The sequence below is a fragment of the Aegilops tauschii genome, chromosome 2 (genome assembly GCF_002575655.3).
Source record: "Aegilops tauschii subsp. strangulata cultivar AL8/78 chromosome 2, Aet v6.0, whole genome shotgun sequence".
Lineage (NCBI taxonomy): Eukaryota > Viridiplantae > Streptophyta > Magnoliopsida > Poales > Poaceae > Aegilops > Aegilops tauschii.
The window spans coordinates 420,787,765-420,859,853 of NC_053036.3; the positions used below are offsets into that span (position 1 = coordinate 420,787,765).

General features: G+C 47.4%; 1 protein-coding gene and 1 long non-coding RNA gene across 6 annotated transcripts; both read right to left on the reverse strand.

Annotated features, from left to right (window-relative positions):
- Positions 1-2,781: 2,781 nt before the first annotated feature.
- LOC120973520 (uncharacterized) lies at positions 2,782-6,172 on the reverse strand. Of its 5 annotated transcripts, none has more exons than XR_005768545.3 (5): positions 5,753-6,172; positions 5,376-5,495; positions 4,973-5,140; positions 4,279-4,801; positions 2,782-3,122 (listed from the first exon to the last, which is right to left on the reverse strand). It is a non-coding gene; the product is annotated as an uncharacterized lncRNA (long non-coding RNA). The 5 variants fall into 5 exon arrangements; XR_012203849.1 differs by having other exon boundaries at positions 4,279-4,377; positions 4,447-5,140; XR_012203848.1 differs by having other exon boundaries at positions 4,123-4,377; positions 4,447-5,140.
- A 6,020-nt stretch (positions 6,173-12,192) lies between these two features.
- LOC141041082 (uncharacterized) lies at positions 12,193-32,797 on the reverse strand. Its single transcript, XM_073507193.1, has 5 exons — positions 32,649-32,797; positions 12,733-12,862; positions 12,455-12,622; positions 12,363-12,371; positions 12,193-12,204 (listed from the first exon to the last, which is right to left on the reverse strand). Exons 1-5 carry the CDS (start codon positions 32,795-32,797, stop codon positions 12,193-12,195), a joined length of 468 nt encoding a protein of 155 aa, XP_073363294.1.
- Between the last annotated feature and the right edge of the window lie 39,292 nt (positions 32,798-72,089).

A 72,089-nucleotide genomic window follows, 5' to 3' on the forward strand; every position in this document is an offset into this window, starting at 1 on the left:
TTTTTCATGTCATTTTTTTGTTCTTTTTCTATGCATCATGTTCTTCAAATGGAAACCTTTGTGAAGAAAGATGATGAAGGACACCTTGTGTTGCCAGTTGTGCATACCCCCGTTTGTTTTAGAAGATGCAGTTAAGCAGTTCAAGGTTTTTGTGAGTGGCAATGAAAACCTGTTGGACGCAAAACTGGTAAGGCCATTATTTTCCGTCATTTATTTTCTGGTTTGTTGCATTTCTTTTTATAGTTTTATTGGAACAGTGTTCCTAGTGCTACGTGTCGAACGAACTTTTCATTTTTCATTTTCTTTTTTGATGTGACAGATTATGATGCCGCGCTCCAACGATGGTCATTATTCCTTATACACGATGAACCAGCATCGCCAGACGATTGATATCCATGACACTAGGAAGTACACTGGCCATCCTGATTTCATGACAAAGTGGCGCAGGACTAACTACCACTCAGATTGCACTGAAGTGGTATGTCATTTTTTCTAGCCAAGTGCAAAGCTTTTTTGTGTTTCTCCTACTGCATTTTTTTTATAAACTGCACATGCAATGTTAGCACACATAGCACCACACTTGTTTATATAGTGCACTGCAACATATGCGTGACAGAACTGCATTTTCTCATACACCCCCAATCTGTGTAAAAAATCTGTGTAAAAAAGGTGATAAAAGGAAATGACCTCACGTGCATTTAAAAGAGGGACTGTCCAGACGTTGAGAAGAACTTTGTATTTTTCGGTTCATCTGAATAGTTATTGATCTGTGACATGTGTTATTTTACTTTGTGCTGCCTTTTTTGCCAGATGAGGAGGATGACTTAGCTGCTGAAGGCGATTTATGGTGAAAAGTTGTATAAATCTAAGAACCACCCTGACTGGGTTAAATTGGCAGAGAAGCCCTCTTACCCGGTCGTGCTAGCGCAGGGAACAAAAGAGTGTGGAATCTATGCTCTGAGGTTGACGCAGTTGTATGACGGCCAACGTCTAGTCGAGAAAATATTCAAATCCGACGTAATACCTTCTACGTTTCTTCTTTTTTTATTACTTTTTTTATTTTTCTGATTTTTTCACTTTTTGTTCTTATGCAAACTTTGTTTATTCACTGGTCTGCAATTTTTTTAATTTTCTTTCAGCCTGCCATTGAAGATTGGAAGGCGGAGTGCATGTTCCAGCTGTTGTTCAATCCTTCGAACATGTTGTATTATGAAGACATGTTGCTTGAGCTACGAGATCTGATTGCAAACCTCGGGCTTACTTCCTTGTCGCAGTCGCAGACGCAGTAACAGTCATTTGACATTGTTTTTCCTGGATAAAAGCCCATGTATGGACAAGAACTAGGGTTCATGTTTTGTACTGTGTGCTGTCTAAGGTAGATAATGTATGAAAAGACTTTTTTTTCTGTTGTTGTGTTTCGTCTGCTTTTTTGCAGCAGCGTATATGGAAGAATTTGTGTGTGTACTTTATTTTATATAAATAACTCATGCAGTATATATATGTATATATTTTTATTTGATGACCACCACGTTTTGTGCGAACTGGCATTTGTCACGCTTATATGTATCGTACGTGTCCCAGAAACTGCATTGCATTTGATGCCTAACTTCTTCGTCTAACAAAAAGCACTGCATTTGTCTAGAGGTTTGTACTGCACCTGTTTTTTGCTATACTTTGCTGCAGCCCCTGTATTCATGTATGTATTCCGAAACTGCATTGCTTATGATACTGCACTGTGTTTTTGTCTAACCAAGTGCACTTCGTTGTATAGAGTTGCGTCCTGCATTTGTTTTTTTATTTGTACGGTAGGGAGGGTTGCCCCCCCCCATTTTTTTATTTGTCTATAGGTTTGTACTGCACCTGTATTCCCTGTACTTGCTGCAGCCCTTGTATTTGTGTATGTATTCCGAAACTGCGTTGTTTATGATACTGCACTGCTTTTGTCTAAACAAATGCACTTCATTGTATGGAGTCGCGTCCTGCATCTGTTAATTTTTTTTGCTTGTACGTGATGTAGCCCTTGTCCCGTCGCGTCCCTGTCTATCTTAGGGGTGTCACTACTAGATATTTCATTATAACCGAGGGTCCAATCACCGTCAGATATTTTTTATCACCGTCAACTATTACTAAAACCGACAGTACACCGTCGGACATCTCCCGTCGGCCTTGCTTCATCGGCCATTATAGTAATGGCCGACGGTACAGTCGGGTAATATTGTCACCTATGGTAGTAAGCCGACGGTGAGCCGTCGGGCATGTTATTGTGACCTGCTGGCTCATCTTAGCCCGACAACATTTATAGCCGACGGTTTCTCGTCGGGCATTTACTCTTCAACGGTTATTGCTTCCCGTCGGTTTTTAAAATAGTCGACGGTACATTTGTCCCACTGGATTTAGTTATGACCATGAGGAGAACCAAACCGTCAGCTCATTAGATGGTCGACAGTGTATACAGCCTTTCAGGAAACCTATTAGCCGAGGGTGAGCGAACACCGCCAAGAAACCTATTAGTCGAGGGTGAGCAAACACCGTCAATTTATAAATTCACCAAGAGTCTGAGGTCCCCATTGGCATTCTGTGTAACCGAGACATATTTTCCACCATAGGTCATTACTCACCCCTCATATATTTCTTTCACCAAGGGGTGTTTCATTCCATAACATTAATTCAGAACATTGGCATTCCAACAAATGCATCTCATACACAAGCACAAGGTATTGAGTTGCATCCAAATTGCATTAACCATAATTATCAAATGTCGAATGCAGAACAAAATAGTAATTGAGATAGGTCACATTTTGCATAAGATAAATTGTCCACTAAGACAAATTTGTCCATAAGATAATAAAGTGTTTCAAATATCTAACATCACAACATTTTGGCATGACTTGAAGATCATTAGACTTTTATAGCCAATCATCATCGCCATCGCCATTGCCGCCGCCATAGCCATAGTCATCCTCATCTCCACAGTCATCATATTCCCCATCGCCATAGTGATCATAGTGCTCATCACCATACAGATCACCCTCGCCATAGTTATCATATCCCCCATTGCGATAGTAGTCATCCTCATCATCATTTCCATGACTCGTACTGCCTCCAGTCCTGCTTCCCATTCCCTAAGTAATGACAAGACTAGTTGTCAGTATAATGTAGCTGAAATTTAAGTGACCTACAGGGATCAAACTTAATTGTTCTAATTGACAGGTTAGCTGCTAGCTGCTATATAACAGTATGACTATCCAACAATATGATTCCTATTCACCTTTTGATCCTTCACATGAAATTTTCAGAGGAAACATGAATCAGCAGGAACACATATTCCATACACATTTTCCATGTACAGTGCATATCTATCTGCGACCCCACTATCAACAGTGATTTCGCAGTCACATGACAAAGCCGAATGAGTAAACTAACAGACCTCTATTGGCTAGTTTGGGCATATAGTAAACTAATTAAGAATGGCATGTACAAAAAGCATAAACTAGCAGCATGTGCCCCAAGGTGAAATAATCTTTGCATGTATATGTATTATAATTGAAATGCATATGTACAGAGGCTTTACCGAACATGGTTCAACAATGCTTAGATAAAGGAAAATTATTCTGGATGGTTAGCATAAATTCTTTCATGTCTACTAATTCGTTCGCTGCGACCTAAATAAATTATACATGAAGTACAAATAAACTACTGTTCATACTTTCATATGTTTCCTATTAATGATTTTCGAATTAACATGGTTCAGTTTATCTAGTTTTGCACATAAGAAATGATAGCAAATTTAGATATGCAAGCAAACAACGCATATGTACAGAGAAACAAGCAAACAAGGCATATGTACAGAGAAACAAGCATGACAACTGTAGGCTATCAAGTGTGGTCTTCGTCCTTGTATCGTGATGCATTTGTCTTCTGGGCTACATTTACATAGTACTAACAAGGTTTCTCATAGCCGAGCACACCATAATGTTAAGTCATGATAGAGCAGCCTTAGATAAACACAATGATGGAAATGGGCCTGGCTCGATTAAATTGTTGACCAAAGCCAAATTGAAGTGAGGAAGGTAATTTAACATTATATGGGAATTCTACCTAAAATTTTGTGAAAAAACATACATGTGTACATGTAGATGCAACAATCGCTTGGTTGCAGACTTTAGCATTAGCCTTCTAGTGAGTACACATGGCCGTATACTTGCACCTCCGTTAGTTTCTAAAAAAACATAACTCTCCGTTACAAAGGTTCATTAAACAAAAACAAATGCCGCTTACTGAGTAGAGTCTGCCAGCCATTAAACTCGAACTGCTTGTTGGTACCATGTGGCTAGTCCTCAAATGCTATCGTGCTCCTAATGTGTCGCCCCTTCAACTCTGCAGACCAAACAATATCAATAGTTCAACATATTTACAAATGAGATTAGAAGAGCTCCCATCTGTTACCTTTTCTTGGTCACTGGTTAGTACCGAATGCCCTGGCTCGCGGATCATGAACATTCCCATGACAAGTAAGCATCTAGCAACAACAAAGGTGCACATGAAGTCTGAACTCTGGATTGTTCTTTACCCATCGTGTAATCTACTTCCAATGCACCTGTTCTTTCCATCTCCAATTAAGTGCCCTTGGTAAAATTCTACTTGGTCCTACAACTCAATTAGCCCGCCGAACAAAAGAACTGTATTTAATAACTGTTGCTTATATAGTACTCATGCTAGTTTATTTGTTGGGATACAATGAAGAAGCCCAAAGGATGCACAACATTTAGCAATGACAAGAGTATTCGATACCAAAATATACCTGCCAATTCATCACAGAAAATTTAAATATCACTATACATGACATGACAAAATTGAAGGGAGACGCAAGGTTACTTCAAAACGGATAGTTTAGAGATGCGCAACAGTCTATACCAATCACGCTACATCATAAGCTACAAGAAAGATAACAAGTAGGGAGTAGAAGACATACCCTTCCTTCCACTAAATCATGCCTGCCAATGTTGACACAGTACATCCAATGGCCTGTGCAGAGTTGAGGCACAACATATGGTTTTCATTCCTGTCCCATGGGTTAAGAACTCTTTTCTTATTTATTGCTCTCTCATCAATGGTTCCAGGTATAGCTACATTGATCAACCTATTGACAAACGATCCAGCAATGAATTAAAATAAGCAATGGCTAGCAGACAATTTATGTGCAAAGAGTAAATGAGCATGACTCTGTAGCTATCTAGAAAGCCATCTCATGGTCTGAAAATGACACCGTCCCTAATAAGCTGACTACCGGATGGTTCAATTGGCAAGTTCTTCTTCAAGAATGGGTTTTCACCTAGATAAGTGTTAATGTGCGCCACATAACAAGAATTCCCCACCTGGTTGAGATTGTGCAGCAGCGTAGTATGGTGGATTTGAGAGCCGATGGTGAATTCCTGCTGCCAACAGCGGCCAGCCCCGCCACCGCCGCCCACGGTGTCGCTACCTTGGAGCTCACCCTTGCTTGCAGGTTCACAAATATCGATCAGACAAGAGCGCATTTGTTCATCTCTTGAACTACAAATACATAAACACATTGGGATATGGGTCTTTCGGATCAAAACATGATTATGACAAACTAATGGATAAATAGCACGAACTGAAGATAATCTGGACACAGATTTGTTACTTATCCATCTTCTCTCAAATTTGCAAAAAACGAATGGATCTGCTGTTCCAGTGACAGGGATGGTGGCACAACAAATTGGGGGCTGACCTGTGAAACGAAGGATGGGTGAGGTGCGTTCAATCTTGAGACGAATATGGTAGTAGGTGGGTTTGTTCGCCGGCCACCCATAACAATACGCAGTGAGAGGTCGATGAAGACGGCGGCATGGCGATGCAAAAGCCGGCACAGATCGGTGAGGGGCCGACGTGGACGATTCATCGCGTCGCCAGCACCCTGGCCCACGCCAGGCAGTGGCTCGGGCGCGATGGATGGGCTCGGCGGTGGCTCCCGCGGCGAAGGGCAGTGGCTCGGGCGCAACCCTCGGGCTTGGCGGCGGCTCCCGTGGTGAAGGGAGGCTCCCGCGGCGACGGGCATGGCGGGCGTCTCCGGCGGCTAACGGCTGCGGGAGGAACGGAGAGGAGGAGTGGGCGAGAGGTCGAGGTCGTGCGGGCGGGGCGAGAGGACATGGGGGTGTGCGTTGTTTGCTCTTTTTTTGAACGGCGGAGCGGTGGTTTTGAACAGAGGACATGCGGGGTGAGACGAAGCGGGGGATTAGCGTTTCGTTAACGAAGACTATTTCGTTAACGACGTATCTAGGCCGTTTATGATGTGATTAGACGGTCCATATTTTAAGTTGGATATGCCTTCTCTTTCTTTCATAGAGATAGTAGATAGTAGATGAAATCATATAAAAGTACAATAACTTTTAACTTCTATTTTTGGGCCATTTTTTAATCTTATTTTTATTCTTAGATTTCTCACAGTTCGTTTGGCACATGCACGGTTCCTTTGTTTTTGACATGGCACATACACGATTCTTGGATGATCATAAGACAATTTTTTCTGTTGCGAAAAATGGTCATAATGCCTTGGATGATCCATCGGTGTGTTGTATTTGGTTCCACCGCGCACCGGATTTTTTTCTTTTGCATGGTAATACGTGTCTCATTCATATCATAAAGATGAAAGTACAAGCCACGTAAGGATCGACATGACAAAACTGAAAAGATAGCAGAACATCTCTGAGCTAGCTAGACACCAACTCTCCGCCACCTGCCTCCAGCACGACCACAACAGCCACTGAAGAAAAGAACGACGTATCACCTCCTCACCCAAGCTCGACGCGGCTCAATCGCTGATATGCAGATTTGTGGACCTCCAAGGTGGCTCACCAAAACTGAAGTCATTGTTGCTGAATGAATCAGATCTAGGCAACACCCCGGACACGCTATCGAACTCAAGATCTAGCACCCCAGCACGACTAAGACGCCGAAGGAGGAAACCACACTTGGCATCCATCAACCACAAACCCAGCACACGTTCCGTCTTCTAGATGTCGTCGATGCAGTCCACAATCTACATCCGCTCCTGGACTACCTACCAAGCTTCGCGCCGATGTTGGGGCAGACGCCGTCGCAACGGTGGAGCCCGAGGGCACATGTCCACCACAAGGATTCCACCGACACACCATCCTTGCTTGAACAGGATGGTTTTCAAAACCACCCCCAACCATAGGGCTGATCGACTTGTCGGGGAAGCATCTGAAGAATCTTTATTCAGCGCCGCCATTGCCGCCACCGAAGCCAAGACGATGAGCAACCTAGAAAGAAGCTACTTTAGCCTAAAACTATCCACACACACACACACACACATGGATCCGGTGACCCCCTAGCACGGACGATCGAGGTCGTCGGCGGAGGGGAGCCACCGAAGGACGGCGGCAAAGGAACTCTCCTTGGGAGAGACGCTGGCGAGATCGCCCTTTTTCTTCCCGAGGAAGAAAGAGTGACCACCGCTTAATGGTCGATTTTTTGTGTTTGTGGTGTGTCTAATAAGGATTGTACGTAAAGAATCATCTGTATATAATGACTCTTTTTTAGTTTTGAAATACGGAACTCGGGCTTGTTATAAGTCAGAATAGTACTAGTACTTCATGACCATCCGTACGTGTTTACTAAGGACCTAAAATGGTGATGAAGAATACGAACGGGTTCATATTGTACGAACATAACCTCACCGATGCAGGGGACGACAACACTTTGAAACGGTAAGGCCTCTGTGGCTCCATGTGGCAGACTCTTTGTAGAAAGGGTGATGCCTCCCTTTTACTTTCTTGGTTAGGAGGAAAAAGAATGGTCGCACTGCTTCGGGCAAAAAGGATCATATGTACGTATAGGATTGTATGCATAGCATTCCACTTTCTTAATTTTAAAATACAACACTCATCCTCATTATAATTCAAGATGTAATTAATACTTCACGACACATTTGAATTTAATAATTAATATACGTGAAGGTCGGGGTCCTTCTAGACAAAGTTGCATTTATTAGAAAAATTAAAGATACGTACAAGCCAAGTTAGAGAAGTACATGACTAAGAAATTATCAAACTAGTACTTTTGTAAGCGCAATTTTTTTTAAACATCATATTTGTATTATCTTGTACCAATTTTTTTAAGCATCCTATATATTAATTGTGAAAAAGAACATAATGCACTCTCTTACAATAGCAATGCTAGATGCTAGTTCATGGAATCTTCTTATACTGAATTATCTGGAATATAACATCAGTCATTCTACATATGTTGTCCATTGAAACATATCATCGAGAGGGAAAGTCACCCGCCGGTTATCGCTATACACCGTCGGGTATTTTCTCAAATAACCGAGAGGCACATATCTACCGTCGGCCATGTCCTCTCATAGGTGAGAGTTTTGTTTTCACCTTCGGCTATTAACTTTCACCGTCGGGCATTACATGTAATCCCCATGGGTGTGGCAAAAACCGTCGGGCATTACATGTAATCCCCGAGGGTGTACCAAAAACCGTCGAGCATTACAATTAACCGTCGGGCATTACATGTAATCCCCGTGAGTGTAGGGAAGCCCGTCGGGCATTACATGTAATCCCCGTGGGTGTAGGAAAAACCGCCGGGCTTTACGATGAACCGTCATGCATTAAGTTGGATATCCGAGGGGTGGATTTTCACTGTCGGGCATTCTAGTATACCGTCGGGTATTAGTGGTAATACTCGTGAGTTGACACTAACCGTCGGCCATTATAACTACCGTCGGCTATTACGGTAATACCCGACGGTCCGTCGACTATTAGATTTCACCATCGGAAATATGGGGATTTCTAGTAGTGTGTGGCTCTGGGTTGCGTGTGTCCTAGGGTTGCAAAAACAGAATGTCCGCACTGCACCTGTCAACCAAGCGCAGTGCGTGCGTTAGTGTGAGGCCGAGCATGGGGGTGGGAGGGGGTCGACCCCCTCCCACCCCCCTGCGAGGCCGAGCCTGGAACGAGCCGGAGCAGGCGGCGACGCGGCGTGCCGCGGTGCCGCATGCGTAGGCGAGTCCATCACACCCCGTCGCCTCCCTGTCTATCTTAGGGGTGTGGCTCTAGGGTTGCGTGCGTCCTAGGGTTGGAAAAACATAATGTCCGCACTGCGCCTGCCAACCAAGCGCACTGCATGCGTTAGCGCAAGGCCGAGCAGGGGGTGGGAGGGGGGGTCGTGACCCCCTCCCCACCCTCCTGCAAGGCCGAGCCTGGAACAAGCTAGAGTAGGCGGCGACGTGGCGTGTCGCGGTGCCGCATGCGTAGGCGAGTCCGTCACACCCCGTCACCTCCCTGTCTATCTTAGGGGTGTGGCTCTGGGGTCGCGTGCGTCCTAGGGTTGGAAAAACAGAATGTCCGCACTGCGCGTGTCAACCAAGCGCACTGCATGCATAGTGCGAGGCCGAGCAGGGCGGTGGGAGGGGGCGTCGTGACCCCCCTCACCCCCTGCGGGGCCGAGCCTAGAACGAGCCGGAGCAGGCGGCGACGCGGCGTGCCGCGGCGCCGCATGCGTAGGCGAGTCCGTCACACCCCGTCGCCTCCCTGTCTATCTTAGGGGTGTGGCTCTAGGGTTGCGTGCGTCCTAGGGTTGGAAAAACAGAATGTCCGCACTGCGCCTGTCAACCAAGCGCACTGCATGCATTAGCGAGAGGCCGAGCAGGGGGGTGGGAGGGGGGTCGTGACCCCCCCTCCCCACCCACCTGCGAGGCTGAGCCTCGAACGAGCCGAAGCAGGTGGCGATGCAATGTGCTGCAGCGCCGCATGCGTAGGCAAGTCCGTCACACCCCATCGCCTCCCTGTCTATCTTAGGGGTGTGGCTCTGGGGTTGCGTGCGTCCTAGGGTTCAAAAAACAGAATGTCCGCACTGCGCGTGTCAACCAAGCGCATTGCATGCGTTAGCGCGAGGTCGAGCAGGGGGGTGGGAGGGGGGTCGTGACCCCCCTCCCAACCCCTTACGAGGCCGAGCCTGGAACGAGCCGGAGCAGGCGGCGACGTGGCGTGCCGCGGCGCCGCATGCGTTGGCGAGTCCGTCACACCTTGTCGCCTCCCTGTCACACCCCGTGCGCCTGTCAACCAAGCTAGGGTGTGACGGGGGGTTGTGCCATTGTAGCCAAGAGAAAAGATTCGCCAAGTGGAGGAGGCGGTTTGAAGCGGGCTAGCCGTGGTAGTGTTCTTGATTGGCTGGAAAAAACAATCGTCTAAGCGAACTGCAATGCTTTATTGATAGCACATCTTTCGTCCCATACCGAACTGCACAGCGGACTGCATTTTTTTAGGTGGGAGGGTACTGGAGTTGCGTGCTAGTTGTGCGTCGTTGGGCTTGTTTGTTTTGGGCTGTGAGAATTTGTTGGCTCCGTTGGGGTGTAAGACGCATTCGGCCCAATCGGCCTGTCAGCACGGCTGGTTCCCGGTGCGCTGTGTGTGCTCCCTAACATTTAGTCCCACCTCGCCCGCGGAGAACGCGCTTGACCTGTTTATAAGCGCTGGCGAGGCAGCTCTATCGAACTCCTCTGGTTACTTGTTTGGGCGCTTAGACACGGCGCTCGCTGCACTTATTTCTCTGACCTGTGGGCCCATGTGTGCCCGGCCCCATGCATCGTGGCTCAGAACGACTCGCCTACTGTGGTGCAGACCTATTACGCGACTAGTTGGGCCTGGTTGCACCTGGGTGGTCAAAAAAAATTCCGTATCTGAGGCATTTTTTCTTTTGCAGTATATATATTTTGTGGTAGTACAAATGATGTCATTTGTACTGCTTGCACCAACGTTGCGGACTGCACTGCGTGTACCAAGTCTGTGTGTTGTGCACTTTGTCGGATCACGGGTTCCGGCAAAACCCTCAAGGTTCGAACACTCGGGTGCGCACGAAGATCTCCCCCTACCGATCCACGTCCTAGCTTCGCTAAGATCTCAAGGGCTAACTCGACGAACTCGCAACACAAGAGACACAAGATTTATACTGGTTCGGGCCACCGTTGTGGTGTAATACCCTACTCCAGTGTGGTGGTGGTGGATTGCCTCTCGGTCTAAGGATGAACAGTTACAAGGGGAAGAACAACCTCCTAAGGTTGAGGTGTTCTTGTGCTCGGTGTGTGGCTAAGGATCGGCTCAAGATCAGATGAGATGCCTCCGAATGAGTTATCCCCTACGGTGGTGGCTAGTCCTATTTATATAGGCCCTGGTCCTCTCCCCAAATATTGAGTGGGAAGGGAGCCAACAACGGCCAATTTGAAAGGGGACAGCTAGTACAGCTTATCCTGACAAAAGCGGTCTTCCCCTGCAAAAGGCTCTCGTGGTGACGCGGCCTTGGGCTCCATGGTGACCTCCGTCTTGCCGTCCTGCTGCTCTTGGTCTCATTGCACTGATATGGAAACCTTTGCTTGACGCCTCGGTACTCCGCGCCTGCGCTTGCTTCCTTAGCACCAAAGAGGAAACAAGGACACTGTGCGCGCTGGCGCCCACCTGGCGCCCGCCTGATCTCGATCATCACGGCTCACGTCACGAGAACCTCGCGAGGTTTGCCTTGCCTTGATCTCTCCGCCCTTCGCGAGCCAACCTGATGAGGATGCTCCCGAGGAGGTCTTGTGTCGTCTGCCTCGCGAGGCTTGGCCCCTCGCGAGGGTCTTGAGTGCTTGTTGGTGAAGATGGGCCGTACGGGCCCGCTCGCAGAGCCACGCCGTGGGCCGCAGGCGGGCAAGTCTGGGGACCCCCGTTCCCAGAACGCCGACACACTTCATGAAAGTGGCTACGACCCCTCTCGTTCTTCATTTAAGCATGTACTGCACTTCATGTATACACTTTGTGAACTGCCTTATATTTCTTTGATGAACTGTATTCACCTTTGTTTAGAATGGTCTGCAGATTATATGATTTTTAGAAATGTTTATATTAATGGTCTTTTTCTATAATTACTCTTGTGGACTGCATGTGGACACATGTGTATTGCTTATGTTTACCATTGTGAACTGCATTCATCTTTCTTTTTTAGGTATGATTTGTAGTCAGAGTACTTCATTTTTTGTTTAATGTTGTTTTTGAATATGTTTTGTATCTATGTAGTATGTTTTGGTATCACACATTAAATTTTTTAAAGTTGTCTGGATACTTGTTCTAATACAAACTCAGCAATCGTTACCTAGTGCAAACTAAGTTACAAGCGATTCTGCATGACAAGAAAACTAAGTTCAGCAAAAGCAAATGATCACAAGCAAACTAACGATACATAAGCAAAAAACAGAAAGAAAATTTGATGATAATTCTAAAACGACATTGTTTTTACGAAAGAAACGTTCGATATGAAGCAACGGACATAATGAAAACCTTGCAGACCTGAAACAAGGAACAACACAACCACTAAAGTAAATTGAAACTAAACATAGCCCTGATTATTTCTAGTTGCTGTATTGGATTACAGCCTTGTTCTTCTTCTTCTTTGATTCTTTTTCTCTTTTTGCCCTGTCCAGTCCCATTATGACATCGTAGATGATTCTCCATGACTCATATGTTGCGAATGCATCTATTGCTGCATACTTGATAAGCTTGTCTGGCAGCAGGAAAAATCCCCACAGAGTATGGTCCTCCTTGCGGTTAATTTTTTCTTCATGTCATGGTAGTGAATGTCTATCATCCTGCTGGCAACATCAGCCAAAGAGTCAAACTCCTTTTTATTGTATGGGTCTCTCCATTCCACCCGAATATCAATGTAGTTGTCGGAGTTGATCTCCAAACCAGATAACTTCAGCTTGCTTTTGTCTCCTTCAATGGTGAATCCGACGAAGGTGTACTCACCATTCATGAGGAATTTGTCTAGTTCCATTGGCCTGCAAGATGTTTGTATAGACTGAATATAGTTTAGTTTTTAGAACCACCAATGTTTTTTTGTTTTTTCTGAAACTGAAGTGCAATATGAATACCTGAATCTGTTGGAGTGAGTAGTTGCTAATACTTTGTACAACATAACTAGTAAATCTGATAATAGATTGCATAAACAATGCATGTTTGTGCATGTTTGTATTCTTGAATTGAATTTCATACATGTTTTATACACTGGTGCGTGTTGGTCCTAAACAAACGGGTTTTAACCCCTTTCCGCGACGACATTTGGAACCGTCGCCAAGTAAGTTTGGGCGATAGGGGGGTCCTTCCCACATGACCCAGAAACCGTCGGGGATAGGGCCCCTACAGTACTCCTACTCGTTTCTGCTCGCATTGCCATTGCAGTCGGTATTCTGTGGTGCTATGTTAACGATGCGTGGCCCATCACAAATGGTTCACTATTATAGAACGTGTATGATGCGCGGCCCATCGCAAACGGTTCACCGTTAAGAAGATTAGCTAATCGTCGTATGAGTGTCGGACAGGATTACGAAACGTCAGACCGTCGTAACATCATCGTACATGACACTATCGCACACGCTATTCTGTGGTGCAACGTTTACGATGCATACTTCATCAGAAACAATTCATGGTTGCAAATCGTGTACGATAAGGCAACTAACACAAACATTTAGTTTGCCCGCATCGTTTGTGATATTGTCTGACATCGCACACGCTTTGCAAACGGCAACTGTGTGCATGCTTGCACACGTTTCCTCTCTGTGAACCGTCTCCAATTATGGTGCATATCGCAAATGTTTGTGTTTTACCAACCGCGTGTGCTGTAACAACCTGGAGAGCGTATTTTCACCGTAATTTAATTACTGCTTTTCCAAATTGTACCGGATTTTGATTTGAATTTGAATGTGTGCTACAGCTTTATTCATATCCATCAGGTTCAAACAACCAATGCATTATTCGATTCATAGGTACATATGTTCAAGAATTACATAAGAACCAAATAAAGAATGATGAACCACAGTTGTATACTTGTACTATTAAAGACGGTAAAGAAAGAGGCGAAATATATTCTGGTTGCTGAAAAGGGTGAAGCGGAATGCCCATATTGTGCCCTCCTCCATGCAGAAGGCACGCACGACTCTAGTCCAACCCCTTGTGATGACCGACCGCCCATCCTTCACGGTCTTCATGAAAACATCTAGATAATCATCGTGTTCTGGTAGAAATACTTTAACCTTTGCATACCCACCAATCATGTAGTTTGAGAGGTAATCTTGAGTAAACTGCTTTGGCAACCACTACAAAGGGAAAAGATTCAGACATTGTGATCTAACACAACTCATTATGGGCAGTAAAAAGAAGGCTGCAGAGTTCTTACTTACCATCCTGCAGTTCGCTATTGTCTTGGATAAAGTGTAAACAAATAGTTTAATTGCCATCTTTGGACCCATTTTACTAACAATCTTTATCAGCTTCCTCACTTGATGCTGGTTCATCCATATCTCATTGCCCGTACGCAGAAAGGGTCGAAACGCGGATCTTTACCAATGACATATGTACCTAAAAGCACCAAGTTAATATTAGAAGCTAAACAACAATTGCACAATGATGTAGTACAACACTCTTTTATAATATGTCTATATACATCCGTATGTGGTAGTCCAATCTCTAAAAAGACAAATATTTAGGAACGGAGGGAGTATCTTATAACATCCAATATACTCACATATTAGCTGAATTAACATCTTATATTATGGGCCAGAAGGAGTTTAGTTCATTCTTAAAAATTATCTGCTGCTGTATCCACGGGTTACAGTTAGTTTGAGCTAGTTCGGGCTCAAATAGCCCTAAAGTATATCTAAACATGAGGGCTAGTTTGAGCTAGTTGCATCTATAACCCACCCAAAAAAACTAGTATCCAACCGAAGAGGTGCTAATTGGAGCTAGTTCTCCTAGTGCATTTATTGTCAATCTAACCCTGCCATCCAAACAACTCTTTGGATGGAGCTAGTTCAGGGTTAGTAATGAGCTAGAAACTAACTCTAACCTCTAGCTAAGTTGAGTATCCAAACAGGGTTGTGTTGTTGCTGTTGGTGCTGCTGCTCTTTTACGTATATCTAGACATCATTAGAACATTAATGTAACACTCTTCCTTGTTGCTATGTAGCCTAGGATTGCATATTTAGACATTAAGTACAGTGCATGTTGCTATGTAGCCTCAGATATATTACATATGGCCCTAGTTAACCTAAGGAAAAATGGGTTGTAGATATATTCAGTTAAAAGTCTGATTCACCGATTAGTCCCTTATCAACCGCCAGCCTATATGGTACCAGCTACCGATATCCTGAACAGTGAGCAGATATAAGCCATGGGATGAAACTAATCTCGATGGAAAACAATAGTCGTTCCCAAAATTGTCCTGTGTAGGTACATCAAGAAGCATGTTAAGCACAACAGGCTAAACATCAACCAAAATTACACATGGCAGACAAAATAATCTCCAAAAGATAGCTTTAGTGTGCAGGTTTAAGCACGTTAGTAAAGCAAAACGAGTGGAAAGGTGTGCTAACTGCAACAGGCCTAACATTTAACAACAAGCAAACATGGTCATTCAAACTGGTATTGTGCCAGTCTAAGTACACTAGTTATGGTTAAATAAAAATGGAAAGGCGTGTTAACTACAAATGCAACAACCAAATGTAGTCATTCATAGTGGTATTGTTGAAACTGGAACTGATGAAATTGAACTGCACAGTTCATACTTGCACATATAGAACATCACGTTGTGAATAACTGGAATAAACAAGGTATACTACGAACAACCAAAGATAGCATTTGAAACTGAACATATGCTAACTACAAACAACCGAACAATCAAAAACTTTAAAAGAGGCATATGCTAGCTATAACAGGCTTAACAGTAAGCAAATATATGCATTCCTATCGGTATGTTTAAAACTGGATTGATGAAATGTACCGCACAGTAAATAATTGCACATATGGAGCATCACATTGTGAACAACAGAAATAAAGAAGGCATACTGCAAACAACCAGATATAGCAATTAAAACTGGACATATTCTCACTACACTACAAAAGGGACTCGACAAAACAAATCATGGGTTTCCACCTGTGAAGAGGCACATCAAAACAAATCATGGGTTTCCTCACTTGTCACGGATGGGCTCGTTCCCGTGGGAAGAGCACGGATCCATGTTGTCGCAGATGGGCTCCTTCCCCTTGGAAGAGCACGGTTGTAGGGTGCCCTCCCAGATGTCGCAGACGGGCGCTTTCCCCTTGGAAGAGCCGGAGAGGGTGCCCTCCTCGTGGTCACCGTCGATGAGGTCTGACTTGGAAGCTGTGGATCCCAAGCCAACATCGCGGAACGTGTCCTTCAGAAATGACAAAAGGGGATCGATGGCGATGTAGAATGGCAAATTGTTGACAACAAGCCAGAGGAGATCAGCGGCGGGGTCATGGATGAGATCGACTACGGCTGAACCTGAGGGGTTGGGTGTGGGCCACTTAACCTGTGACACAGCCCGCCTCAGGGCGTCGCTGTCGATGACCTCGATGTCGTAGCCGGCGGATGAGACATGCCCGCATACTCTAGCCCGCTGCTTGAGTGCCTGCCGCCAGTAATGGTCGTCAGCTTCCTCGGCGACGTCGGGCAAAGAGACCGCTATACACCTCTTTTGGGCCAGTCGCTCCTCGAGCTCCACGCGAAGCGTAGCCAGGCTTAGGCTGCGATGCTCTGGGGTGGGGGATGGGGATGGGGATGGGGATCTGTGGGAAAGGGGGCGTTTGGCAGGCGTCATCTAAGGAACTCAGGGCGGCCTGGGTATGGAGATCGGTGGGTAAGCTGCACGGGCAAACCGGCAGATGTTGACAATGGAGGCCTTGCGGCGGCGGTAGTGGCGGCGGGGACTTTGCTAGGGTTTCGAGCGAGGGAGGGGTGTGTGTGTGTGCGTGCGCACGCCCGAGGAGATTTTGGTGTGTGTGGAGGGGGGCAGGGTGTATGAGGAAATGATGCGGGTACTGAAAATTTTACTACGCGGGAGTCAAACGCAGGAGTGAAATGGCAGGCTATTCAAAATTTTGATGATAGTGCATCGCACACGGTCCGGAGATAACAATCGTGTGTTATGAAACAGAAAAACCCTCGAGGCGGGCAGATATTTTCTAGGGATGCAGGCGGGATTGGGAACAAGAAACATCACACACGGTCCGGAGATAACAACCGCGTGTTATGAAACAGAAAAACCCTCGAGGCGAGCAGATATTGTTGAGAGGGGGAGCCTCGTGGAGCCCAATGTACTGTGCGAATGTGTGCGTGACAGGTGCACCGGCGTGGCACACGGTTAGTTTGAGTGAACCGTGTCTATTGCGTCATCCGACTTGTCTAATATTCATAAATTTGGCGAAAAATGACACGGGAGAGGGTCAGAACACTAACACACTTGCATGTGGACCAAATTTATGTATCAAAAGGGTGGTTTGATTTTCTAATACCAAATGCAACTTCGATGTGGCACCTCTCTCGCAAAGCGCACGGTATTGCTTGCCCCCCCTCGTGTCGGCATGAAGGGAATCCTAAGCTATGAATGCATGCGCCCTCCCCCTCAACCGAGGTTCACCTAGCAAAGTGCGAAGTAGCTAGCAGCCCCCCTCCTCCCTCGTGTCGGCACGAAGGGAATCCTAAGCTATGAATGCATGCCCCCCAACCGAGGTTCACCGAAGCAAAGTGCGAAGTAGCTAGCAGCCCCCTCCCTCGTGTCGGCACGAAGGGAATCCTAAGCTTTGAATGCACGCCCCCCAACCGAGGTTCACCTAGCAAAGTGTGAAGTAGAGCTAGCAGCCCCCCTCCCTCGTGTCGGCACGAAGGGATTCCTAAGCTATGAATGCATGCCCCCCAACCGAGGTTCACCTAGCAAAGTGCGAAGTAGCTAGCAGCCCCCCTCCTCGTGTCGGCATGAAGGGAATCCTAGCTAAGCTATAAATGCATGCCCTCCCCCCAACCGAGGTTCACCCTAGCAAAGTGCGAAGTAGCTAGCAGCCACCCCTCCCCCGTGTCGGCACGAAGGGAATCCTAAGCTATGAATGCACATGCTCCCCCCCAACCGAGGTTCACCTAGCAAAGTGCGAAGTAGCTAGCAGACCCCCTCCGTCGTGTCGGCACGAAGGGAATCCTAAGCTATGAATACATGCCCTCCCCCTCCCAACCGAGGTTCACCCTAGCAAAGTGCGAAGTAGCTAGCAGCCACCCCTCCCTCGTGTCGGCACGAAGGGAATCCTAAGCTATGAATGCACATGCACCTCCCCCCAACCGAGGTTCACCTAGCAAAGTGTGAAGTAGCTAGCAGCCCCCCTCATGTCGGCACGAAGGGAATCCTAAGCTATGAGCATGCCCCCTCCCCCCAACCAAGGTTCACCTAGCAAAGTGCGAAGTAGCTAGCAGCCCCCACCCCCCTCGTGTCGCCACGAAGGGAATCCTAATTAAGCTATGAATGCATGCCCCCCCAACCGAGGTTCACCTAGCAAAGTGCGATGTAGCAACCCCCCCCCCCCCCACACACACACTTTCAGTCGGCGGGCCAGAGAGGCATATATCTCACCAAGATGGATCATAAAATGGACCAAGAATAACCCACCTTGGTCGTACAACCTCTCTCTTGTTGTAGGTCAAAGTGATGGCCGTCCATGCGACCCCGGAGATGGGCTAGCTCGCCAATATTCACGCAAGTAGCTAGTCCCCGAAGACAACCACTGCATGCGTGTGGCCCAAACATATGTATGGAGAGGTGTGTTTTTGAGTAACAATGGAACAACTTTGATGTGGCACCATGACTTCGAACTAGAAATCCCCACACTGAGTGAGGGTTAGGTTGACGATGCATATGTATGTTACACCACACTTCAAGCCAACGACGGGGATTCATATATGCATGCATGCGTGCAAAGTATATGCGCTCAAACTTAATTAGGTCTGAATCTCACCATGACCTATACTACGATAACACGAACCAAATGAAGAATGCACCATGGTAACCTATCTTGTTGTTGGTCAAGGTGATCATGGATGTCCACGCGGGCCCACGAATATATAGGCTTGTCGCCGATAACCACGCGAGGGAGTGTATCGTTCGAAGGCAACCACTACATGCATATGTATGGAGGTGATGCGTGCATGCATGTTTGAATACACAACATTGATCTCGCACGTGTGTGTCAAAAATCGTACGCTAGCTCCCCACATAGAGCGAGATCGGTTCATGATGGTGTCGTTGTACTAGCCACTTCGACTCGATGGGAGGGATTCATGCGTACACATGCATGTGTGTGTGCTCAAAGTGTATCATGCATGTCATCCCAGAGCAAAAATAATAATCCCCTCCTAAGTCAAATTAACCTCTCTTGTTGTCAGGCAAAAAGAAGTGATGGACCAAGCGGGCCCACAGATGGAAAGCATCGATATCGCTAATAACCGCTTAAGTGGGTGCGAGAGGACGACCACCACCGCTTTGCATGTGGGCCAAACATATATATGTTGAATACCCAAAATGCACAACTTTAATGTGCCACATGCCTCAAAAACCGTAAACCATGCACCCACACAAAGCGAGGTTCATATCAAGCATACTACATATGATGGTCCCCTTCCCCCCTCTTCACCGCATACTATATGCTCCTGCCGTAATATATGTACAACCCAAAAGAATCCTCATCGATGGTGAAATTAATTAACCTCTCCCGATGTAGGTCAAAGTGATGCATGCATGCATCAACGATGGCCTCGTGGGCCCACAGATGGAAGCGTCACACGTGAGTGTCCTAGGTAGGATATATATGCATGTGGCCCAAAAAGGTGTTGTGTGATGTTTGAATAACCAATTTCACAATTTTGATGTGGCACGTGCCTTGGTAAAAAAAAGTCCCGACACTGAGTGAGGTGTACTTGTTCACGGACGCATACGTATAGTATATATGCTAGTCCCCTCCCACCTCTTCGACGCGTACTATATACCACCATAACACAAACAAAAAAGATTCTACCTTGCTGGTCAAATTAACCTCACTGCTGGCTGTTCATCAAAGTGATGGACGATGACCTCACGGGCCCACAGAAAGCGTCACACGCGAGTATCGAGTGTCGTGTAGGACAACCATCGACTGCATGTGGCCAAAACATTTATGTATGAAAGGGTTGTGTAATGTTTTAAATAACGATTTCACGACTCTGATGTGGCACCAGCCTGCCTAACAAAACGGCCAACCCACACGGTGGCTCACAACTCGTAGTGTACTGCGAGCCACCCGCCACCCCAGACGCACTCACCCACACACACACCGCGAATCCACCGCAACTACGATGCATGTTAAATTAATTATCCCGCGGTGAACATACATGTTACCAAAGGAGGGACGTTTTAATTTCAAAAAAATCACAGAGATCATTAAGACATTTTAGTACATTGATTGATTTTCTATGGGTATAATGTGCAAAAATCAAATTTGAGCTGCATGCACACGTGACAGTGCACCTAAATGGATTGCAAAAACACATGTGTCTCACTGGGTGCATGTTTACTCCCCATGCAACAAATTTCAAACATTAAGAATCTTGATTTTTAAATTCTAGTACATCCAAAACTTATTTGAAGTTCATGAAACTTATCGTGTTGTCATATGGACACCAATACAAAGTGACATTGTACTTTTTTGTCAAATTTGAGACCAGTTTTGATGCAATCTTTATCTAATTACAGACGGGAGATTATTAATAATTGGGAACCAATATCCCAAATGGATTATTTATTCGAACTGTGAGCGTTAGACCAAAAATGGATACGTGCCATGGTTCGGTTAAGCAATAAAGCGGCAGCATTAATCATCCAAATAAAAAAATAATACACGTGCCGCCGCGCGACCCGTGTGGCGTGCGAGCAGGCGTGAGTTGACGGGACGCATGCGAGCAGTCCGCCGCGCAGGCAGACGGGGAGGCGTGCGTGCAGGTGCGTGAATTGACGGAGGCGTGCTCGCTGCGCAGTGTCATCGGGAGGCGTGCGAGTAGCTGTGTGAAACTTTGGTAGGCATGCCAGCAGTCCGGTGCGCAGGCTCACCGGGAGGCGAGCCATCGGTTTGACCGCCACCCGCCTCTCTCCCACAACTCCCACTACTCCATATAATGGTGCGCCCGAGCGGCCGCACCCCCCATCCTCGCTACACACACAATCCTCTCTCTCCGCTTGCATCCTCAACGCCGCTCTCAGTCCTCAAAGCCGTAGTGTATGAGGATGCCGCCGAAGCGCCCCATCGGAGGGAGTGGCGACGCTGGGGCTGCTAAAGCACCGGAGCACGGCATGGAGATGGAGACAGAGGTTGCCATCACCGCCAGCGAGTTATCGCTGCACCCTGATGTCATTGACGGCATCGAGCTTCCACAGCCGGAGGCGGAGTTCCACACCGACTCCGACGACCACTCCGGCGACGACTCCGACGACGACGGACAACTGGTTAGTCATCTATACCCATTTATGTGTCAAATAGATCATAGGGCTTCTCTGGTTACTCCTGCCTCCCCCTTTTTGGAATAGAAATCATGTGGTTATGTTCTCCCAATCCATGAAATCTGAGTAAGTTTCGTTAGATCCGTGTAGTGTATTGATTGTTTGAATGGTACAGGTGATAAGTGATTAGTTGTTTCATCTGTGCAAATGATTTCTTCTAGTAATCCGACTAGGGTTAGTGTTCGTGCTAATAATTCCTAGCCAGGACTTGACAATTGATTTTGAATGACCTACATATGTTTGTGCCATTATTTTCTTCAAGATTGGTCTGTACATAAACGACTGTGCTTAAAAATCGAACCATAATCTCTGGATATGTATAAATAAATAGCCATAAATTCCTAATCCTACTTCACGACATGTAATCAGTGATTTGATGCCAAATTTGTTTTACTATTTGTATAGGTGATGTCTGACGATGTGGACAGCGAGGATGAAGATGCCCATAGGAGGTACAAGAGGCGAATCCTGAGGAAGCTTTATGCGGGAATGCATAACATGCGTATTAAGACCTAGAACGACGGCTATGGATGCCCATTTTGCAACCACAAGATTCATGACGTGTATCTAAGAGTTTTGGCGCATGCAAGAGGATGGGTCGTTGGCTCCTTCAAGCAGAAGTATTCTCGCAGGGTGGCACACGGCGCGTACGCCGAGTACCTGTAGAAGCTTCAGGATCGTGCCGGCCGCATGTGAGATGAGATGTGGGATGGATCAAACTATGTACGCTTGAGTATGCTTAATGACGGTTAAACTATGTACTTATGGTTGAACTATGCTTATGTACGTGTACGCTTATTATCTATGTCTGAGTATGTTAAATATTTCACCAAATTTTGGTAAAAATTACAACGGGGGACCAATAAACCAGGATGGAGGTAGTACGTCAATCACACATGGTTCCCAAAATTGGAACCATGTGCAATGACTTTCATTTTGCCTGCTGCGTCAATCACACATGGTTCGCTCTAGCAAACCGTCGCCCCAAAAATCCTTTATGGGAAAGAAAACCCTCACCACCCAATTCAAAAAAGAAAAAAGAAAACCCTCACCATCCCCACGTCACAAAAACCCTCACCCCGCCCGCCACTCCCTCGGCCCCTCCGGTACGTTCCCCATTCACACCTGCACAAGCTCCTCCGCGTCTATGCCATGGCACCGCCTATCGCGGCGGTAAACACTTAGCTCGACGCCTATCGCCGCCGCCAGGCTACCGGCAAAGCCCACCGCATTTCGCCACTTCCGCTTGCCGCCGCCTATCGCCATCGACTTTCTCGACGCTGCTCGTGGTCGACCCAGCTCCGCTCGGTTGGGGACTCTGCCATACTGAGAGTTCTTTCTCATGGACGACAAGGTAACCAATTTAACGAGATATCATCTCATCTCTTATCCCAGTTCATCTGCCCCCTTTAATCACCCGGCGGAAATCGCCGTGAATTCATTTTTATTCGAGCTGATTTGAGGGTTTTCTTTCATCCATAGAATGTACAGTGTGCCGACACTTCAGGACTTGGCGACCGCCGCCAGAGATTCCATCTCATCGTACCAGATAACTTGAGGATGCACGCGGTATGTTCAATCTCACCCTAAATCGGTTGGCATGGCCTACTTTCCTGAACATATTCTAAATATTGCTACATTTGGATAAAAGGTGCCACATGCACCATATACGTCAAAGGGGATTTTTCCCCCTCTTCTTTCTATATTAGGCAAATTAATGATGTATTGTTCTTTTGATTACTCTCATTTTTTCCATGACATCATGTTTACCCTATCTGTTTAATTATAGATTTTTGTCCTTCGATTTCAACTGCTGTACAGTTCTTTCAATTTGGGCCCATATTTGCATGTTACCATATTTTCTTTAACAATCCTACCATTTTCTGTAGGACATCCCTCGCTATGCTATAGATTATGTAGTGCACAATTTTTCCCTTTACATAGATCAAGGCTCCACGGATGTCATACTGCACACAAACCATGGATTTACAATCGTTGCTACTGTAAGACTTGATGAACGTGGTGGCTCCTATTTTGCCACTGGCTTTTGGAATGAAATTGCAAAGTTTTATGTACTGAAAGCTGGAACTAAAATTGCACTGCACATAAAAGGGCCTGGTCATGAGATATATGCTAACTTCCCCGACAAAATCATCCGTCCAGACTTTGTTCAAAGTAAGTTTTCTTTTCAACTATCTGCATATGTTGACTTACCCAGCAATTTCAAATGAATTGTGTAGTATTTAAGCAACCAATTGTTATTCCCTTTTCTTACTATATTCCTACCTAATAACTTCTAGTTATCAATACACTTTTCTATTGCCTTGTTTTAACAAAATATTCCCTATACTCCCATTTCTATCAGAAAGCGCCGCTGACAACGGAGGTGGAGAACGGGGCTGCCAACAAGCGGAGGCGGGGTGAGCTAGAACCGCAAGCCACTCCAGCAGGCCTAGACTTAATCAGCAGCCTCCCCGATCATATGTTGAGAGTCATCATCTCCCTCCTCCCAATCAAATATGGGGCGCGGACAACCCTCCTTTCCCGACGGTGGTGCCCCCTATGGAAATCCAGCCCTCTCGACCTTATCGACACCCACGAGCTCTGCCATGGCTATCGCAAAAGCTTGGATGCGTTCTCCAAGATCCTCGGCAGTCACCTTGGCCCAACCAAAGGCCTTAGAATGGGCAAGTTCCGTTCCAACGGCAAGGATCAAGCCAAGCTTGACGACTGGTTCCGATCCCCCGCCCTAGATCAGCTCGAGGAGCTCACTTTTGATGATGGGCATATGTGGTCGCTGCCAACGTCCGCACTCCGCCTCGCGCCCACGCTGCGGGTCGCCAAGTTCAGGAACTGCCATTTCCTACCCTTTAATGACGCGCCCGCTCTTATTCTACCACGACTGAAGCACCTCGAGCTCGTCGCCGTCTGCCTCTCAAAGGGTGAGATGGAGCGCCTGCTCTGTGGCTGTACAGCACTCGAGTACCTTCGTCTTTAGGCGATCAATGGGTTGAGTACCTTCCACATCACCTCCATGACTCTCCGGACTATTTATGTGTGTTGCTGGTGCGGCAGCAAGACATCGCAAAAGGTGGACCACGGTATGGTCATCCAGGACACACCTGAACTTGAGAGATTACTTGTAGTTGATCAAGAAGGTCCAACAAGAATCAATGTCATTTCTGCGCCAAAATTGACAGTGGTGGGCTACTCGTCTGACAAATACTCCGAACTTGTTATTGGATCCACACCCGTTCAGGTACAATAGCCGCCTTCTACCTCTCCTTCTACAAATTAACATTATTTCTAATTTTGAAGATGTTTATTCATCTGTCATTCAGAAAATGATTCCGACAAGCTTAACCCCGAAACTGCGCACAGTGAAGGTCTTGGCACTAGAATCTATTGGGCCCGACCTGGAGCAAGTTGTCAGTTTCCTGAGATGCTTTCCATGCCTAGAGAAGCTATATATCAAGGTGATGTTCCTTTCATGTTAAATGTTAACCATAAGGGATTTCAATTTGTGACACCTTTTTCCAAGTTTATAATGACAATGTAGTACGATTTCTGAAGGTTCTTTTGGAGGATTTCAGTACATACATGTCCCCCCCCCAATATTGGTTGCTTGATCCATATGGTTACAATCAATAAGCATTTCTCCTTTGGATTCATCTGTACTAGTTTTCTTAGGGAACTTTTCATCCACTCCAACCTCTTGTGAAGAAGGCTACATTTTTCATCAAATGCCCATGTTAATCATGTCAGATCGAAGATGGCATGTTAGTGCATTTGACAAATCCTACAAACCAAATAGCTAGGCCTGTAGTAATGTTCAAAAGTGCATGTAGGCACTAACACGTTTTCTTCTTTTGTAGATAAGATTAGGCCCAGTGGTGGATAATGTGATACAATATAACAATCACGTCGAATGCCTATATCTGCATCTCTCAGAAATTACTTTGAACTCCTACCGAGGGACCTTACCGGAGATTATATTCACCAGGTTCTTTGTTCTCAGAGCAAGGGTGCTGAAGGAAATGAGGTTTTCCCTACATTTATTTCGCAAAAATGAATGGTTTGTTGATCAGCACCGGTGCCTGCGGTAGAATGGAGTAGGCTCCAAAAATGTTGAGTTTCATTTTGGAACTTCAGATGACAGAGTAATAGGAAGTCATCATGTCAACCCCATACATGACTTCTCAGTGGCTGACCCCTTTTCAAAAAATGTGAGGTTTCAAAGCCATACTTAGAAGCTGTGATATTAGTTTGAACCTCTCTGATATCCATGTTCAGCGGATCAGCGCGAGCGTTTGCAGGTGATGAGCTAAATTTCATTTCTAATATCAGTTTGAACCTTGTAATCTTCGAATTTGAGCCATATAACTCTGGAATTTGAACCTTGTAACATTTCGAGATTTTGTGGTACAATCATTGAAATGGCATCGTATGAGACTTGTATATTGCTAGCACTATTTTGACCTTAATATGCAATGGTCTTAGATTTTATTAACCATTCTCGAATCAGTTTACCTTGTCGATCTCACAGCACATGATCTGTATAGCTAACTCGATTGCGATCTTCGACATTATTGCACACAGTTGGTTTCTTCCACCGTGTGCAGTGTAGAGCGCAGAATTAATTATCGCCCTCGAGTGTCCATCATCACCCTTCTGTGTAACTTTGACCTCATCACCCAAGGGTAAACTTATGACCGAAGTCATTCCACACACTTTGTTTTTACAAAGCTTTTTGTCAATAAACGCCCATGGTTTGTCCCTCTTCTAGCCGACGCGTGGCCAAACTAGCCGGGCGGGAAGCTTGCGCGGTAAACAGCGCGGTAGCACGGGAACAGGCTCACCGACGATACATTTGGCGCCTCTTCGAGCCCACGCATGCGGTGCGGTGTTGTCAAGCGTGCACTGGAATCCTCCGCTCTGAACAACGTGACAAGATGTGATGATTACAGGCTGGCCGGCCCCTATTTATTACAGCGGCCATTTAACCTACCCTTGTGTCTCTTTAACCTTTCGATCGCGCCCCACCATTGCAAGAAGCACACCCACCACGAGAAATTCTTAGAGGGTATCCTGCGCGGCTCCAATGGCGCTCCGAGCGGCTGCCGACGACGAGCAGCAGTTCACCATGCGTGCCGTGGTGGACACCCACAGAAGGTTAATGGACCTCTCAGTGGTGTACACCAACGACCCGGTCTGGGTGGAGCACTCCATCCACATCATGGAGCTGTTGCTTGCCGAGGAGAAGTACAAGGTGGTCGGGTTCAACCTCGAGTACACCCGCGCTCGTGCCGGGTCTCGTCCCAAGGTCGCTGTCGCCCAGATGTGCGTGCGTCACCACGTCCTCGTCTACCACTACTGCCTGGGCACAAGGCCTTGCGAGCATTTCGCCAGGTTTGTCAACAGCCCCCACTACATGTTCGCTATGGTGGACATCACCAACAATGTAAAGGCGCTTGAGAATTCGGGCATCGCCTACCGGAATCTTGTCGACATCCAGGGCCAATACAAGATCTGGGGCAGCAAAGAGCATGAGAAGGACTCAGTGGTTCACCTCGCCGAGACCATCATCGACCCCTACTATAGAGACATGAAGGATTCGTGCAACAAGGACAAGTGTGCTTGGCACTCGGCCTGGATGGAGAAACTCGACAAAGCTCACGTCGTGTACGCGGCCAAGGAGGCGTACACGAGCTACGACATGTGCAGGCAGATCGTTGACATGAGGAAGTCCCTCCTTCCCCAAAACGGCCAGGGATCCAGCCAGAAGCAGAGTAATGCCAAGCGTCGTCGCAACAATAAGTAGATGATTAGATCCTCGTTTCTCCTACTTTAGTATGCATGTAATTGCTTTCTTTGGTGTGTGGAAATGTTATGTGTGTAGTCACTTGTGTAATTGTATGCTTAATTTGGTTATGCAATGTTGTCTTTTTAAGTATATATGTTGATGCTCTATAGACAGAGCGTAGATGTTGTGCGGACAAAGAAAATCACATCGCACGCGGACTAAACAATGGAACCCGTCGGTGATGTTTTCATAAATCACTCACAATTGTATACCAGCAATCGCTTGCTCACAACACACACGGCTTGTTAGGAGTAATCGTCTATGTTGTTATCGGTCTTCGCACACGTTTCCGATTACAGACCTGTTTGCCTCGTATCACACACATCTTGTTCATTTCAACCGTTTATGTTCTCATGTCTCAACGCAAACAGTTCATCCGAGTGAACCGCATGCCGTATATCGCACACACCTATGATCTAGCTGACCGTTTCTTTTGTGTTGCCTAATCACAAACAGTTCATCCGAGTGAACCGTATGTTGTGTATCGCACACGCCTTCATCTGGATGCCCGTTTCTTTTGTTCCTCCTCACCGCAAACAGTTAATTGAACTAAACCGTATGCCCTTCATCGCACACGCAACTAAAACCTGAACCGTGTTTGATGCATCCGTCACCGCAAACGTTTTACACATTTCTGACGGTTTTCATATAGCACCGTTTGCGATTATTGCATCGCACACAGTTTCTCGAAGGGTCTCTGATCGTAGTGTCGCGTTAGCAGCATCCTGCAGTAGTGATATAGTAATGGTGCAGTTTTCTATTGTTCAGGCAAATAATTTGTATTTGGTAAAAGAAAATAAAACTGCATGTATCGCTAGATCATATAATTCAAGAATTGAACACATGAGTTACATGGAGCCAGATGAAAACTGTCAATGAATTCCTATGCCATGCTTTTTAAAAATGAGAACCAAAGTTTAAATAATGGCAATTGCGATGAAGAAAATTTAAAATCAATATTGACAAGCAATAGTACAGATTGATAGTTATTCTGACCTGTCTTTAGCTGCAGAGATGTGGTAGACAAGGCATTCTTTTTCTACGCATAGCTGGAGCACTGCTGCCCGATGTGGCTTCACGTAGTGCATGTACAGGACATCAACGCCGACTAGTTTGACGGGCATTCCGCCGAGCTTCTGTAACGCCCACGATGCGGCTATATCTCCCACGTGTCGAGGCACGACTTAGAGGCATAACCGCATAGTGGTTTTGTCGCAAGAAGGGTCATCTTCACACAATCCCATGTAATGAACAAGAATGGGATAAAGAGTTGGCTTACAATCGCCACTTCACACAATACATAAATAAATATCATACATCATCCAAAATACAAACATATAGACCGACTACGGTCAAAATCCAGATGAAAATAAGACAACCCCAAATGCTAGATCCCCGATCGTCCCAACTGGGCTCCACTACTGATCATCAAGAAAAGACACATAGTAACGACCACGTTCCTCGTCGAACTCCCACTTGAGATCGACGCCATCATCTGCACTGGCATCGTCGGCACCTGCAACTGTTTTGGTAGAATCTGTGAGTCACGGGGACTCAGCAATCTCACACCCGCGAGATCAAGACTATTTAAGCTTGAAGGAAAGGATGGTGCAAAGAGGTGGAGCTGCAGCGGCAATAAGCATATATGGTGGCTAACTTGCGCAAAAGAGAGCGAGAAGAGAAGCAACGGAACGGAAGTCATCTAGCAATGATCAAGAAGTGATCCTGAACACCTACTTACGTCATACATAACTCAGACCGTGTTCACTTCCCGGACTCCGCCGAGAAGAGACCATCACGGCTACACACGCAGTTGATGTATTTGAATTGGGTCAAGTGACAAGTTATCTACAACCGAACATTAACAAATTCCCATCTGCCTCATAACCGCGGGCACGGCTTTCGAAAGATAATACCCTGCAGGGGTGTCCCAACTTAGCCCATCATAAGCTCTCACAGTCAACGAAGGATAAACCTTCTCCCGGAAAGACCCGATTAGTCTCGGAATCCCGGTTTACAAGACATCTCGACAATGGTAAAACAAGACCAGCAAAGCCGCCCGAATGTGTCGACAAATCCCGATAGGAGCTGCACATATCTCGTTCTCAGGGCACACTGGATTGTCCAAGATTCCGATAGGCCAGCCCAGAGTTGCCCCTGGTGGCCACCGGCGACTGACAGTTTGGACCAACACTCAGAGGAGCACTGGCCCGGGGGTTTAAAATAAAGATGACCCTCGGGCTCGCGAAAACCTGGGGGAAAAGGCTTAGGCGGCAAATGGTAAAACCAAAGTTGGGCTTTGCTGGAGGAGTTTTATTCAAGGCGAACTGTCAAGGAGGTCCCATAAATCACCCGACCGTGTAAGGAACGCAAACTCAAGGAACATAATCCCGGTGTAACCGTAACTAGGGCGGCAAGAGTGGAACAAAACACCAGGCAAAAGGCCGAGCCTTCCACCCTTTACCAAATATATAGATGCATTAGTTAAATAAGAGATATTGTGATATCCCAACATATCCATGTTCCGACATGGAACAAACTTCAACTTCACCTACAACTAGCAACGCTATAAGAGGGGCTGAGCAAAAGCGGTAACATAGCCAAACAACGGTTTGCTAGGAGAGGATGGTTAGAGGCTGACATGGCGAAAAATGGGAGACATGATATAGCAAGTGATAGGTAGCGAGCATGGCAATAGAGCGAACAACTAGCATAGCAAAGATAGAAGTGATTTCGAGGGGTGGTCATCTTGCCTGCAAGATTCTCAGAGTTGTCGAAAGCTTGATCCTCGTAAGCGTACTCGACAGGTTGCTCGTTCACGAACTCGTCTCCCGGCTCTACCCAAGACAGGAACACAAACAAACGGAACCACAATCAACAACGAGAAATGCGCAAGCAACATGATGCAAAACATGTATGATATGCAAGATATGATATGCGATGCATATGCGTGCTCCGGAAGGAAAATGATGAACATGGCAGTAACTTGGCAAACCAAGCATGCCACTGGAAAGATGAGGTGATTTCGGTCGAAATCGATATGAAGATCACCGGAATCGGATGCACGGTTTGCAAATGGCAAGCAAAACAAGAATGGCACGAATCTGCGATTAACAGCATGATAGCACTTAAAATACAACAAGTAACAATTCTACAGCATCCCAACATAGCAACAAATAACATGGCAGTAATCTACAGGAGATGCTTGACAAAAGATGAACACTGAGATACGGCTAGTTCACAACATATCAAGCTCAAACAAGCATGGCAAAAGTGCAAAAGATTACAGGTTCACAGACTTGGTGAAAAACTGGACATGGCAGTAAACAGCATCAGGTAGCAATGTTGAGAGCACGAAACCAACATGCTACAGGAACTTAACATAGCAAAGCAAGGCAGGGCAGTGTTCTACTAAATGCACATGACAAAAGTCCCTTAATGACCATAAGCCAAAAAGGACCAGAAGATATGATGGCAAGCATGTAAACATAGCAAGTTTCGTTATCAGGTTTCAGACTTGGCAGAAAACAGAGCATGGCAGAAATAATAATATGTAGGCCTCTTTGTGAGCTTGATGCACTCACTACAGAGCAATGCATGACAAACCAAGCACACCTACGGCAAGATGGCATGTTTATGAATCTATCCATGGCAAGAACAAATACATAGCATGTATGGATCAACTACAATAAGCTTGGCAAAAATGCATGGCATGTTAAGAATCTGCCAGAAATATTTTATAGCAAAAGTAGAGCAAGATTGAGTCATGCTATGGCACTCCATCATTGCAAACAATTGCAGGAATGGATCAATTACAACTATAGCTACAAAACATCCTTACTGAACATCTCCAAAATATGCATGGATCTCTCTGTAGCATCAAGTTTACATGGCAACAAAATTACAGCAGACAAGGACTTAGAGAAATCACCAAGTCCCTGAAATCAGAAATATTACGGGGCCTACTTTGCATGCTTGTGCTTGTCACCACAGAGACCACAAAAATACATGGACTACACCACTGGAAAGATGGCATGGCATACTTCAAAACACATGTAGAGCTCATGCTCAAAAGATGCACAGATTAAATGATACAAAAATGACTAATCTCCAAGTTCTGCTAAGAACCAGCGAATAACAGCAACTAGCCCTCTTCCAACAGAGATTTTGGCATCAATATGACCTCTAATGAACATTGTGCAATTGAACAAAATGAAGAGCATCACGAGACGAACAATTTGACATATTATACGCGCGAATCGGAGCTACATGCAAGAAGTTATTGTATCACGAACAAGAGCACTTGCTGAGAATTTCGAAGACTTAGAAAAAATAGAGGGCGAGGAAAGTCAACGGGGATTCACCAGATCTGGATCGGGCGATGCTACAGGAGCTCGCCGGCTCGGGGCTGAGCTCGGCCGGAGCGGGCACCGGAGGAGGAGAGGGAGGCCGCGGGCCTCGGGCTCCGGCGGAGGAGAGGGAGGCCGGAGGGGCGGCGGTCGCCGGCGGGAGCGGCGGCGGCGGCCGAGTGCGGCGCGGGCGGCGGCGGCGGCGGCCGGCGCGGGAGGCGAGGCGGCGGCGGGCGCGCGCGGCGCGGGCGGCGGCGATGCGGGCCGACGAGCCCGCGACGGGCTGGGCGGGCCGGCGCGGTGGAGGATCCGGCGGCGACACGCGGCGCGCTGCGATTGGCCGGGCGGCGCGGCGGACGTTGTTCGGCCGGAGCGGACGCATCCGGCGCGGCGCGGAGGGAGTTTCTAGGGTTTCGTCTGCGATTCCGTTTTTTGGGGGAGATGGAGTTTTATAGGTAGAGGGAGCTAGGAGGCTCCAAATGAGGTGCGGTTTTCGCCCACACAATCGTGATCGAACGACCTAGAGCATGGAAGAGAGTTTGGTGAGATTTGGGCTGGTTTTGGAGGGGGTTTTTGCTGGACACTCAAATGGACTTTGCGGATGCCCGGTTAACCGTTGGAGTACCAAACGACCTCCGAATGGAACGAAACTTGACCGGTAGTCTTCGGGTGGTATACTAGGGCCACATGACAAGCCTCGGTCCATTCCGAGAAAGTTTGACACACGCACACGAAAGAAAACAAGAGGGGTGCACCGGAGGAGATAGGAGCGCCGGATTGGAAAACGGACAACGGGGAAAATGCTCGGATGCATGAGACGAACACGTATGCAAATGCAATGCGCATGATGACATGATATGAAAATGCATGACATGACAAAAAACAAAACGAAAGACAAAACCCGACAACGGAGGGAAAAACATATCACATAGCCGGAAATGGCAAGAGTCGGAGTTACAAATATGGCAAGTTACATGCGGGGTGTTACAGCTTCCTCCTGAGCGTGGACAACATCTTGTCCACGTCTTGACCCTTGCTTGTGCAAACGACGTGGAGCTTGTGGTTGCCGTGGAGGTCGACGTCGTGGAGCTCCTTGGTGTACCTGCGGCGCTGCTTGTACAGAGGTGCATCCGCCATGACTCTCCTATGCTCTCTCGTGTTTGTTCTGGAGAGGGAGGTTAGTCAAAGGAAGTGTGGAGAAGAAGATGCAATGGGGTTTTTGGGGGGACGAAGCAATTGTGTTTTCTCCTCTGCTCTTCGTGACAGGACGTGGGAGTGGTGGAGCGGGGTGGTAGCATGGTGGGGCTGTGTTTTTAGTTATGTGGCAACTGCAGAGAGGTTCTGCTATGAGGAGGTTGTCTTAGTGCGTTGGAAATCCGGAACGGCGTCGCCTCTTTTTTCGTGACAAGTTCAGGTATGTACGCAACTTTCAGAAAATGTGATGATTGTGTTTTCGGTGAGTTTTCCTAGTAAGTGCACTTCTTCGCTATCACGACAGAACTGCATATGTCCACATAGTGTACTGCATGCAAGTGAAATTTATTCTTCGTATACTGAATTATATCGGATCGGGATTCATACATATGTACGCACATTTAGTTTTTTGATGGAGTTCTTTCTTTTTTTCTCTTTTTTTATATGTGATGGTGTTGCAGCTTTTGTGTGGATGGAGGGTAGTGTGGGTAGGGGTATCGGACTGCTTTGCTTAACTAACAGGGCTGCATTCCTAGTTTTAGCCATAGTGCAATGCAGTAGAAAGAGAACTGCATTTCAGAAATAAGAATACTTTGTGCTTCCACGTGACGAACTGCATTGTTATACGTCGCGAACTTCATTTGTACGTTGACTTCAGGCTTCCTGCGTTTTATTTATTAGAGCGAACTGTAGTTTCTGGCAGTGCCCACGCACATTTTTGTTGTTGTTGTTATTCATTTAAAAAATGTTTCTCTTTTTTCTTTGATGTTTTATTTTTGTACTTATTTTTTTAGTGGGCCATGTTATTTTAACTACTCTAGCGTGTTGGGCCTGTGTTTGGGGAGTGAAGACACATTAGGCCCAAGTCGGCCTGTCAGCACGGTTCTAGGTGCGCTGTGTGTGCGCCCTAATGTTTAGTCCCACCTCGCCCGCGGAGGGCGCGCTCGACCTGTTTATAAGTGCTGGCGAGGCAGCCGTATCGAACTCCTCTGGTTACTTATTTGGGCGCTTATACATGGCGCTCACTTCTCTATGCTCTCTGACTTGTGGGCCCATGTGTGCCGGCCCCATGCATTGTGGCTCAGAACGACTCGCCTGTTGTGGGCGCAGATCTACTACGAGACTGGTTGGGGCCTGGTTGCACCTGGGTGGTCACTTTTTTTCTTTGTATTTTTTGGTCTTGCATAATTTTTCAAATGTAGGGGCGTGCACTGCTTAGTAAATCATTCATGCACTGCATTGATCATCTTTCTGTACTGCATGTTCAGATATTCCGCACTACATATACAGGTCACATTTTCTTTTCGTGTTTTTGCTCATACGTATTCTTTTTTCTAGTGTACGGCGTGCATTGCTTTCTTGGGTATGTGTGCACTGCATTCGACAGAGTCCTGTACTGCATTCGTACACGTTTTGCACTGCATGCATCTTATTTTGTGCCAAAGTTGTGACTGCGTGTACCAACGTTGCGGACTGCATGACTTACATTTAAGGACTGCATCAGGTGCACTAATTCTGCGTTGTACACTACGCGAAAGTGCTTCTCTCGTGCTTCATTTTGATCATGTACTGCACTTCATGCACACATATTGTGAACTTCCTTATTACTTTGGAGAACTGCATTCACTTTTATTTAGAATGGTTTGCGGCTTATAATTTTTTAGAAAATAATTATTTAATGATTTCGTGGGAAGTGCTGCAGTCAAAGTACACCTTTTTTGGGTCCTTTTTCTTTGGTAACATAAGCCTTCACTGATTGTCCTTCATTCTTGGTAACATAATTTTCATTAACTCCCCTTTAATTTTCAGTTTTGACCTTTTTGCATTCCTCTTCTATAAATGTAGGCCAACTTCTACCCTTCCTTTGCAGTTCATTTCTCCTCTAGCCGCAACTTCTCTCCTTTCTCCAGCCTCTCTTTATTTTTTTCATTTTCTAGTTTTTTGTTGCGATGGCTCCACGCCCCTGCACAAATCTCTCCTACTGCGGCCATGGTTGTGGTGTGCCGACGCACTGCGATTGCTCAGCTTGCTCGCAGGCCCGTCGTGCTCGTTGTGGGGGCAAGGTCTTGTGCCGAGCTGGGCGAGCGGATCAGCTTGCATATGGCACAATATTCACAGAAGGATTGGATATGGGCCACATCAACGTTGATGCGTTGTATTCCGCCCTGCTTCGCCGTGGCCATGGCCGCACAAGTCGAGACTCGCTACAAGATGGTATTTTTTGATTGATCTAATTTTTTCTTTGTGTTTTCTATTTTTTTTGTGTAATTCCATACTAGTCTGAACTTCTAGTATTTTAGGGACGCACTTATTTTGTTTTATTGAAGTGTACTGCACTGTGTACTTATATCTTGTTTTTTTTTGCTTGTGTGCATGGAGCTCGTGTTTTAGTTTGCACGGTTACAATCTGTGAACTGCTTACATATTAGATGAGCACTACTAGTTTCCACAGTTTTCGCCGCTTGTACGGTGTGTACTACATGCAGCTAGTCTCAAGAACTGCATGATAGTTAGAAGTGTACTGCATGTTGCAAGTTCCGTACTACATATTAGATTGCGTTTAATCTGTACTGCTTGTAGGACTGTTGTGCACTTCATCTAGCTCGTGTCTATACTGTGTGTAGGTTTTTACTGGTCTGTGCAAAGTATGAGAATTGTACTGCTAGTATCGTCGCCAAACAGTTTTATTTTTTTGCAGAAAATCCCCCAACTAGCTGTTAGGTATCTCCGACTCAAGAAGAAGGGAATTCTCCAAGTTGTTCCTGGTAATGGACACCTGAAACCAGCCAAGTACCATGTAGGCGTTCACGGGCGGCTGTATCTGCAGAAAGGCTGGAAGGAATTTTTCATTGATAATGGCCTGAAGTCTGAGCAAGTTGTTGTCCTCAACTTCTTTGAACTCAAGGATCGTATGGTTAGAATCACGTTTGACGTGATTGGTTAAGGTTATGAGGTTGATTTGTAATAAGTACTTTTGCATGTCGAACGCTTCATCTTTTGATGTGTTTTGTAATAAGTACTTTTGTGATCTGGACCGCTTGAATTATTATTCAGAACTTTGTGCTGCCAGTGAGCTAACTGCATTTTTTTCATGGCTTGTGGATCAAAATGTGTCAATGTTTACTCTAGACTGGTATATATATGGTATACTCTATACATCATTTCTCTTGACATGGTTTAGTTGAATAACTCATAGTCAGCGGGAAATTTGTGTTTACACAAAATTTAAACTGATACATACACTACAAAAAATACACTTCCGTGATGATACGTGTTTGTCACAGTAGGTCGCATTTTTTGTCATGCATGTACATCCATGACGATTTTATGACAGAATCAAGATAGTCATACCTGTGCTGTCGTAGAAGTGTTCCATGACATTACCAAAATTATCATCACGGAAGTGTCCACTTCCATGACGATAAATCGCGCGTCACAGAAGTGCTTTCGTCAAGGGTGACCGACACGTGGCATCCACCGTAACGGAACGCCGTTAAGCTATCGGGTCGGGTTTTGGATCCGATAACCCGTTAATAGCCCCGACCAATGGGAAATTTCCACGTGTAAAATTCTTATTGGCCGGACGAAACACGTGTCAGCTCGTCAGTGGGTCAGATAGGCGCCTATGATATGTCGACACGTGCCACGGCCCACCACTGGCCCATTTAGCTTACAAAGCCGGCCCGTTTGACTTGGTCAAAAGTTAACGGGCTGGCCCATGAAAAGCCTGTTAACGGTCTCTTCGCAAATAGCCCATTTTACGGCCCGTTAACTCACGGCCCGTTAGGCCCTAAAGGAAATCGGCCCAACAACGTCATGTGGGCCGTCGAATATAACACCAGCCCATTTCACTTTCGGCCCATGTATGGCCCACGGCGTCTTTCGGCCCATATGAGGCCTTCGTATCTTTCGGCCCTTTACAGGCCCACGGTGACTCTAGCCCATAATGAACAGTAATTTTCTTTATACCCGTTAACGGCCCGTGATTTACATGGGCCGTTTCCAGCCTGTGTTAGCTTTCGGCCTATTGACGGCCCATACGTTCTTGGGCTCCTTTTCGGCCCTCGATTACTTCCGGCCCGTTACTGGCATGTTCCCCTAATGGGCCAAATTCGGCCCATGGCAAGAGTCGGCCCGTTACTGGCCTGTTCCCCTAATGGGCCAAATTTGGCCCATGGCAAGAGTCGGCCCGTTACTGGCCTGTTACCCTAATGGGCCAAATTCGGCCCATGGCAAGAGTCGGCCCGTTTCTGGCCTGTTAACCCGTTGCGTCATTTCTAGCCCGTCCTATATTCTGGCCCATTAACGACCCTTTATGCCTGTGACAGAATTAAGCCTTTGCTGTCCTACGGCCTGTTAACGGCCTATTACCGTGCTGGGCCGATACCAATTACGCCCGATTACGGCCCATGTAGACCCATTTATCCGACGGCCCGAGGCCCACCGATTACAGGCCCATTTATCGACGGACCGTAGGAGACCCATGGATCCTACGGCCCGTATATGGCCCATGGTAGTTGCGGCCACTAGCAAACCAGGGAAAAAGAAGACTAGGAAATAAATAAGGCCGAAACTAACGCTAGGCTATTAAGGCGATTGCACAGATTACATCCACTCGGCATCAAAGATCGCCACCAGTGCAAATATAGGGAACACCCTACACTATACAAAAATGGCTTGTTGTTTTCTTCAGCCGGTGGCTGCATGTTAAGAATAAATTTTGTGTCGCACCAAAACAAATTACAACTATATAACAAAAGGAAGGTTGGCATAAAACTTAACAGTCTAGCAGATAAATGCACCACGAGAAGTTCAGAAGCTCAGTTCATTTGACCTGACTGTTACGTTTTCATGCTGTATTGTCCGATGGAGCACCATAACCCTCGCCTTCATTTCCCCTAGGCTCCTGAACAACATAGCAAATGTCTGATAGTCTGGTTTCAAAACCATGCATATCTTGACGACATTGAGCAATGTTTCTCCTTGTTTCACAAAGGGTCTCTGTTAGGGAATGGACTTGTGTCTGGAGCGCAGATACAACATTGCTTTGAGCTTGCATATCTTGATCATGAGGCAGTTTGGACGATATTTCCTTAACAACCAACCCAGTATTACGTAGGAACGTGCTTTTGGCACTGTTAGTGGACAGGTACTGACCCACTGCAGCAAGAGCTGACATTGCGGTTATAGTTGCATCGCCACCTTCAGAAGGTGGCGGTTCCACCATTTTTTCCATAGCTTGCTGAAAAGTTGAGGTTTTACATTAGTAGTACCAGAACAGAAGATATTAAGGAGGTAGCAAAACCAAACAAAATAGCTTTGGTCCATATACAGAACTTATTCTGGTGAACCCATGTAAAATATTAGTTGTATTTTATTGCAAAGTACATAAGAAAACCAGGTTCCAAACATATGACCATGTACCATCGCTAATTTATTGTCTATTTCTTCACATTGTATTGAGGGCTAAGGATAAAGAGACGAAGTTTATAATACGGTAAGTGTTGAGGATATAGACCTTGGAGTCACCCGCCAGGAGGGCCGGGTTATTCTAAGGGTCATTGCCAGAAGCCCGGAGCTAAGTGTCAAGATATTGGGCCAGAGATGGGCCGAGACCTGGATATGGCTTAAAGCCCGTAGTTACAATCATTGTTATAGTAGACTTGTAGTATAAGGCAAGTCTTGTTCAGAGTCCGAGCCGGAGGCTGTTATGAGCCGGCTGGGACTCTAACGGCTGCTGGGCGTCAGCCTCCCTATATAAAGGGAGGACCCGGCAGCGGTTGAAGGACGACAACAATCTCATCGAGAGCCGGGCATAACTGTTTAGCTCCCTGGCGATCGTAACCCTAATCAATAACACCTCGAACTGGACGTAGGCTTTTACCTTCACCGTAAGGGGCCGAACCAGTATAAATCCTCGTGTTCCTTGTCCCGCATAACCCCTTCAAGCTTCCTAGTTGCGATGGCTCCACGACTAAGTCCTAGCTCAAGGACATCTGCCGTGACAATTCCACGACAGTTGGCGCCCACTGTGGGGCTGGCGCACGGTGGATTTGAGTTCTTGAAGGGCAGCTTCGAAGGGCTCAAGGGATACGCTGTGGGCCGGATGACCAAGAGTCGTCGCGGCAAGCTCTACATCGACAATGCAGACTGGGGCCCCGACGCCGACTCAATTGAGTACGGGTACCGGGTCCCCTTCGGCGGAATTCACGTCTTCATCGGCAAGATTGGTGAACCGGGCCCCAAGCCGGGTCTCCGCGCCGATCTCATTGAAACGGCTCGGCATGCACGACCCGCCCGGGCCCGGCCTGCCTTAAGGCGTGCCTTTGTGGGATGCATCCATGGAGGGCCCTCTGGTCCATCCGGGTCCGGTGATGAGGCGGCCGCCGGCTCTGACGGCGAGTCGGCCACTGATGAGTCAAACTCTTTGTACCAACTTCAATATGGCAGGCTCATAGGTTGTTCCGACGGTGACAGTATTCCGGACCTTTTCGAGCCGCCAAGTCAGGTTGGAGTTTTTATGGCTGGTGCGCAGCCTGTTCAGAACCCTGCTGCGGGAGCAGGAAACCCGGTGCCTTCTCCGGCTCAGGTGCTGATGGATCTCACGGACAAGATGACGGCCCTGTTAACCGCCACGGTTGACCCGGCGGATCAAGCCCAGCATGACGCGGAGGTGGCACAGTTGAAATTGGATCTGATAAAGGCTAAAGAGGATCTTGCAGCGGAAGGGATCAGGCTGGCTGCAGAGCGGGCGGCTCTCGACGCCCGGACTCAGCTGATTCAGGCGCAGTCCTTCCAACTCACGATGGATCAGAACGCGGCCAACGAGGTCATGAGAAGGAGGCATCAGAAGGCCCAGTCTCGACTCCCGCCGGTTTACGATCCACGCAATCTCTTCAACACGCCGGGTGCAGGGTCTAGTAACCCGCCAGGGGTCATTGCGCCTGGGTCTGGACCCCTGGTTCCGCCGCGAGTGATGGGGCCTCCCCAGGTGCCACCTGCCCCGCCTCAGTATGTGCCAATACCCCCGGGTCATTATGATAACCCACTAGAGAACATGGTAGCTGCGGCAGCACGGCTGGCGGCTCTCCCCGTTGACGGCGATTCTCCGGCAGCCATCGAAACCCGCCGTGTCAGGGAACTCCTGCAGACGGCGCTAGCCCAGCAAGAGGCGTACTCCTATAGCCGTGACAGGATCCACTCGACCCCTCGGCCAGGCCAGAGCCCGAGTTACAGCCGGCACATGGTCTCAGCAACCGGTTCAAGTAATGTGCGACGCCATGACCCGCCCCCTGGCCATGGCCCGGCTCATAATGGAGCCTTCTACGCAACGACCCAAGCGCGGCAAGAGGCGGAGCAGGCGCCTCAATTGATGGCTTATCAGACCCCCCCCGGCTTATCCGACGACGTCCGTTGATGTAGGAATTTCTACCAGGACCGGGGGAGTCCCTTGTTTGGTACCAGCCATCCGTAATGAACGTCTACCTAAGGATTTCAAGGGCCCTAGGAAGGTGCCTAACTATACAGCAGACTTACAGCCTGCAGCCTGGATTGAGAGTTATGAGATGGCTATGGAATTGCTGGAGGTCAGTGAGGCGGCCATGGCCAAGTATTTCACCATGATGTTAGATGGAACTGCCCGCACGTGGTTGAAAGGGTTACCGCCGAACTCCATTGGGTCTTGGGCTGAGCTGAAAGCCCGGTTCATTCAAAACTTCAAAGATACCTGCAGGCAGTCTATGTCAATTGTGACTAACTGTAAGCAGCAGGAGGGTGAGTCCACGACCCATTGGGTTCGCCGGGTCAAGGAGATCATACATTCATCAGATAAGATGGATGCCGGCTCTGCAGTCTTAATGTTGGAACAGAACTGTCGCTTTGTGCCTCTTAAGATGAAGCTTGGGCGGCTCAAGCGCGACTGCACCGATATGGGTACCCTAATGGCGGCTCTTGTCAAGTACGCCGATTCCGATGGTACCAAGGATCCCCCTTCAGACGATGAAAGGGCAGGGAAGGGAAAGAAGAACGGCAATGGCAAGGGTCCCCAGTTTAACCCGGGGAACCAAGGAGGAGGCAAGCGTAAGGCCGATGGCAGCCTAGAGTTTGTAGCCAACACCAACTCTCAAAATAATAACCCGCGACGCAAGGGGAGACCCCCTCCTCGAGGCGGCGGGTCAGGACCTTCTCTGGAGCAGCTGTTGAACGAACCTTGTCCGATACACGGCTCTAGAGAGAAGCCAGCGACTCATCTATGGAAGGATTGTGCTATCATGAAGGCCTTCAAAAACTACAATGGTCCGGGTGGTGGCTCAGGCGCCGGCGGCTTTCATGGCCCGGGCGGCGGTTCAAATTCCGGTCCTCAGAACGGTCAAGGCGGCTTTAATCAACAGTCCGGTCAGGGTCATCAACAACAGCAGGGGGTTATCAGACCAACCCGAAGCAGCTTAGCGGTGGACAGTATCACGTGTTCACCACTAGTTTGTGCAAACGAGACGAGAAGCTTCACAAGAGGGCTGTTAATGCTGTTGAGTCGGCGGTTCCACGCTACTTACGGTGGTCTGAACAGCCTATAGTGTGGAGTAGGGAGGATCACCCCCCGGGTGGATAACCCGGGCCACCTGGCCTTAGTGGTGGCTCCTTAGGTGGGAGGCTATAAATTCACAAAGGTACTCATGGATGGAGGCAGCAGCATCAACATCCTCTATTATGAGACTTTCCGTCGTATGGGGCTAGTCGATAAGAACCTCAGCCAGTCAAATACTATCTTCCATGGTGTGGTACCCGGTAAGTCGGCTTATCCAGTCGGCAAAATTGAACTAGAAGTGGCTTTTGGTGATCAGAACAACTACAGGGTGGAGAAGTTGACCTTTGAGGTGGTCAAGATAAGAAGTCCATACCACGCTATATTTGGACGGCCGGCTTACGCCAAGTTCATGGCACGGCCGTGTTATGTGTACTTACAGCTCAAGATGCTGGGTCACAATGGGACCATTACGGTTCACGGCAGCCGGAAAGTGGCTCTGGAGTGTGAGGAAGGTGACGCAGCTTATGCAGAGTCTGTTTGCGCCACAGAAGAGTTGAAATTTTATAAAGACAATGTTGACCCAACAGATATGACCTCTCTGAAAAAGCCAACCACAGAGAATGAACCGGCCATGAAATTTAAATCAGCTGATGAGACTAAACTTGTTGATTTTGTTCCAGGTGACTCGTCTCAGCAGTTTAGTATCAGTGCAAATCTGGACCCGAAATAGGAAGGCGCGCTCATCGAGTTCATCCGTGAGAATAGGGACATCTTCGCATGGAAACCTTCTGACATGCCAGGTGTACCTAGAGAACTCGCTGAGCACACCCTCAATGTTGATCCAAAATTTAAGCCGGTCAGACAGTTCCTCTGGCGGTTTAACGAAGAGAGGCGGAAAGCTATTGGGGAGGAAGTAGCCCGGCTCTTGGCGGCCAGGTTCATTGTTGAGGTTTTTCACCCGGAGTGGTTGGCTAACCCGGTGCTCGTACTCAAGAAGAACGGCACCTGGCGGATGTGTGTGGACTACACGGACTTGAACAAGGCGTGTCCGGCTGATCCTTTTGCTCTCCCCCGTATTGATCAAATCATTGATGCTACGGCAGGTTGTGCACGCTTAAATTTCTTGGATGCCTATTCCGGGTATCATCAGATTAAGATGGCAGTTAAGGACCAGGAGAAGACGGCGTTCATCACTCCCTTTGGAGCCTTCTGCTATGTATCTATGCCTTTTGGACTCAAGTGTGCACAGGCGACTTACCAGCGTTGTGTACAGAATTGTCTTCATAAACAGATCGGGCGCAATGTTCACGCTTACGTGGACGATATTGTGGTTAAATCCATCAAGGAGGAAACCCTGATAGATGACTTAAGGGAAACCTTCGATAATCTCCGGGTCTACAAGATGATGCTTAACTCGGCCAAGTGTGTTTTTGGTGTTCCTGCAGGCAAACTATTGGGCTTCTTGGTTTCTGACAGAGGCATTGAGGCTAACCCGGAGAAGATCAAGGCTATCACCTCCCTAGCTAAGCCGGCATGTATAAATGACGTTCAGCGTTTGGCGGGTCGCATCGCTGCTTTAAGCCGGTTTATAAGCCGTTTGGGTGAGAAGGCTATGCCTCTATATCAGTTGATGAAGAAGACTGATAACTTTATCTGGAATGATGCAGCTAATACCGCTTTTGAGGATTTGAAAAAGCAACTGGCAGAACCCCCCGTCCTTGCTGCTCCGATTGATAAGGAGCCCTTGCTACTATATGTAGCGGCAAATGCACGAGCTGTCAGCGTGGCTATTGTTGTGGAGCGCAAGGAGGCGGGTAAGGAGCATCCAGTTCAGCGGCCGGTTTATTATGTCAGCGAGGTGCTCATTGAGTCCAAGCAGCGGTACCCGCATTGGCAGAAGCTCGTATACAGGGTGTTCATGGCGAGCCGGAAGCTCAAACATTATTTTCAGGGTCATCCCATCACTGTGGTCAGTTCTGCCCCCCTTGGTGACATTATCCAAAACAGAGAGGCTACAGGGAGAATCGCTAAGTGGGCTATAGAACTTGGACCTCATGGCCTCAAATATGTGCCACGCACTGCTGTTAAATCTCAAGCTTTGGTGGATTTCATCAATGATTGGACGGAGTCTCAAGTGCCTGAGCAAAAGCCGGATAACACTTATTGGACTATCCACTTCGACGGGTCCAGACAGTTGGAGGGCTCGGGGGCTGGTGTTGTATTGGCTTCCCCAAAAGGTGACAAGTTCCATTATGTGCTACGGTTGATGTTTCCTTGCACTAACAATGCGGCTGAATACGAAGCTTTACTCCACGGTCTTCGGGTGGCTAAGGAGATGAGCTTAAGCCGGGTAAGGTGCTTTGGGGATTCAGATTTGGTGGCTCAACAAGTGTCAGGCACCTGGGATTCTAAGGATCCTCTAATGGCGGCTTGTCGTCGCGAGGTTGATGCCATTGCTGGGCATTTTCAGGGATACCAAGTGGAGCACATTGATCGCAGGAAGAATGAGGCGGCTGATGCTTTAAGCCGGCTAGGCTCTCAGCGAAAGCCGGTACCGCCTAACACTTTCTTGGATGTCTTGTATAATCCCTCGGTTAAGCTGCCTACAGAAGAGGACTTGGCTATCCCTGACCCGGAGGCACGGCTGGAGGCGGCTCTTCATGTCATACCAGACTGGACAATGCCATATCTGGCTTATATAACTCGGGGAGAGTTGCCTGAGGATGAAACTCTGGCCAGGCAAGTAACCCGGCGGGCTAAGTCAATGGTTGTCATTGATGGCGAGTTGCATCATCGAAGTGTTTCAGGGGCGTTTCAGCGTTGTATCTCCCCTGAGAAAGGTCAAGAGATCTTGCGCGAGATCCATGAAGGGGATTGTGGCCATCATGCCGGTTCAAAATCTCTTGTAGCCAAGGCTTTCCGTCATGGTTTTTATTGGCTGACGGCTCACGCTGATGCAGAGGACTTGGTCAGTAAATGTGATGGTTGCCAAAGGTTCTCACGACGGGCTCATGTGCCGGCTCAGGAATTGAGGATGATCCCAATCACTTGGCCCTTTGCGGTCTGGGGGCTTGATATGGTTGGGCCTTTTAAACGATCCAAGGATAAGAAGACCCACCTCTTGGTGGCCGTGGACAAATTCACGAAGTGGGTGGAGGCTGAGCCAGTTAGCAAGTGCGATGCAGCCACGGCGGTTCAATTTATGAAAAGGGTGATTTTCCGCTTCGGCTTTCCGCACAGCATCATAACTGACAATGGCACCAATTTATCCAAGGGTGCTATGGAAGAATTTTGTCAACGGGAGCATATCCGACTTGATGTTTCCTCAGTGGCTCACCCCCAATCCAATGGTCAAGCTAAGAGAGCTAACCAGGAGATTCTGAAGGGCATCAAACCCCGGCTTTTGGTCCCTTTGCAACGGACGCCGGGTTGTTGGGTGGAGGAGCTGCCCTCCGTCTTATGGAGCATCAACACTACTCCTAATAGGTCTACTGGCTTCACGCCTTTCTTCATGGTTTATGGAGCAGAAGCAGTCCTCCCCAGCGACATCTGTCACGATTCGCCTCATGTGGCGGCTTATGTTGAGACGGATAATGAACAGGCGCGCCAAGACGCTCTGGACTTGTTGGACGAACAACGTGATGTGGCGGCAGCCCGTTCAGCGATTTACCAACAAGACCTGCGCCGTTATCATAGCCGCCGGGTCAAATCTCGGGTCTTCCAGGAAGGCGACCTTGTGCTCCGGCTCATCCAGGATCAGACTGATGCACACAAGTTATCCCCACCTTGGGAAGGGCCCTTTGTGGTCAGTAAGAACTTGCACAACGGGTCATATTATCTCATTGATATTCGGGAACATAAGGATTCGCGTAAATCTGAGGAGGAGACCCGTCGGCCATGGAATATAGCTCAGCTTCGGCCTTACTACACTTGAGCTGCCGGCTCTCGTGGTGTACATGTTTATCTCAGACATGTATATATTATGATAAGCAATAAAGCAGGACCTCTGTCCTTTTTTCTCCTCCAATTATGTGTGTGTCATTTGTTACATGCTAATTTGAAAGGAGGATCCGGCTTATGACCGTATTCGAGTTTAGCCGTAAGCAGTAAGGTCACTTGGGGGCTTCTTGTTCAAACATGGGTCGTATTCGAACCAAAGAGAACATAGCTGTCGATACTCATTTGATTGGCAAAGTGCCGAGCTCATTGGGAGGTTGCCTTTGGTCATATTTGAATCATCGTGTAACCCCTCTGAGAACCGACGCGGATCGTATTCGAATCAGCGTCGTTAAACAATTTTCAAAGTCACTTGGGGGCTTCCTGTTCAAACATGGGTCGTATTCAAACCAAAGAGAACATAGCTGTCGATACCCTTTTGATTGGCATCGCCACACCCACTGGGGGCTATATGATCGCATCCGAATCTTAGCTTAACCTCTTTGGACCGGGTTTCTGGTCGTATTCGAACCGGACGCCCCAAGTTTTTTATACTTTATCACAAGCCTACTCTGATCATGTCAAAGTATGTACTGCCGGGTCTCTCTTGCCGGCTTAATTTTGGTTTATCTTGTTAGTTGAACATCATGGATGTCATCAAGACAGGTAAATTCGAGTTCAGGTACCAACCAAGCTACCCGGGTTATTTAAACCGGAAGTATGCTTACAGGCCGTTAAGTGTGTTATCACGGCTATGCTCAGAGTATAGTTAGCGACCAGTCTTTTTTGGTTCGTATTCCGGGTTATCCATTTCAAACACCTGATTCTCAGGGCGGTAAGCCGCCTTGAGACTTGTGATTTGCCTTTCTATGCAGACACTTGAAGGTGCTTTTAAGGTTGAGAAGGACAAAGGTGTAATTATGACCCGGAGGAGCACCAAAAGAATAACTTCAACGGGTTTCAGCATTCATTACGTGCACGATGGCACGGCAGGGATAAATTGTGGCACTTATTCTATTACAAAAAACCTTCAAAGACTAAAGGGTGTAGTGTTGTTCGGTGAACCGCCAGCCGCTTTATGACGCCTGCTGAGTTGAAGTCCCCGGCTCGTCTTCTGCTCCGGCTGATCCCAAGACCTCGAAGGTTGACGACTTCCAGTTGATGCCGCTGAGAGCTTCGAACTGGGCTTCTTCGTCAATTAACCCGACCGGGTCAATCTCGGGGGCGAAGGTGTGTTGGCAAGCCGGAGGAATCAGACTAAGAGCTTCATAGCGAGGGGTTGGAATCCTCTGATTCTCCGCGTTGTACCCGGCTGATACTTGGTTAAGTCGGTGTCGTTCCCGATGATGGTGGCCACCGGGCGTACAACCTTCACACATGCCGCAAAGTCCTTCTGGTCGAAGGCGGAGCCGTCTTCCTTCAGGCTTGGGTAACCCAGGGCGATGTCTGCCGGGTCTAGCTCCGGCAGGAATGCTTTGGCCCGGCTCAGCGCGGCAATTGCTCCGGATCTTGCGGAGGCTCGGCGTAGCTCCTGGATCCGCTGTGGCAGAACTGCGAGCCGGCGCAGGACTTCAGCCAGATGGGTTGGCACCTCGTTGGATAGGGCCACCACAGCTAAGGCGCGCTGTGACCCGGTGTAGAGTTGTTCCACCAGGGTGTACACGGCCTTTAGCTTGGTGACCACGCTCTGATTGAGGTTGGCACTCCTGGGACCTGTTTAAGTAAAGATCAGGTAAGCCGGTGACAAGGATGAATCGTAACATATACAGACTTGATGAAAGCCGGCGAGGCGACTTACCGAAGATAGAAGCCACCATTTGGGAAACCTGGCGCTTTAGGCCAGAGAGCTCAGCGGTCTTCTCATTGAGGGCCTTCTCCGCCTGTTCTGCCCGGGTCACCAGGGCGGCTTTCTCCTCAGCCCAGGCCTTCCGCTCAGCATCGAATTCGGTCTTCAGCTTCTCTTGAGCGGCGATACTGGAGACGAACTTGGCGTTTGCCTTCCGGGTCTCCATCTCTTGTGTCTTTAGCCGGCTCTTGAGATCCGCAAGGTCCGACTCAAATTTCTTGCCAGCAGCCTGCATATATTTTCGGGTTATTCACAGTCATTATATAAGTCCCAAGTACTTTCCAAGCAAAGACACTTGGCACTTGGGGGCTAATGCATATTGAATGTGTCTATCTGTGTACTGTCGGTTCAGCTAAGTAAGCCGGAATCTAAGTCTACAACATATTCAAGTATAAGTTATAGACTTGTGGGCTAGCATGACAAGGATCACTATGCAGAAAGTAAGAAGACAACAGAAGGTTACCTCAGATTTTTGTTGGATCTGGTTGACCATGGCGATCTCGGCGTCCCGGCTCTTGTGAATTTGGCTGATGTAGCCTGAGACAAGCTCTCCAATGTTTAAGTCGGTGTAGCTGGAGAGATCCAGATTCACCCGATGGGGTTGCAGCAACTCCCCCTTCGCGGAGCATTTGGCCAGCGCGGTCGGCCTCCCCGGCTCAACATACTCCGTCCGGGTAATTACCACGTCCGGGTCGTTAGCTGGTGGGGCTGAGCCGGAGACCTCCGGGTTAGCTGACGCTTCGGTCGTTGTCTTGGTGGTCGGGGCAGGGGCTTCAGGCGCCGTGTCCATGGGAATGGTGGCTTCGGGGGCGGAGGCGGCTGGCGGCTCTTGAGCCGCCGTCTCCGGCTCAGGCAAGTCTGGCACTCCGGCTGACCTGGTCTTCTTTGCTCTTTTGGTAAGCTTTGCCTGGGCACTGAAAAGACAGAAGTGTTAGGTATATAAAGAGTAAGTACAGACAGATAATGTAAGGAGCTTGTTATTACCCGGGTGCAGTTTTGAAGGCCGGTAGACTTGACTGCATGGAGTCACCCGAAGAGGGGGAGGTCTCCTGGTAATTGGAGTCAGAAGAGTTGAGTGGCTGACGGATGACACCCGCCAACGGATGGAAAGGGTATAGGTGAGAAAAAAACCTCAGTCCGACGCTTCCTTGTTGCGTCGGGTAACCCGGCGGAGAGGTCGGCGTCCTTGCGGGCCCGGGTGTGACGCCGGCTTTCGTGAACCTGCTGCTTCAAAAGAAATTGAGGGTCTTGATGAGCTAATGGATGAGAAAAGCTTACTTTCCGGGTTACTCTTCGGACTTTCAGCTGTGGCAAAGGCTCCGAGTCGGAGGAAAGTGATGTTACCTCTTCAATCACCGGGTTACTGGCGCCGGTGTCATCCTGTCAATAAGCAAAATGTTGATAAGGCAGACAGCAGCAAAACTATAAATATGGTAAGAGTTTAAAGGTTTAAGGGTTACCTCTGACTCGGAGCTGTCGCTTAATTGCAGCAGCTCCGAAGCAGTGGGTCTGCTTCCCTTTTTGCGAGGGGCGGCTTTCTTGGCGGCTTTCTTCGCTTTCCTCGCCTTCTTGGCCGCCTCATGGTCATACTTGACCCGCCAGAATTTATCATCAGCCTGAGAAATACAGTAATGAACTCTTAAAATGGTTCAGAGCAAGGTGACATGTAAAGGAAGTGGAAAGGTTAAAGTCCGTGGCTTACCGATGGGGCTGGATTGGTCTTGCAGAACGGGGCCAGCCCGGTTCTTCCACAGTCGGCCAGGCTCTTGTTTAATAGAGCCTTGGTCACTTCTTCCGCAACGTCTTCTGGAAGATCATTGCAACTGTGCCTCTGCGGGTCATCCTTTCGCCCGGTGTACTCACACATTAAGCCGGGGCGGCGGCTCAATGGGATCACCCGCCATGAGATCCAGACCTGGACTAGATCAATTCCGTTCAGACCGTTGCCTAGCAGGGCCTTGATCTTGTTGATCATTGGAAGCAGGGGCTGGCGTTCCGCGGCAGTCAGTTTGTCGGATAATGGATGAGTCGGCTCCAGGCGCGTTGGGCGAAAGCCGGGCAGTGGATTCTCGTTAGCCGGGGATGTATCTTGGCAGTAGAACCAAGTCATGTTCCAGTCCTTAGGGTGGCTCGGTGGCTCTGCGTAAGGGAACAGACAGTCCCTGCGCCGTTGGATGGAGATGCCGCCTAATTCCAGACTTGGACCATTTGCGCACTCATTTTGGCGGTTCAAATAAAACAGCTCTCTGAAGAGCAGCAGACTCGGCTCTTCTCCAAGATATACTTCACAAAAGACTTGGAAGTTGCAGATGTTGGATATGGAATTGGGTCCTATATCCTGAGGTCGAAGGTCAAAGAAGTTGAGCACATCCCGGAAGAATTTTGAGCCGGGCGGTGCGAAGCCCCGGCTCATATGGTCCGCAAAGATCACTACCTCCCCGTCCCTCGGCGTGGTCTTTCTTCTGACGGGTTAGGGGCACGGTAGGACATCACTTCCTTCTTGGGCAGATATCCGGACTTAACGAAGTTGGCCAAGGTTTCGTCAGTGACGTTGGATCTCATCCAGTTGCAAGTGATAGGAGCCTTGGGAGGCATGGTGAAGGTTGGTGGTCTATAATAAGGAGAAAAGTTTCCGGGTCAATTATAAGCCGGGGATCTATTGTTCAAACTAAGGTGACGGCTTATGAAGGGGACTAATGATATGTATTCAGATATGGTGGGTTGTCTAAACCGTAGGAGCGTTCAGAATAAGTTGGTCATCTACGGATTACTACGGTTAAGCCGGAAGAATCTACAGAGCATGGTTCTCCTTAAACCGGAGAGTTCTACGGCGCGTGTTTTCTTAGAGCCAGACATGTAAGCCGCCGAGATTCAATGGTTGCAGTTTTTACTAAGTGTGGTAAAACAGGTTTCACATACTACCGTAACTTTTTTGGATCAAAATGGTCGGAGCAGAGAAAATTTTCTAGACCTAAAAAACAGAGGCAGGAGAAGTTCTTGAGGTTGAACACAGTTCTTATGCAGTAAAAAGGGGATTTCTTGCAGATGAAATGGGTTTCAAACATCTACCGCAGTGGTTCTACGCAAGGTTAAAGATCAACCAACTACAGTGGTGACAAGGACTGCCAAGTTTGCGGGCAATGGTGATGAACACGAAGAACGGAAGGAACCCTACCACAGATCTGTTCTAGCAAAGCAGAGAAGACTCACCGGAGTTGAGGAAGAGCGGAGGTCGCCGCCGTTATCTGGTCCGAGTCAGGGTGATGCAGCGGCCGGGTTGATGAAGATCAGGGGCGCGACGGCGGCGGCAGTGGCGGAGCTCGGGGAGAGAAGCGACAGCACGAGGAGGAAGAAGGAGAGTGTGAGAAGAGAGCGTTGGGCCGGCCTATTTATAAGGCAGGGTCATAAGTGGGCGCGAGATTCAAGGAGGCCACGGCGTGGTTATCTCCCCCTCACGGCGCCTCGATTTTCGGAATGACAGTAAAGGCAGAGATCCGTTGCGGATCTGGCGGAGTAAAAAACGGACTTAATGGAGGATGACGTCACGGCGGATTATCCGGAGTCCAGAGGATGACGTCACTCCGGGTTATGGCCTTCACATGAATGGTAAGCCGGAGATTTTTTCTGTCTGCAGAGTTGAAGATTGACACGAGCCGGCTCAAGTCAATCTGGGGCCTAATGTTGAGGATATAGACCTTGGAGTCACCCGCCAGGAGGGCTGGGTTATTCTAAGGGTCATTGCCAGAAGCCCGGAGCTAAGTGTCAAGATATTGGGCCAGAGATGGGCCGAGACCCGGATATGGCTTAAAGCCCGTAGTTACAATCATTGTTATAGTAGACTTGTAGTATAAGGCAAGTCTTGTTCAGAGTCCGAGCCGGAGGCTGTTATGAGCCGGCCGGGACTCTAAGGGCTGCTGGGCGTCAGCCTCCCTATATAAAGGGAGGACCTGGCAGCGGTTGAAGGACGACAACAATCTCATCGAGAGCCGGGCATAACTGTTTAGCTCCCTGGCGATCGTAACCCTAATCAATAACACCTCGAACTGGACGTAGGCTTTTACCTTCACCGTAAGGGGCCGAACCAGTATAAATCCTCGTGTTCCTTGTCCCGCATAACCCCTTCAAGCTTCCTAGTTGCGATGGCTCCACGACTAAGTCCTAGCTCAAGGACATCTGTCGTGACAATTCCACGACAGTAAGCATAGTATGACATCATTCATATCACAAAACAACTGAGAACAGACAAACATGCAATTGTAACGTTGTGTGGGCAAGTCCAGCACGGAACTAGATTACGGGTCAAGATCAAAGGAACATCACTCCTCTCTTTTAAACCTTGTAAGGTGCAATGATACGTTAAGACAATTGTGTATAAAATTGAAAAGGGTAATAGACATTGGCTGCAAACCATGCAGTTCAAGGCACAAGTCAGAGTAAGTAGTAGTTAAAAGGCATGAGGATTAAGGACTTACAACAGCGGCTTTGACTGGTGTAGTAATGCCCTTCTTCTTGCTGGTGTGACAGTCCTTGAAGATTTCCACATCATTTGGTTCAGGTACTTTTTGGTCCTTGCGGGCTTTCCTCTGCATTTCGAACAAGTCAATATAGATCTGATAATATGGTACAGCGAAAAGAGTGAAACAACAGCTAATTACAAGAGCCTCGCAGTGTGCAATATAGCTACAAGATCCTGTCGTCTGTTGGAATTTCACTTTCGTACGGTTGGCCTTGTTCTTTGAACAGTTCACCTACAAGAAGATAGATTTGTGTGGCACATGCGTAAATAGGACTTCAACATGTGATCTGATCACATATATATAATGTACCCAATACTTCGGATCAGACCAGTGTTTAACAAGGCCCCTCCAGTCTTCATCCGATATATTTTCCACTGGAGATGTTTGGGAAAATTCACTGTTAGCCTTGCCTTCAAAGTGAGTTTTCCTCAAGTTATACCGATACTGTCGCAGAGCAGACTTGAAAACATGGGTGCAAGCTTGTCTGGTTGCATCATCTTGGCTATCCAACTTGAACCTCATCTGTTGAAAATTATGGGAGTCTCATTATCAGCAACCTAGAAAGTATGGGACAGAGCAAGACGATATTACTAGTTTCCATACATAACCATACTTACAGATAAATGGTCGAGGAAGGTGTTGAACTGGGTTTCATCTTTGTCATTCCTGTACTGAATCCATGTTGGGAGGATACGTACATGACACCTAACGGCAACCGCTGCCTCTGATACTAACTTGGCTGACTCTGTAGCATCACGTGGCCTTTTTAAACCTGCCTCAAAACGGATCTCCATTCTTCCTCCTCTAGATTTAGTTAACCTATCAAGCATTATCCCTGATGTTTGTTTCCTCTTGCGCCTAGGTGCTAGTCCAACAACGAACATAGGAAGTGTTAGTGTAGATCAAACTGTGAGACTACATATAAAGAAGCATGCAACTGTAACTTGACTCCAGCAACTACCTTCTTGTTGTTGAAGCTCACAAGGTTCATCTAATATTGCCAACTCGTCTTGTGTCAAGAGTGCTTGGGAAGTAGTGTCAGGTGGCAAGGGAGCTTGGGAACGTGCTGCTAGCTCAGTTGACGCACGAGTAAGTCGTGCAGCTGGTAGTACTGTGGTAGGTGTTGCAAGAACTAGGGCTGTCTCTGCTTGTTTGGTGGCAGCTATTTGTTTCTGTTTGGCTTTTTTTGCAACTCGTGTAGCATGGGATGCCGTGTTTGTAGAATTTTCCGCTGGACTTTGACCTTCTATTGCACCCTCAGTACCAGCAGAATCTGCAGGATTCATCCGCTTCTCATTCCCTGCCACTCTGTGTTTCTTCCTCTTTCTCTGTGCCATGTTAAGTCAAGCCGACAAGAAAAACGAATAATAATTTAGTTCTTCCGAACAAATTGATGCGTGATGCAGACGAACTGAACTTTGATGTTAGACAACCACATGATAGGAGGATGTAATATGTATGAAAAACAGGACGGAAGAGATAACCAGAACTATGATGTGTAAACTAAGAAGAAGACATTTCACCAAATTAGAAGCAATGCAATGGAAGGTAGACACCATATGAAAGATGCTACAAATATCGCTCTGCCAAGTTAACAGTGTCTCATCATAAATGGCGTTTAAACAAATGTGAATCAGTACAAGAAATAAATCATATGCAAGATGCAAACAACATCACACTACCATGTTAGAGGTCTCTCGTCATTAGTGCCATTGCATATTCACAGCATTGCATATTCACAGCTTATGATGTGTAAACTAAGGAGAAGGCATTTCAACAAATTAGAAGCAATGAAAGCTAGACACCATATGAAAGATGCAACGAATATCACTCTACCAAGTTAAAATTGTCTCGTCATAAGTGCCATTTCAACAAATTAGTAGTACAAGCTAGAAAAGAATGTGAGATGTAACCCATATCACACTCCGAAGTCAAACGTGTCTTATGATAAGTGATTGTTGCAGGTTACACAACAGTAGTAATTTGATGTAAGAACATGGTGTGATAGACAGATATTGTATGTTCTAGAAACAGGAACACGTGTCTTATTCAAGCATAATGTGTAAAGTAAGCAGATGGAATTCAACAAAATTAGAAGCAATACAAGCTAGACATCACACATAACATGCAACCACATATAACAGTACCAAGTTAGAGGGAGCACCGGTGATGCTGCACTAGGGGAGACGTGCTCATCATAAACACAGCTTTGTTGAGTGTCTATGCATGTGTTGTCTTGGAAATCATCTTGGGGGTGTGGAGGAGTAGAAACTGTAGAGGCCCTCCGTTCGGAAGGAGCACCTTTATCCGCTGCCTTGCTAACTTCCTTCCACTTTATTGATTTTGAATTGTCAAGTAAAACCGACAAGAAAAAGCAATAAAATTCTCTCTTCAGAACTCATTCATGCATGATACTGACAATCACTACTTTGATGTAAGGCAAACACATGATGCCAGGATGGAATATGTACGAAAAACAGGACGGCATGGCATGTTCACAACTGTTTGTGTAAACTAAGCAGAAACCATTCCAGCAAATAAGAAGCAATGCAAGCTAGACACCACATGAAAGATGCAACCAATATGACTCTGCCAAGTTAAAAGCGTCCCATCATAAATGGAATTTCAACAAATTAGAAGCAGCGCATGCTATAAATCATATGAAAGATGCAACTAATATCGCACTGCATATACTAAAGGTGTCTCGTCATGTTGATTGATGCAGGATACAAAAAAACAATAGTTTTATGTAAGGACATGCTTAATAGACAGATGTACTATGTACTAAATACAGGAAGGCATGTCACATTAACAGGTATAATGTATAAGCTAAGCAGACTAGCACATGCAGTTTAACCAGATTGGAAGAATTACAATCTAGACACCATATGCAACATGCAACCACATATCACGCTGCCAAGTTAGAGCAAGCACCTGCGATGCTAGTGTAGGGGAAATGCTGTAATCAACTACAGAGCTACGTTCACTATCTTCATCTAGCATTTCTGTTTCTTGAGAATCATGTCGGGAGGCTGACGCTGCATTCTTTAAATGAGGAGTAGTCCCCTTGCCTGCCTGCCTCGTCATAAGTGATTGATGAGGGATACACAAGAACATTAGTTTGATGTAAGAACATGGTTAATACACAGATGTACTAGTATGTACCAAAAACAGAAAGGCATGTCATATTCAAAGGTATAATGTGTAAGCTAAGCAGATGCAATTTAACCAAATTGGAAGCAATACAAGCTAGACATCCGGCTGGAGTGGTGAGCATGATCATCTAGGACCTGAGAGCCTGGTGGGAGGCGGGCTGCTTCGCCACCATCGCAGCTTTTTAGTTGGCTTCCAGGTGATGCCTATCTTTGCTGGGCTTGTCACTGGCTCGGCCAGTGCCCTGACTAGCTATTTGTCTTCTGGTGCTCACGGGATGGTGGTTCATGTAAAAAAAATATCTTTCCTTATCTTACCGACTTCGGCCTTTCGAATACAAGCTAGACACCATATGGAACATGCAACCACATATGACACCGCGAAGTTAAAGCAAGCACCTGGGATGTTGGTTCATTGCGAGCGAGGTCATCAACTCCAGAGCTACGTTTACCGTCTCCATCTGCTGACACTGCACCCTTTATAGCGTTGTAACGTGTCTTGCCTAACCGCACACGAAGCTGGAGCGACTTCTCACTTTTCTTTTTGGCTTCTCTCATGGCAGCAGAGTCTGAAATACCCTTGCATAAAAACACAATAGTGAGAGTAAGGGTGAAGTGTGTGCAGAACTCGTGCACTGTAAAAGTAGCAGATAGCAGGTGGCTCAAAAATAAATGACAGGAGACATATGATAGCTCTACAACATTGCATGGCAAACAAAATTAGATTCTACTCCGTATGATTTTGTAATATATGAGCACAGGAAATGCAGGTACTCCTCCAGCACACCACCACATGTGGTCATATCTAAGATAACAGTCGACTGAAAATAAATAGGTCAGTCGATTTTTTTAATGAACCGTCCGATCTATAAGGAACAGACGGATGGCTTTCGTCTACCTCCCGCCAGTCACTGTTGACGATCTTTCTCGAACCGCCAGCGACCACCGGCCCAGACCCCTGCCTCCGCCGCCCCGCCCTCCCATCAACCTCACACCACCGCCGTGCTTGGCAGCGCCCCCAGGCCATCTCTTTAATCCCAGCCGACCTCCAGATCGGGCGCCAGTAGCTCTAGGCCGCACACTCCCCTAAGATAAACACCAAGGCGCTGCTTCCCCGGCGTAATAGGCGTACTAGCGCCTGTTATGCCGGGGAATGCTTCCGTTAATTGGGAATCAACTGGCCAGAAATTGAAATTCAGGGGGGCGACGGACCTCTAGCTAAGGTGAAATAGTATATGAGGAGAAACCTTGTGCATCGCGAGTTACTAGGAACATCTAGTATCAAGAAGAAGCGGTCAACTAGTGTCTTCTGTGGGATGAATACCGTGCAAGCAGAGACGTAAGATTTGCACGAATAAGGGAAGAGGAGTACCTTTTTCGGTTGCCGGTGTGGTCACCTCCACATGTCGCGCCGATCTTCTTCTTTTTACCGGGGAAACCGATGTTCTGGAGGGTGCAGGCTTGGACGCACCCATGGCCAAATTGTTGACTGTGTTGCCATGGCCGTATGTCGGCGGAGGGGAAGCAGATACGAGGCGGCGAAGGACGGCGTAGCAGGAACAGCTCCGGTGCGGTGGAGGGTGGCGAAGTTGGAGCGGCAACGGTGAGGCGCAGGACGGCGTGGTTGAACTGGCTCGGGTACGGACGGCTCGGCCTCGACTTCAACTACTAGCCGTAGAGGGCGTTGCGGTTGAGGTTGCGGTGGACGACGATGTCGGGGTATCGGCTCCGGCGTGATGGAGGAGGGCGGCGGTTGATGGGTGGGATGGGGTGGCGGACGGAGGACGTCAGGGTTTCGCGGCTGGTGGAGAGGTAGTTTTGGCGCCCACGGAGTACGAATGGGGAATCGGACGGGTGGGGGGACCATGTTTCGGTCTGGGACGCGCTTGTTTTTGGCTTTTTTGAACAGAAGATGGGGCGCGCTTGTTTGAAATTTGGGGAAAGTACAAACTTTGCCCCCTCTTAAATTTCGGACCTACTACGGGTCGGGGGTAGGATGGTAATCCCAGGTGTCCCAAATAGTGGGCAGGAGCGATTTCGGCCGCGCGCATGTGTGCTTAGGCGACCATTGTGTATGAATGTTTTTCGGATGCAGTTGCGTGGCGTCTAGATGAAGCTACAAACCTACCCCGGTTTAGACCTTTGGACGTCGGGCCGGTAGGTTTCACGGGTCGGAGTTATTAGAAAAGTAATTTCCTTGTACTACCAAACATTGGTCTCACGCGGTTTCGGGCGAGTAGAGGCTCTTTTGGCGCTTCGTTCGAAATTTTGAAACACAAGCATTCACGTTTAGAGTACTCTTGAACTATGAGGATTGACCTAAATAGACAACGTTATATTTGACCTTGTATGTTTGAAAACCTCATTCAATTATCCGCTTCTTTTTGAAATTTTGACACTTGAAAATCCTATAACTACGATTATTTTGGAATGGAGGAGCTAAATTTGAATCTATTTTGTACACAACTACATATGCTATTATGTACAAAATCAGAGCAAAGATTGGTGCCCCCATAATTTAGGTATGGTTTACAAATGCCATGATATCAAATTCAAATAATTGAATGGACTTCATGTTGAATTTGATTTTTTAAACCACCTTAAGTTGAATTCAAATGTATGCTAGTTCATAGGTAGCTATTTATAATGTCTATTGTGTAACTTTCGTATGTATAATGTGCTTTACACACACAACATGAACTATACTCACGTTTATATTCGATTGCTAAAGCGATGCATTGTCTGGAGTTCAAAATACTAACTATGTGGATCAATTGTGTCGAATAATAACATAGACATGCTCAAATTCGATAGAATCTAGATGTCTGATGGATCAATGACCACTCCTTACGCGAATTGCAAATATCATGATCCCATCCTAATATTTGGATACAATTTATATCTTTAATCAATGTGTAGAGCAGTCTTTTACGTGTAGTTTCACTCTCCATCGGTGGTCTCTCACACATGCTCACACACTCTCTCCCGAGGTGTCTTTCTCGCACACATGCTCTAGATATAACCCTCCCTCCCTCTTGTAACCATTTACAACTGTTTTCACTAACCTTTATCACAAGCACTCTTCCTCTCGCAAACATACACACGCACAATCCTCATCGACACTTTCTATATACATGGACCTGCCTACGTGTCTCATGTACGCACATTATCTTTACGCCTGTCTCTCACGCATTGTCTCACACCTCTCTTCCTAATCGACGAGTATGATTCTAGCAGAGCATTCTGTAGGATGCCCCTTAAAGTTAGGTTGGATGAATAGTAATATCAAAGATAAAGGGGTTACCTTAGTCCGAGAACCTAGGGTTACAAATCCTAGCCGGCTTTGTCAGTGGACATAGAGTCCTTCACAATTCTACTATCTTTGTCTTGTACGACTAGTCATCCATGGGTCTTCCTAAATGCGTCACGGGCCGACCAATGTGGCGCAGGTCGGAACCGAACGAAGGGACTCACCTCGACCCACCGGACCTCACGCGGTGACACACCCTCTGCGCCCACGTCTCGTTATCTTCTCACACCCACACATACCAACACAAACACCACACACACAGAAAATTTCTCCTGGTGCCTCTATTCCTTCCCCCCTTGCATATACACACTCAAGGGAATGGAATCTCTTGTCGTGACGTCATATTCGTCTCTCTCTCTCTCTAGACCACTCTCATTTCTCGTGCTATCTCTCCCACGCCCCCCCCCGTCGGCCCCTCTATCCATGCCTCTCTCGAATACGTAATACACACACATACCTCTCTAGGCCCCGCCAAATGCATCAACTACACATTCACACATGTTACATCACGTACCCCATTGATCTAAAAAGCCCTCTCTTCACGTTTATTTCGCATGCAACATTCCTTTTGAATAAAGTGTGGCCAAAAAATTATTTTAGAGTTTCTACATATATACAACATTACAAAGTTATATGGAGGAGTACGAACGCTAATTTGCATTGCATGGTGCCCACAATGATATTTATTCCGCACTGTGAATTTGTATATTTTTATACTATATACAAAGTTAGTCATAATAAAGAGAAACGAAGAGCATCTCTCTCTCCATCGCATACCCCCCTGTACGCCCCTTTCACGTATGCACACAAAACTATCTTCAGGTCCTCTAAAAGTAAGCCCCCAGAAAATTCACGCATGTTTCATCTTTCTCTCACGATATATGCAATGATGATCATTGTATTTGAAGCGAAAGCACGATACATACATTGGACTTCGGAATCCACTCACTACGGTCACCATTTACGTTTAATGGTTATTATACAGTCACGGGCTCACCGTACAAATCTGTATTTGCTCATGACATGACTAGTTGACCAGTTAAACGCTCCACGTGGCACCTCTAGTGTTGCATCACATTATCTCACTACCATCGTGCCCACCTGTCGACTTGTATCTACTCTACATCTACAATCTTATAAAATACATAAAATACACTCTTATAAAAAACAGAGTTGGTGATGATGGTGTGCCTGCCATCCTGCAATATAGGCCGTCCGACTTATATCTGACGGATAGGAAAAAAACTATAGCAATTTTGCAAAAAGGTACCCACACACCTCTCCACATTTGCAAATAAGGCCTTCCCTCGTTCATCCTTTTCTCTCACAAGATAAACAAGTCATACAAATGCATCTTGATGTTACGTGCAACGCACGGGCATCTTGCTAGTAAGAATGAAAACAAATGACAAAAAAATATTTGGACGGTGGTTCGAAGTCATGACCGCGGGCACAGCGGACAAGGTGGCCTTGTATTGGTATGCTGAGCCATCTGTTTTAACACACAGGAGCTGGTGTGGTGATTATACACACACGCACGCATGCACACGAACTGCATCCACGCAACACTCACACAAACACATGCACCCACGCACGCACGCAACACTCACACGTACACATGCATCCACGCACGCACGCAACACTCACACGCACACACGCACGCATGCATGCACACACTAGTACACCACACCACCAACACACTCTCTCACGCTCAAGTGCTCAACCTACACGTGCATGCGCACACATAAGGCCCTGACAAACACATACACAACCAGGTGATTCCCGCGCACGGGTTGGAGCCTTGTCGCACCTGCGTAAATTTGTGTTTATCTGACCTTTTGCCTATGTGAACTGACAGGTAGGACCCACAAGGAACGTGGTCAATTTAACTAGTCAACATGGCACCATGCAGACTATTTGGTCGGTCAACAGAGTGCAATCTGATGTTGAACTATGAGCAAGTGACCGTATAATCACCGCAAAACGTATATAGTGACCGTAATCAGCTTATTCTGAAGTTCGGTGAACGTATTACGCTTTTCTCTCTGTAGGCCCTCCAAAACTACATCTCTACACATTCTCGCATGTTACATCTAACAACTATGCAATAGAGCACTACTACTACACTCTAACACAATAAATCATATGTGTTTTTAGTTTTACTAGATATCATATTGTTACTTATAATTATTCAGTTTGCATACATTAAAATTGCCTTTGAAATGTATGGCCAGTATCATCTACCGCGCGGGAAAAATCCCGCCCTTTCCTGTTTAATCGGGTTTGTATCGATGGATCATGCGAAACAGCAAAACTATAGTACTATACAGTACTACAAGTGACAGTTCACTAGGCCGTCGTGTCGTCTACTCCTCCGTCGTAAGAGTGGAGCGCTCGCTTTCATAAATCTTCTAGTCCCTTTCGCCGACATGTGGGACATCAAGCTACCGGGTCCATGTGCCATACCGGAATACAGTGCAGAGCAGCCGGTGTGAAGCACCCCAGTCATGGCGCCGGCGTAGTAATGAGCAATGAGGCGTCAAATCACAAGCTGCACCTTTCCCGCAGTTAAGTTGGAGGGATGAAGCAACCATCATTTCACTCGTTGCTGAATCCGCTTCTCCCTCATCTTCTTCAACTAAACCACGTGTTGCTTCTGCCGTTGTTCTGCCTCATGTGGGACGCGGATCGGCTTGGTAAAGCACTGACACGTGGGACCGCATGTTAGCAAACCGCCAGGACAACGTCCTCCGAAAATAAGAAGCCTAATCCTAGACTTACAAAGGGCTACGTAGCTGCTACGTATACTTTCCATCTAATCTATATATGCCCCCCTGATTTTCAGGTGGGGTGGGCCTAATCCTCTCCTTTAATCCAATCAAATAGTCCCAGATCACATCAGTTCGTAACGTTACGTAAACCATTACGTGGATGTAGCATTGCTCAAATAAGAAACCTCCCCCGCCATCCGCGCGGCAAAATCACCTCCTTTTTACTAATCTTGATTCTATAATTTTTTAGATCAATATAATTGAGATTTGTATAGATAGCACACAGGAGCAAAACCAAGTGGTACGGTTAAGGGCATCCACAATGTGTAGCCAAATGTGAAAATAGCTTTTGGCATCGTGGGAACCATTGTGGACGGTGTTGCCAAAGCCAAAAAGATGGAACCGAAGCTCCCTGATTGATTGATTGAAGGAATAGAAAAATGCAACGTCTCTCCTCTTTCTCCCATGCTTGGACACATGTAGTACAGTATAGAGCACAGAGTCTACTCCCCTGTCCCTTCTATCACAAATCACAAAGCAGTGAGGCGTCAAATCACAAAAGCACGGACGAAGCAACCATCATTTCACTCTTCGCTGACTCCGCTTCTCCATCGTCTTCTTCGAGAAACCATCTCACCGCACTAGTACTCCTAGTAGTACTAGTAAAGGACTTCCTGGATGCAAATAAGGCGGTTGTCTCGGCTTGCAGGCGGCACTTGCGAACGACTTACCGTGGTCTCCCTCAATGGTGTTCTCCGTCGAACGCACTTCGCCAAACCACCAAAAAAAGATATCGTCGACGTCACCGCAATAGGGAAGGAAGTCAAATATAGTTACTACCTCCATTTTTTTTGTACACAAGGCCAGTATATCAAAATTACAATTTGCAAAGGGCCACTAACACTAATCGAGGCAAAATTGATGGGGTTAGCAACCAAGGACATTAATATCCCCTGCATGCATGCGGAAGTGAGAAGGTTGGTTTGCATGGCGCTGCATTAATCAAGCGATGAGGAGTGAGATGGTTAGCTCTTTGGTCTTTGGAGAAAAAATACGCATTAATTGACACGTGAAACGAGGATTTGTATCAATTAATCCCGCAAAGGAAAACCCCGCCTTTCTTTTTTAACACTAGTACTCCTAGTACGTACGTACTTATCCTGTTTGGGTCTAGGCCTTGCATTGCCAAACTTCGCCACACATTTTTGCCAAGCTTGCCTAAAGTTTTCAAAATGAGAAGGAGGTACACTTGCGCACGGCTGTCGCGGTCGCACCGCACCCTCACACGGTCGCTCCTGCACGCCGCGGTCGCACCGCACCCTCACACAGTCGCTCCTGCACGCCGCAAACCCAACCAAGGGAGCGCACCCTCACTGGACACGTGTTGTCGCATCTGAACAAACCAAACTCAGCCATCCTATCGCTGACACATAATTTTCGTTCATAGAGTATGTTTATCCAACCGCATGTTGGGGAGTATCCATACGGCCCGTGTGGTGGTCTGTTGGGGAAGAAGAAGAGGTGAGGAAGAAGGAAAGAAGGGTTAGGAGACGTAGGATATTCATCCAACTGCCTGAAATGGTAGACTGACCCAAGTCAGGCGACTTGCATAACAAATATATGTTTTTACACAGCAAAAGATCCATAAAAACAACAACATAAAAAACTATCACTGCTCGCGGAAAGAGACGGCCTCGTCGTCTTTGGCTGCCGACGCGAACCAGCCGACGTGTGTCTCCGCACCATGGTTGTCCTCGGCCTCCAGCTACTCGTTCAAGCGGAGCGTGCGGGCGCTCTGCACGGACAAGAGCACAGCCCGGTTCAAGTCGAGGACGTCTGGTTCCACCTGTAGGAGGGCCTCGATGGCAGCGGCATCCACGCGCTCCGCGTCGAGTCGACCCTCCACCGACCGGTTCAAGTCTAGGACGTCCGGTTCCGCCTGCAGGAGGGCGTCGATGAGAGCGGCATCCGCGCGCTTTGCGTCGAGTCGAGCCTCTGTCGCCCGGTTCAAGTCCAGGACATCCGATTCCGCCTGCAGGAGGGCCTCGATGGCAGCGACATCCGCGTGCTCCGCCTCAAGTTGAGCCTCCACCGCCCGGTTCACATCCACGACATCCGGTTCCGCCTGTAGGAGAGCCTCGATGGCAGCGGCATGCGCGCGCTCCGTGTCGAGTTGAGCCTCTGCCTCCCGGTCCTCCTTTAGTATCGCCATGTTGAATCGCTGGTCCGCCTGCACCATGGGGGACTCGGACGCCGGCACGAAGTCGACGTCCATCGTCTCATACCCATCGGGGGCCTTCTGCGCCGCGACCTCCGCCATGAACATTGGATCGGCTTCCTCCTCCTCATAGCTTGGCTCCAGAGAACTCGGGGATTGGCCCACCGCAAAGCGAGCTTGGGAACGGAGGTCTGTGGCACCGACCGCCGCCGCGATTTCTGCGCGGCGCTCCGGCGTCAGCATCTTGTAGTAAGTGATCTTGCGGCGCACCATGGCTTTCCGGCGAACTAGGGGACGCTTGATGCGGGCTAGGGGATCGAAAGGTGGGGGAATGGGCTGGAGATTTGGTGTGGTTTTAGGGCAGTGGCTGGCATAGGCCGAGCAACGAAGGTTCTGGTGTGAATAGTGGTTCCGGTGACGACCGGTCAATCGGTTTTGACTGTACATCGCTCTTGTCGCGTTCGCGTTGCAGCCCGGCACGCTGGACCCTCCACGTCGCTCACCGAATGGAACGCGCTTCGTCTTGCATTTTCGCTCGCTTGTGGGACCGCAGTTGGAGCAAACCGACGTCCCTCCCCCTCCCCCGCCCGCGTCATTTATTATACCACCACTCCCTCCGTTTTATGCGGAGTAAATAAAAACAGAGGGAGTATACTACGGATGAGGATCCCCTGACGTGGCTGAACCCATTGAGTAACTGACATGCGGGGCCTAGCAAGCATGGGGTCCGCCAGTAAGTGACTGAAAGGGAGGGTAAGGCAGGGATACCTACGTCAGAGGATCCACTTCCACTATACTACTTTGACCAAATGTTAGAGTAATAATATATGACATGCAACTTACACAAATGTTAGAGTAATAATATATGACATGCAACTTACACAAAGCATACAGGGTCTAATGCGTTTTTCGAGGCTAACTTTGACCAAATGTTAGAGTAATAATATATGACATGCAACTTGCACAAAGCATACGGTCAAATTCGTATGTGAAAAGAGTTTCCAATGATATAATTTTCACATTATACATCTCATGTACTATTAATCTTGTCAATAGTCAAATTGGAAACCATCTCGAGTACAAATCTAGGAGTACGTACAAATCTAACAATATTGATTGGGCGTTGTTGAATGTTGATACCTTTTTGATCAAAGTAGAGATACTTTGACTACACATTAAACTTATATGTAAACTAGAACGGATAGGGGGAGTATATTGTACGTTCAAAAATGAAACGAACATTGAATACCCTTTATATATGATTTGCGGATGCTATGATCACCGGTTCAAAATTTTGAATCCGCCTTAGGTATCACGTGCCCCCACTCGTTCCCTCTCGATTTCATCTCAGGGTCCGGAGATCTATTGAAAGAGGACTAGGGTGGGTACATGCGAATGATACTCGGCGAAATGTTCAAATGAGGCATGCGGGAGGATGGACTCGACTGGAGGGCGACATGATCGATGGAGAAGAGGGTTGGAGAGGAATGAGAAATAAGCAAACGCCACATGATTATACTTGAACGGCTCAAATAAACAATAATTTGTCTCGCTTGGCCTACATAGTGAAAGGCCTAATGCGCAACGCGGAGCATTGACGCTCGAATATGGCCGGGAAAACAGGGAAACCGACATGTGGGGCACACCCGTCGGGACGACGTAGCGCAGACTAGTCCAATGGAGGAGCTGGCCCACGACCTCCACGCCACTGACAACCGTTCATGTGGGTCGTTGGGGCCAACAACGGGGCGCAGCTCCAGCACCGCCTCTGGACACGGCGACCGCGGTGAGCGACACACTCATATCGTTGCTAGACACGGTCGGTTTCAGTGTGCCGAGGGTGGCGTTAGTGTTGTGGCACGACCAACGGTATGTTTGGTTTGTGCCCAAGGTTGCCCCATCAAAGCATTGGGTAGCCAAAATTTTGGTTGAGGTATTGGTTGCCCATGATTTGGCCGACATTGGCAAGAAAAATGAACTAGAGTTGGCTAGAGTTCATTGGCATGCCAAAGAAATGGCAACCATCCAAACAAAGACCAATCATTGGGTCATGACCAAAATTTTGGTTGAGGTATTGGTTGCCCGTGATTTGGCCGACATTGGCAAGAAAAATGAACTAGAGTTGGCTAGAGTTCATTGGCATGCCAAAAAAATGGCAACCATCCAAACAAAGACCAATCTTTGGGTAATGACCAAAATTTTGGTAAGGTGCACTTTGGCCACAATCCAAACACACCCCAACACCCGACTCGTCGAGGATGCACGGGGCGCCGCGACGCGTCCGCGGAGTGGTGTAGCGCGGCCAACTGCATCCTCTGGACCTGAGACCATGCCGGGTCGTCTTGCTTTTTCAATGACATGCGGGGATCGCATGTGAGCAAAGGGCATCTCCAACATTGCCACGACCGCAGCTGACTATCCTGGCACACCAAAACCCTCGTCCCTCGCGCCGTCGCGCGGTGCGTTCCCAGCCGGCGCCAGCTGCCCGCATTCATGCCGTCCGTTCGTATGTCGTCATTAAGAGGCTCGGTGCCCGAGGAACCAACTTCGGCGACTTAATGACGCACCCGGACGCTTGGCCTCACCGGAATGCGCTACTTAAAGCGGCAACGCCCAGTTAACCTCCACACCATAGCGCATCGTCCTCCTACCTGGCAGCACATCCGCCATGACCGCAAGTGCGAACGCTCTGCGGGAGAGCTTGTCTTCGGGGATGAAGCTCGAGGTCGCCGCCCTTGCTCAAGTCGCCTCTCACGACGCAATAGCGGCGCAGCCGGACGCGGACACGACCGCACAAGCGGTGGCCACGCTGGCGGCCGACGACGGGAGCACCGTCAGCCACGCGTCCTACTTGCCGCCATCCAACGTCCGGCACCGCCGAGGTCAGGGACTCCTCCGAGGATGAGTAGGGCATGGGAGGCGGCAGGGCATGGTGTGCCAACTAGCTGGTCTGTATCCCGTGTTCCACTCTTCCTCGCCGGAGACCGCACCTTCACTTCACGGGTCTTGAACCCCGCCCCCGTACATAGAGATCGCAGATGGAGGACGTCGGTCGCCACCGTAGAATAGGTTTAGGGCCGGGTTTCTTTTATTTTTCTGTCCTATAAAAGTTTGAAATGTAATGAAAATCTGCCGTGTTTGCATTAATCTCGGCCGGTGTATATGAACTTTCACAATATTATACATATTGTAGGAGTACTAGCAAGATGCCCGTGCGTTGCAAGGAAGATCAAGATCTTGTGGGAGAAAAGGATGAACGGGGGAAAGGCTTATCTGCAAATGTGGAGAGGAGTGCGGGTAAATTGTCATAGTTTCCTTCCTATCCGTTAGATATAGATCGGACGGCCTATATTGCAGGATGACAGGCACACCATCATCACCAACTCTGCTTTTTATTGAACCGAGACAAATCTAACATGCGAAGTAAAATAAACACATAGGGTCTATACATACACAAATTATCTTAGGCACTCCAATAGTACGTCCACTACACATTCACGCATTTCACATCTTTCTACATCTACGGGAACCTACGAAAGGGTTAACGTAAATTGCCTCTCTCTCTCCTCCCCCGATTTTCATGGTGGTGGGCCCCTCCCTCCCCCCAATCTACAATCAACAGCTCACACGTTTCACATTACGTTAATTACGTAACTGGGATTACGTAGGTGTAGCATTACTCGTCCTAAAAAACCCAACTAAGCCAACCTCCCAGCATATCGCGCGGGAAAAGACCCGGCCGCGCCGTTTTAGTCGGGATTACTGGATTACTAGTAGTAGTATCGATGGATCGCGCGAAGCAACAATTTTTTTTAGGGGGCGAAGCACCTAGTTTAAAAGGAAAAAAGGTGGCACACTCACAACACTCCTGTCGCGGTCGCATTGCACCCCACACACGTTCGGTCCCGCACACGGCTCACGCAAACGGAACGCGCTTCGGTTTGCCTCTTCACTGACACGTGGGACTGCACTTGGAGAAACCGACCATGCGCCAAACTCCCCCGCCCACCACGCGAAAATCCTTCCCCCACCCACACCCAAAAATTCCCCCCAAATCCGATTCAACTGCCCTTCGGCCAACTAGCCAATAATATTCCCCAAACCCCCCTCCCCCCTGTCCCCCTCCACTCCATTCGCTCCACCAAAGCCGCCCTCCCCGCCGTGCCGATACTTCGGCGCCGCGGTTCGGCGATCCTCTCGCTCCCACAGTACGCTCTCATAGACTGTCGTCCTCTAGCCGCGCCGCCACCTCTGGCTACGTTCTTGTGGAGGCGCACGGCGGTCAGCGCCGCCACCGCTGGCGACATTCGTGTGGAGACGCACGGCGGTCAGCTTCTCCCACTGTACGCGCATTCTAGACTGAGGCCCCGTTCATGTCGGTGTAGCACTGAATGTTAGCTGATAGACGCTGTTAATCTCACTGTTTGCCGAAGTAGTTTACTGTCAATATGCTCTGCTTAAGAAGCTTCCTCGCCCTGTTCTGCACTCAATCTGCTTAGCTGAGATGGCATGCCAAGGCCGATTAGTTGCTAAAATATCCTGCCATATATTTATTGTGACGTAGATTACCATGGTCTAGCAGCCAATCTGTTAGGTGAAATAGCTCTACACCGTTTTATACTCGATCTTTGTTGCTGCGATGGCCTTCGATAGTTCGATGGATGTGTGCTCGGCCTCATTGACTGCTGAAACAGCCTGCCATAATTTGGCACTCAAATCTGTTTGCTGAATTAGCTTTACATATATTTCGTTACTTAGATCTGCTCGTCCAAATATCTTGCCATAGCTTTAGACATCGACCTAGGTATTTTTTTGGACTTCATAAAAAAGCATATATGTTTTTCCTGTAATATCTAGTAGAAGAACTAATTTGTATGTCTAACAGATGGAAAGGACTTGGATAACTTCTGCTCGAAGATTCTCCGCTGCATATGTCGAGGGGGTTGAAAACTTCATGAACTTTATCAGAGCTGAGTACGGTGGTACGAAATCAGATGTGCTCTGCCCGTGTAGCAGTTGTATGAATTCAGTTACAAGACCCCAGTCAACTGTGCAAAATCATCTACACTTGTATGGGATGTCGGTCACATATACTAGGTGGGTTCATCATGGTGAAGCTGTGAACGTCAATGTTATTGACTACGTGGAAGCAACAGATCACCATCTTGATCTGCCTGATGCTCAGGTGGAAGAGGAGGAGGAGGTGGTGGTGGCGGAGCCAGTGAGTTTGACCAACATTGAAACAATGCTACGAAATGCTCGTGCATTTCGTGAACTTTCACCTGCAGAAGAAAAACGGTGGGCCCGCATGTTGGAACAATGCAACGTTGCTGTCACCCCAGGAAATAAGCTGTCAGTATTCTCAGCTATGGTCACCTTTCTTCAGGTGAAGACATCTGAGCGGATGACCAACAAATCATTCGATGCGATGTTGGCTGCTTTCCGTGAATCTTTCCCAGATGCGTCTGAGCTGCCACACACCTACAGTAAAATGAAGAATTTCCTTCGTGTAGTTGGAATTGGATATGATATGATCCATGTTTGTAAGAATAATTGTGTTCTGTTCCGGAAGGATTATGCCAACTTAAGTGAATGCCCGAAATGCAAATCATCAAGATGGAAAGATGGCGATGCTGTGAAGAGGATTCCTCATAATGTTCTGAGACATTTTCCAATTATACCAAGATTGCAGAGGTTGTTTCATGATGCTGAAACAAGAGAGGATGTACTGTGGCATTCTAGGAACCAGGAGTACAGAGATCAGAATGTAATGAGCCATCCATCTCATGGTAGTGAGTGGAAAAGCTTCAATGATAAACACAAAGAGTTTGCTGCTGGCCCGAGACACATTAGACTTGGCTTAGCTTCAGATGGATTTAACCCATTTGGCCACCAGAGCGCCACATATAGCATGTGGCCAGTGCTTGTTATCCCTTACAACATGCCTCCAAATGTCTGCACCAAAGAATCAAACTACATGATGGCCTTGCTCATCCCAGGTCCAAAAAGTCCTGGAAAGGATTTTGATTTGTTCATGGAGCCTCTTGTGGAGGAACTTCAACAGCTATGGAAGGGTGTTCTCACTTGAGACCTATATAGCAGCCCACCAGCTGATTTTTTTCTGCGTGCTATTATAATTTGGTGCATCCATGATTATCCGGCTTTGGGCACTATGTCAGGGCGAACGACACATGGTTACAATGCATGTGTTCGCTGTGACAGGAATCCGCTATCATACGCAATACTTAGCAAGATCTGTTACATTGGACACCGCCGTTTCCTTGCCAAGGACAAGCCGCATCCTAGAAAATACCGAAGACATGTGTTCAATACAAAGCATGAAAACCGTGATGCGCCAAAGAGGCTCACCGCCGATGAGTTGCAAGTGGAATTAGAGAAGGTCAGGCATATTACACCAGGAAACCATCCTGGTAATGGTAGCGGGAAAAGGAAGCGTGGCAGGGTAGAAGAGAGATTATTGTTTACCCGCAGGTCCACTTTGTGGGACTTGGAATATTGGAAAGTTTTGGATCTGCGGCATAATCTTGATGTGATGCACATCGAGAAAAATATATGCGACAGCATTATCGGCACACTTCTTAATATTGAAGGCAAGATGAAAGATACCTTAAAATCTAGGATTGATTTGACACACCTGGGTATCAGAAAGGATTTGCAGGTGCAAGATGAAGGTAAACCACGGGATATGGCACCAGCTGTGTACGTCTTGGACAAGGTAAAAAGAAAAGAATTCTGCGAGGTCCTGTCACATGTGAGATTCCCACATGGATTTGCTTCCAACCCTGAAAGGAGAGTCAGTGCAGATGGAAACAAGGTACAAGGGTTGAAAACTCATGACTGCCACGTCCTACTTCAAAGGGTTTTACCTGTCATCCTTAGAGGATTGGGCCGCCCTGACTTATACAGAGCAGTTGCAGAGTTGGGACAATTCTTCAGGGAACTCTGCAGTAGGAATATCAGGATAGATGCTTTGGAGCGTCTTAGAGACAAGATACCAACTATCCTATGCGACCTTGAGAAGATATATCCTCCAGCCTTCTTTGATGTGATGGTGCATTTGGTTGTTCATCTACCTGATGAGGCACTACTTAGAGGTCCAGTACAGTATGGCTGGATGTACCCTATTGAAAGGCGGCTAGGCACTTTCAAGGGCTATGTTAGGAACAGAGCTAGACCCGAGGGTTCTATTCCAGAGGCCTACATTGCTACAGAAGCGTTGACATTTTGCTCAAAATACATTGAAACAGCTGATCAGCTTAGCAAAGAGGTGGGTGAAGACAATCCCGGGCTCAATGTTTTCGATTATTCTGTTCGAGTTACAGGGTAGAGTCGTTCGAGTTATAGGGAAGAGTCGACAAGAGGACAAACCTAAAGATTTGGACAAAATGGTTTGGTATGTGTTGAATAACTGTCCTGAGATACTAGCTTATACATCGTAATCTACTAAACTTGTAGCACATTCTTATATATTTAGATGTTTGACGCGATCACTATGTTGTGCAGCATCTACAAAGAGGAGTTACTGCCGCAAAATCCAAGAAACATTGACAAACTGGATATGGCAGGATTTGCGAAATGGTTCAAGAACCATGTAAGCTTTTGAGTGCACTGTCAGTTTTTTTAATATATTGAGTACATAAGATGATCAGCTTGTCTATTTTCTAACCATAGGTTAAGAAGATGCGGGAGGATGGGCAGGCAGTTGATGATGCCCTTTACTCACTAGCAATGGGTCCTGATACTCGGGTAAGACATTATGAATCTTGCGTTGTTGGAGATGTGCGCTACAACACCCTTGCACGAGACGAAGGCAGGAAGACACAAAACAGTGCCATCATGAGCACGGATACGTATGACAAAGAGTCAACTGAAATGTATGCTAACATAACAGACATTGTTCAGCTGCAGTATATCTCCAGTTTTGAGGATCATCGGTGTGTGGTTCTGTTGTGCTGTCGTTGGTATAACCTGTTTTCCAGGATCGCAAAAACCCAGAGCTGATGATTATTTCAAATCCATCAATGTCAAGGCGGTGTACCAGACCAACGAGCCTTTTATTTTGGCAAATCAAGCAACACAGATATTTTTCTTGGAAGACACATTTGCACGTAGCGATGACTGGAGAGTATTGCAAAGGTTTGAGCAGAGGAATTCGTTTAATGAAGTTGCACAACAAGACGATGCTTACACTGCTCCTGATGTACAAGATAACACAGATGTTCCTAATATCTTTGAGAACCATCACGTCAATGACGCCGGCGAAAAGATTGCCTGTCGTGCTGTGGACATACAAGAGTTGATCAAGAAGAAGCCAACGTTCGAGGACGTTGAGGACGAAGAAGAAGATGACACCGTGGGGAATTACGATTCAGACTGATACACATGGCGAAGAAGTTGACGCTGCTGCTGCGGATGATGATTACATTGCTTTTGTCGTATTTGCCTGTCAGAAGACGTTTTTTTATCTACTATGTGAAATTGTGTTTGCTATGACAACTGAAACCTGATGAACATGTTGTTTAGTATTTTGCTGTGAGAACATCACTTGTTATGTATGCTGATTTGTGTTTGGTGATTGTATGACAACTAAAACATGATGACATTGTTGTTTAGTTGTACTCATATTTGGCTGTGAAACTTGAATTTGATGACATAGTTTGTTGTTGGACTGCAATTTGCTCGACGTCTTCGAATGAGAACAAAGCTGACCCGACAGGGCCTCTGCTATTTATTTATTTATTTATATGAGCAAAAGGGGATACCCCCTGATTTCCGTTAATAGAAATCATTAGATGTTCACAACACTACGCATAGCCTGCTACATAGGTTTCATTCATTACTAGTTTCAGCAAAGTGCTCATGTCGTAGCCACTGAATACATCACGAGTGCTACATACACTTCAAATAAAGAGACAATCATCCTACAGAGCACATCGATTT

Excerpts from the sequence above, each read along its gene's own strand:
- LOC141041082 (XM_073507193.1), bottom strand. The coding sequence starts at position 32,797 with ATGGCGGATGCACCTCTGTACAAGCAGCGCCGCAGGTACACCAAGGAG. Across the intron at positions 12,863-32,648 it reads TCCACGCTCAGGAGGAAGCT|GCCAATGGAACTAGACAAAT; the intron begins GTAACACCCCGC and ends AACATCTTGCAG. Across the intron at positions 12,623-12,732 it reads ACAACTACATTGATATTCGG|GAGGACCATACTCTGTGGGG; the intron begins GTGGAATGGAGA and ends ATTAACCGCAAG.